The sequence below is a fragment of the Barbus barbus genome (assembly GCF_936440315.1).
Source record: "Barbus barbus genome assembly, chromosome: 10".
NCBI lineage: Eukaryota > Metazoa > Chordata > Actinopteri > Cypriniformes > Cyprinidae > Barbus > Barbus barbus.
Window position 1 is genome coordinate 32791089 of NC_136738.1, and position 72089 is coordinate 32863177.

A 72089-nucleotide genomic window follows, 5' to 3' on the forward strand; every position below is an offset into this window, starting at 1 on the left:
TAAATCATGCTTAATCTTCAGCCTGTCATCTCTAACAAAGGCAAGGGTCACGGGGTCTTTATGCAAAGCTCAAGCAGAAGAGCGGATGCATTAAATCATCCTTTAGACTCGAAGCATGCTATCAGAGTCTCACCTGAGCCGCAGAGACAGAAGAAGATCTCAGAGGATTCAGAGAGAGCGATTCATCTCAGTCCAGCCCATGATGATAGCGTCCAAATCAGCCAATCAGAGCCATTCATGCTGCGTGTGTGAACCAATCAGACACTTATCTGGGGTTTTCTTTCCTCCCTTAAAAACTATTACTCTGTATTCAACTTAATCAAGTAGTTTGATAGTAAATCATTTATTTTGTTAATTTTATAATATAATATTATGATTATTTTAATTATTTTAAATTCAATATTTTATGGTTATTTATTTTGAATAAAGCCAAATTAATATGAAATATAAATGTAAGTGAAAATTAGAAATGTTGAGAAAGAAAATTACTACATTTATGCAAATTACGTATGCAAACTGTAAAATTGTATTGTTTATCATTTATATATATATATATATATATATATATATATATATATATATATATATATATATATATATAATTAATAACATTGTTATTGTAGTTTACAGTATTTTAAAAAGTATTATATAAGCGGTGAGTGTTTTGGCACCTTGCTGAAATCTTAATAACTGAAATTAATTTAAGCCCTAAAATGTTTAACAGGAAAATCAATCAATCAATTAATTAATTAATTAATTAAACATAAATATAAATATTTTTTAAAACATAATAAAAATGACAACTGAAAACATAAAAATCAAGTGAATTCAAAATATTAATAAAAATATAATAGTATATTATTAAAAATCTGAAAATAACATTATTTGTTCAAATAAATTATACATATTTAACTAACATTTTGCCATATTGAGATGATCAGCATTGGTTGATAACTGTGCTAATTAGAAGATTAATATTTTAATTCAAAGTTTCCCAAATGTACTGACTCTTGTCAATGAATACTGTACAAAACAATCAACTGAATAAATATTTAAGTCAATATTAAATATTCAGCATTATAGCTGCATGATGTTCCAAAGAGCTTCTTGAGATCCTGAACATCTGACCAGAGTCACATGATTAAAGGATATGAGGATCTGTCCGTCTGTCAATCACTGTGACTGAAACAATGAATTACGATTAATTTTACACTTCATAAAGAGAGATATGAAATATAAATATGGATGATATATAGTTTACATACAGTTCAAATGGCATATTTCTGCTGTAATTCTAGATGTGTGTCGATCCATGCAGTATTAAAGCAGAACTACAGAGAAACATCCACTGCTTCAGAAGATATGCTTCTGCATGACATTCATTCCTGCTTTACTATACACACACACACACACACTCTATATATATATATATATATATATACACACACTCTATATATATATACACACACACACACACTCTATATATATATATATATATATATATATATATATATATATACACACACACTCTATATATATACACACACACACACACACTCTATATATATACACACACACTCTATATATATACACACACACACACACACTCTATATATATATATATAAAATTTCTCTTTGACTAAACACAAATTCTGACTCCCATATCCAGAGAGCAGGCTCACTAATAAATAATAATTTAGTGTATTAAACTTCAGAATTTAAATGAACACAATATTGACATGCTAATTTATTTCAAATTCATTAAAACACATTTCAAACAGTGCATTGTTTATTTATATGTTTTAGATCTGAGACTATCCTGGCATTATTCAACTACAGGGAACGATCTCACAACGTTCTGCCTAAAAAAACATTTAAAATAATAACAACAGCATGAAACAAAATTACTAAACATTTAACTAAAATTAAAATTAAAGCGAAAAAATCTGAAAATAAAATCTAATTCAAAGCGCTGACAAAAAGTCGAACAAACGTTCTTGCAGTAACATCTAAAGAACGTTTGTTCAGCGATATCTGGTCTCTAAGTTCTCCAAACATGAACTAAAACTAAAATAAATAAAAATAAGAGCTCTTTCTGAGCTGTGAGGGATGTCAGAGTATGATATGATTATATGAATGCAGCAGATAATAAACAGCGTATTCCCTGCAGACACCATCACATCATGACTCTCATGTGATGCAGACGGACGGCTGTTATTTCATCAAAAGACGCTTGTTTGGAAGCCGCCTGCAGGAAGAACATTCCTCTCACATTTATTCATAATCAACTGCTTTTTATAACTGAATTCATAAGTTACCGCACACAGATTCTACACAACATACATCAATTATGATTCAAAAATACCTCAAACATTATACTAATATTGTAATAAACAATCCAACACACAAACTAATAATATATTTTTTATATTTTTCAAAATCTATTTCTGTAAAAAAAAAAAAATAATAATCAGATTAAGCAAAATAAATGTTAAATTAGAACTCGGAAAAGCCATTAAATTCATGGTCTTGGATAAAAAAAAGAGGGAAATGTTATATTATTGATTTTTTGCCCAGTTAAATTTAAATATTTAAAAATATTTTGTATGAATTCACCTTGAAATTCAGGTTTTTATTAATTCAGGTCTCGGTATAATTAATATGCTAAATTTAAGTTGAGAAAAATCAAATAGAGCTAAATAAATCATGATCATAAACAATTCATTTAATACTATACCATTAGAAAACAAAATCATGATCTTGAAAAAAAAATAAAGTGTAATTCGATGTTAGTGTGTGTTTTTTTCTTTTCTTTTAAATACAGTCAAACCAAAAATGATTCAGACACCAGATATAATTTTTGATTATTGTTTTACTAGTAGGTGCAAGACTAAGAGAGGAGAGCAAAATAAAGTAAACTGTGACGTATTATAGCCAAACATTCTTCATACAGTCTGGACTACAGGATCAAAACTTATTCAGACACTTTGAGTTGAGCAAGTGTTTTTCTTAAATTGCTAATGTGATGTTTTTCCACCACAGACTGAACAGAATGAAGCACTGATTGGTGATTGGTCGAGCTAAATTGGTTTTATCTAATTGTGTTCTAAAATTTAACATCTGACCGCTATTCAACCCAATTCATTACATTCCTTTCTATCAAAGTTATCTGACATTATCAAGATCAATTTGTTCTGACACAGTTTAACTCTGAGTTCTTCTCATATTTTATTACCATTTTCTAAAGTAAAGCAAATAAACTGTGATAATGTGAGAAATGTTGAAGGTGTCGGAATAAATTTTGGTTGGACTGTATCTGAATTTTTCACATCCTTCAAATCTGTGTTTTTATTATTCAATTTGTGGATTTCAGCTTGTGAGATTCAAAATGCTCTAAATTCAAGTTTCAAAGTTTAGGAAATTGCTGGTAAATTTCACAATTACTTACAAAGAAATGGCAAGTAACACATTAAATGAAACATGAAACTTTGAAGTACAGAAAAAGTGAAAATAGTATTTCCTTGTAAAATATACTCTTTGCATTCATTCCTTGTTTTAAAAATCATTTCTGAACACAAAAGCCCTCGTCAGTGGCTTCATGACACGTGGTGTGTGTGTTTATTTGCGGGCCAGGATGGCGTCGTAGATCTTGCCGGTGTTGTGGATCTGGATGTGTGTGAATCCAGCGGAGCTCAGCAGACGACTGTAACCTGAAGCCTTGCGCTCGCGACCCTCCGTCTGCACCAACATGTTCAGAGAATAGAGCTGCGCCGTCAGAGGACCACTGTTATCCTCATACAGCAGAGCCTCCACCAGCAGCACACCTCCACCTGCACACACACACACACACTGTTATCCTCATACAGCAGAGCCTCCACCAGCAGCACACCTCCACCTGCACACACACACACACACACACACTGTTATCCTCATACAGCAGAGCCTCCACCAGCAGCACACCTCCACCTGCGCACGCACACACACACACACACACACTGTTATCCTCATACAGCAGAGCCTCCACCAGCAGCACACCTCCACCTGCGCACGCACGCACGCACACACACACACACACACACACACACACACACACTGTTATCCTCATACAGCAGAGCCTCCACCAGCAGCACACCTCCACCTGCACACATACACACACACACACACACTGTTATCCTCATACAGCAGAGCCTCCACCAGCAGCACACCTCCACCTGCACACACACACACACACACACACACTGTTATCCTCATACAGCAGAGCCTCCACCAGCAGCACACCTCCACCTGCACACATACACACACACACACACTGTTATCCTCATACAGCAGAGCCTCCACCAGCAGCACACCTCCACCTGCACACACACACACACACACTGTTATCCTCATACAGCAGAGCCTCCACCAGCAGCACACCTCCACCTGCACACACACACACACACACTGTTATCCTCATACAGCAGAGCCTCCACCAGCAGCACACCTCCACCTGCACACACACACACACTCTCTGTTATCCTCATACAGCAGAGCCTCCACCAGCAGCACACCTCCACCTGCGCACGCACACACACACACACTCTGTTATCCTCATACAGCAGAGCGTCCACCAGCAGCACACCTCCACCTGCACACACACACACACTCTCTGTTATCCTCATACAGCAGAGCCTCCACCAGCAGCACACCTCCACCTGCGCACGCACACACACACACACTCTGTTATCCTCATACAGCAGAGCGTCCACCAGCAGCACACCTCCACCTGCGCACACACACACACACACACACTGTTATCCTCATACAGCAGAGCGTCCACCAGCAGCACACCTCCACCTGCACACACACACACACACACACACACTGTTATCCTCATACAGCAGAGCCTCCACCAGCAGCACACCTCCACCTGCGCACACACACACACACACACACACACACACACACACACACACACTGTTATCCTCATACAGCAGAGCGTCCACCAGCAGCACACCTCCACCTGCACACATACACACACACACACTCTGTTATCCTCATACAGCAGAGCCTCCACCAGCAGCACACCTCCACCTGCACACACACACACACTCTGTTATCCTCATACAGCAGAGCGTCCACCAGCAGCACACCTCCACCTGTGCACACACACACACAGTTATCCTCATACAGCAGAGCCTCCACCAGCAGCACACCTCCACCTGCGCACACACACACACACACACACACACACACTGTTATCCTCATACAGCAGAGCGTCCACCAGCAGCAAACCTCCACCTGCGCACACACACACGCACACACTCTGTTATCCTCATACAGCAGAGCGTCCACCAGCAGCACACCTCCACCTGCGCACGCACACACACACACACACACACACACTCTGTTATCCTCATATAGCAGAGCCTCCACCTGCACACACACACACACACACACACACTCTCTGTTATCCTCATATAGCAGAGCCTCCACCTGCACACACACACATACACACACACAGGGGTCATTGGATGCAAAGTTCACTTTTACATGTTGTTTGAACATAAATGTGTGTTGGCAGTGTGTGCACACATCCACCCTATAATGATAGAAATCCACCCAGTGCCTTTTTTTTTAAATCCTGATAAATGATAACCTCTTTCTCAAATCAAGCCATTCTGAGATTCTTGGCAGAGTGATGTAGTTCTGCACAGGCCCCTCCCACGATAGTTGATTGACACTGGTGTTTTACCACAGCTCCGCCCTGAGTGATCTGTCATCAGTCCTCCATTGTTTCACCGCCGGAGCAGATGTAGACAAGAATGTCTCGTAAGTGATTGAGGTGTTTTGTTGTTGATGTAATGATGAACACAGCAGTCGTCATTTACTCCCGACATCAGAGCCGCTGAAGACACAGAGGATTACTTTTGTTTTTGAAGGGAATGCACCCCTGATCTGCCTACATGCATTTATGTTCGCGCAAATCATTATAGTTTTTATTCATATTTCGAATATTAGCTATTATTTTAATATTTTATTATTATTTTTTATTTAGTAATTTTTTTGTAATTTTTTATTTTATTTTTAATTATTATAATGATTTAGGCTTAATTTGTTTTTATTTCACTTTTATTTTTATTTCACTTTTAGTTTTTATTTATTATTTAATTTCAGTGCTTTTAGTGTAATTTTAGTGCTGCAACATAAATTCAATTAAATTCATTTTCAAGGTACCCATTCTAATTTCCATTTAATTTAAGTTCAAGTGAGTGAGTGATTGAGTGAGAGAGAGTGTGTGTGTGGGGATGAGCAGCAGCTGTAGTGCAGCGACTCAATCTCAGATGTGAGTGATTCTGACACCAGCCGAGGGAAACGGAAACACACACACACACACACACACACACACACTAGTGAGCTCATCTCATAGACTCCCTTTGTTTTCATATCAGGCTAACGACATTTTCTATGTTGTCCTAATCTGACCCCTGAACAAACCCTCACAGAAACCTGTGCAAAACACTGATATAAACACAAAACTTTGATTTGACTAAAGATTTGACTAATAAGCGATCCTCACACACATTTAATCAGCTGTATAAATGGGAGTGTTGCATAAACTTCTACTGTATACTGAATACAATGGAAATCCCTTTTCTGTCACAGAATTAAAAAAAAATGTAATTCCAATTTTTTTTTATATATATATATATCTTGCAATTCTGACTTTTTTCCTTAGAATTTTAAGATTACATCTCACAATTCAGTTTCCACCACACAATTAGTTTTTTAAGTAATTGCAACTTTTGGCTTTTTTTCTCACAATTCTGACTTTTTTCTCAGAATTGTGTGAAAAAAGTCAGAATTATGAAATGAAAAGTTGTAATTACCCTTTTTTATTTTTTTATTCTGTGGGAGAATTAAACTTCCATAACATATTTAAATTTATTTATTTTTATAACATTTTTGCAAATGGTAAAAAGGAGGTTTTGTCAGGTTTAACTAATTTCTATATGGTTAAGTAGGTAGACACACATATGCACAAATCCTACATGAACTTTCATCCACACATGACATGATCTGTTTATTCAGGCGACACAGCATCATCATCTATCATATATGATCACGTCTGTTGGTTAGTTTCATATTTAACAGGCTGAATGTGTGATTTAATAGAATAATTCAGCATAAAATCTCAATTCTGTCATTATTTCAGTAAGTGACGGCACACATTTGAGGTGAATTGTCCCTTTAAGAGGGTGAATTTGAGGTGAAAGAAAGCCTCATATTGTTGTGAGCGGATAAATTATATAATGAGCTTCTGGCGGTTTGTGCTGTTGTTGTTTAGCAGAATGAGATGCTCACAGGCCCGAGTTTGTGACGAGTGTTTAGTTGACATTTGCTCGTCTTTTTCATAGTCAAGAAGCAGCAGCCCTTCAGACATTCACACACACACACACACTCTCTCTCACACACACACACACTCTCTCTCTCTCTCTCTCTCTCTCCCTCTCACACACACTCACACACATACACACACACACACACTCTCTCTCTCTCTCTCTCTCTCCCTCTCACACACACACTCTCTCCCTCTCACACACACACACACACTCTCTCTCTCTCTCTCTCTCTCCCTCTCACACACACACTCTCTCCCTCTCACACACACACACACACACACACACACACACAGCGCTTCAGCCTCTCACACCTTCTCAGCAGCTGAACAGGTGTGTATATCAGTGAACAGACACTTGCCCAGCAGCCTTTGCTCCAGACACATTTCTGCTGTTCATTTCTTTCACAGAATTTCTTCAGTATATTCAGTTCTGATCTGAACTAAACTAACAGCTACAGATGAATCACGATATGACTGAAGATTTAATGCAATAAAATTAAATTAAACATGCATGACTGTGTCCTTCACATTATTATTGAGCCAATGAACTACTCATCCCATGATGCTTTGCAAATTAAGTAATTAAATTATTGAGTTAAAGTCAACAATTATAAGAATAAGAATTTTTATTATTTTATTCCTTTTTTTTATTATATTTTAGATTTTTTTTTCTACAGAAACTATTGCTTTTATTCATCAAGGATACATTAAATTTATAAAAAGTGCCAGTAAAAACGTTTATAATGTTAGAAAAGATTTATATTTCAAATAAATGCTGTCCTTTTGAACTTTCATCTGTGAATCCTGATAAAATGTGTCACAATTTCCACAAAAATATTGTGCAGCACAACTGTTTTCAACATTGATAATAATCAGAAATGTTTGTTGAGCAGTAAATCAGTATATTATTATGATTTCTGAAGATCATGTGACACTGAAGACTGCAGTAATGATGCTGAAAATACAGTTGTGATCACAGACATAAATTACACTTTACATTTAGTCATTTAGCAGATGCTTTTATCCAAAGCGACTTACAAATGAGGACAATGGAAACAATCAAAATCAACAAAAGAGCAAAAAGCAAGTGCTATGACAAGTCTCAACGCAGTACATGGAGCATTTTTTAATTATATAATAAATAAAAAGAAAACGATAGAATAGAAAAAGAATAAATAAGCTTGTGTTGGTTTTTTTAAAGAAAACAAACCGTTAGTAAATGAATAGAGTGCAAGTCTAAAAGGGGCAAGTTTTTTTTTTGTTTAAGAATAGAATTAGAATAGAGAGTGCTAAAGTTAGAGGGTCAAATAAAGATGGAAGAGAATGTGTTTTAAGACGATTCTTGAAGACTTTTTTGAAGAGCCGATCTTGAACATTTAATGTAGAAGTCCGTGAAACTGATTTTGTGCCTCTTTGGGATGCACTATAATGTGCCGTTCACTTGCAGAACGCAAGCTTCTAGAGGCACATGAGTCTGAAGCAATGAATTGGCAAACATTAATGCCTTGAATTTAATGCAAGCAGCTAATGACTAAACAGAGGTGTGACGTGTGTTCTTTTCGGCTCATTAAAAATTAATCTTGCTGCCGCATTCTGGATTAATTGTAAAGGTTTGACGGAACTGGAAGACCTGCCAAGAGAGTATTGAAATAGTCCAGCCTGGACAAAACAAAAACCTGAACAAGGAGTTGTGAAGCATGTTCCCAAAGAAAGGGCCTGATCTTCTTGATGTTAAATAAAGCAAATCTGATCAATCAATCACAATTCCAAGGTTTCTGTCTCTTTTTGAAGGAGTTATGGTTGATGTGTATAACTGGATGGTGAAATTGTGATGAAGTGATGGGTTTGCTGAAACTACAAGCAGTTCTGTCTTGGCAAGGTTGAGTTGAAGGTGATGGTCCTTCATCCAGCAAGAAATGTCTGTTAGACAAGCTGAGATGCGAGCAGCTATTGTCGGATCATCAGCCGGCGCCAGGGCATCTCCATCAGGGGAGCATTTAGGGGGGGCACAAATCATGTAGTGTGTGTGTGTGTGTGGGGGGGGGGGGGGGGGGGGGGAGCGTGCAATCTGTGACCGCGTGCAGTTGCTGACGCTTGCTAAAGCATGCAATCGCTTTCTTATGTGTGCTGTTTTATCGGTTTCACTTTCGAAATCGATCACGTTCAGCAAGGAGGGGAGAGGATGGAAAGTGGGGAGCACAGTAACTCGTTTGGTGCTGGCCCTGATCAGCATAGCAGTGATATGAAAAGCCATGTTTCTGAATGACAGAACCTAGTGATGCCATGTAGATAGAGAAGAGAAGTGGTCCAAGAACTGAGCCCTGAGGCACCCCAGCAGATAGATGTTGCGACTTGGACACCTCACCTCTCCAAGATACCTTGAAGGACCTATCATAGAGGTAAGAGTCAAACCACTGGAGAGCGGTTCCTGAGATGCCCTTTCTCAAAAGGGTTGACAAGAGGATCTGGTGGTTGACTGTGTCAAAAGCAGCGGACAGATCCAACAAGACAACTATTGAAGATTTGGAAACCGCTCTTGCCAGTCTTAGGGCTTCAATAACTGAGAGGAAGGTAGTCCCGGTCGAATGTCCACTTCTGAAGCCAGACTGGTTGCTGTCGAGGAGGTTGTTCTGTGTGAGAAAGGCAGAGGTTGAACACAACTCGTTCAAGTGTTTTTGCAATGAAAGGAAGAAGGGAAACCGGTCTGTAGTTCTCTAAAAGAGATGAGTTAAGGGTGGGTTGTCTAAATGCTGAGGGAAAAACTCCAGTGTGAAGGGATGTGTTAACGATGTGAGTGAGTGCAGGTACAACTGCAGGAGAAATGGCTTGAAGGAGATGGAATAGGATCAAGCGGACAGGTAGTAAGATGACTGGAAAGGATGAGTTTAGAGACCTCTGCCTCAGAGAGTGAAGAGAAGGATGTGAATGAGTGTATGTTTGCTGGTAAGATGTGCTTGACAGATTGTGGTGTGGAAAATTATGCACTGATGGTTTGTAATTTTATTAATGAAGAACGTGGCAAAGTCGTCAGCTGTTAGTGTTGATGAAGGAGGGGGAGGAGGAGGACAAAGGAAGGAGGAAAATGTTTTAAAGAGCATGTGAGAGGTAGACGAATTGTTAATTTTGTTATGATAGTATGTCCTTTTAGCAGAGAAGGAAGAGGTATTCAGATATTCACACAGAAAACAGCTATTTTCCATTACAAAAATATTTAACAATGTTTACTGTATTTTTGATCAAATAAATGCAGCAACGGTGAGCAGAAGAGATTTCAGAAACATTAAAAGTCTTAATTTATGTCAAACCAGTACTGTATGTCAGTCATTTGACACTCAGTTACATAATTTGCAATGATTTCTGGGATTAAATGGCCCCTCTGAGCTCTTCTGATGAAATTCTCTTTAGGATTACGAGTAGTTTAGTTCTCCACCATAAATTTAGCTATTAAACTTATGTCTCTGCAGAAGCAAATATCAAAAATCAGTTTCAATTTGGAAAGAATGAAGGAGAATATCCACTGTGTTCTCTGTACTGTGACTCTGAGAGTAAAAAGGCTGTGTGTGAATGTATGTGTGTGTGTGTGAGAGTGAGTGTCAGTGTGAGTGAGTGTCAGTGTGAGTGTGCATGTGTGTGTGTGTGTGTGTGTGTGTGTGTGTCTGTGTGCGAGAGTGAGTGTCAGTGTGAGTGAGTGTCAGTGTGAGTGTGCATGTGTGTGTGTGTGTGTGTGTGTCTGTGTGCGAGAGTGAGTGTCAGTGTGAGTGTGCGTGTGTGTGTTTGTGTGTCTGTGTGAGTGAGTGTCAGTGTGAGTGTGCATGTGTGTGTGTGTGTGTGTGTGTGTGTGTGTGTGTGTGTCTGTGTGCGAGAGTGAGTGTCAGTGTGAGTGTGCGTGTGTCTGTGTGCGAGAGTGAGTGTCAGTGTGAGTGTGCGTGTGCGTGTGTGTGTGTGTGTGTGTGTCTGTGTGCGAGAGTGAGTGTCAGTGTGAGTGAGAGTCAGTGTGAGTGTGCATGTGTGTGTGTGTGTGTGTGTGTGTGTGTGTGCGTGTGTGTGTGTCTGTGTGCGAGAGTGAGTGTCAGTGTGAGTGTGCGTGTGTGTGTTTGTGTGTCTGTGTGCGAGAGTGAGTGTCAGTGTGAGTGAGTGTCAGTGTGAGTGTGCATGTGTGTGTGTGTGTGTGTGTGTGTGTGTGTGTGTGTGTGTGTGTGTGTGTGTGTCTGTGTGCGAGAGTGAGTGTCAGTGTGAGTGTGCGTGTGTGCGTGTGTCTGTGTGCGAGAGTGAGTGTTAGTGTGAGTGAGTGTCAGTGTGAGTGTGCATGCATGTGTGTGTGTGTGTGTGTGTGCGAGAGTGAGTGTCAGTGTGAGTGAGTGTCAGTGTGAGTGTGCATGTGTGTGTGTGTGTGTGTGTGTGTGTGTGTGTGTGAGTGAGTGTCAGTGTGAGTGTGCGTGTGTGTGTGTCTGTGTGCGAGAGTGAGTGTGAGTGTCAGTGTGAGTGTCAGTGTGAGTGTGCATGTGTGTGTGTGTGTGTGTGTGTCTGTGTGCGAGAGTGAGTGTCAGTGTGAGTGTGCGTGTGTGCGTGTGTCTGTGTGCGAGAGTGAGTGTCAGTGTGCGTGTGTGTGTGTGTGTGTGTCTGTGTGCGAGAGTGAGTGTCAGTGTGAGTGTGCGTGTGTGTGTGTGTGTGTGTGTGTGTGTGTGTGTGTGTGTGTGTGTCTGTGTGCGAGAGTGAGTGTCAGTGTGAGTGTGAGTGTGCGTGTGTGTGTGTGTGTGTGTGTGTGTGTGTGCGTGTGTGTGTGCGTGTGTGTGTGCGTGTGTGTGTGCGTGTGTCTGTGTGCGAGAGTGAGTGTCAGTGTGAGTGTGCGTGTGTGTGTGTGTGTGTGTGTGTGTCTGTGTGCGAGAGTGAGTGTCAGTGTGAGTGTGCATGTGTGTGTGTGTGTGTGTGTGTGTGCGAGAGTGAGTGTCAGTGTGAGTGTGCATGTGAGGGTGTGTGTGTGTGTGTGTGTGTGTGTGTGAGAGTGAGAGTCAGTGTGAGTGAGTGTCAGTGTGAGTGTGCATGTGTGTGTGTGCGTGCGTGTGTGTGTGCGTGCGTGCGTGTGAGAGTGTGTGGACCAAATGTCCCCACAAGGATAATAAAACCTGAAATTTTAGAAATTGTGGAGAGTGGCCTGCAGTCCCCATGAGAGAAAAAATATTAAAAATAGTAAATGATGTTTATCTGAAAGTGTAAGAATGCAAACAGGTTTTCTGTGAGGGGTAGGTTAAGGGTTAGGGTTGGGTTAGGGGATAGAAAATAGTTTGAGCATTGTTTGATCAGTATAAAAGTAATAGAAGTCTATGGAAAGTCCCCACAATTCACAGAAACAAACATGCGTGTGTGTGTGTGTGTTTATACCTGGTCTACAGGACTGGTAAATCTTGGCCAGCAACTCCACACTCCGCTGGTCGGTCCAGTCATGCAGAATCCGGGCCAAAATGTAGAGATCAGCCTGCGGGAGCTCGTCCTTAAAGAAGTCTCCTGTCACACACACACACACACACACACACACACAGGAACAAACAATCTACTGATGCATCACTGTTCAGACAGAGCCAGAGACACTCATGAATCACAATTATCAAACTCACATCATTAGTGTCAATCATTTTCATGCAAAAAAAAAAGTGTATAAATATAAAAAGTGTTATAAAGTGTATAAATATAATTTTTTTCAGAAAATGACCGATCATTTCGCTAGATAAGACCCTTATTCCTCAGCTGGGATTGTGTAGAGCTCTTTGAAGCTGCGTTGAAACTGCAGTTTAAACATTCAAATTGTTGGCCTCCATTGAAGTCCACTATATGGAGAAAAATCCTGGAATGTTTTCCTCAAAAAAATAATTTCTTGACTGAACAAAGAAAGACACGAGTATCTTGGATGAAATGGGGGTGAGTAAATTATCAGGACATTTTTATTCTGGAAGTGAATTTATACTTTAACCAAAATAAAACATTATTTAAAAAAAAAAAAAAACTAAAAGTGCAAAAAGAGAAAGATTATATAAACCTTATCTAAAATTAAAATAAAAACAGAACAAAATCTATTTCAAAATATTAACAAAATCTGTATAAGTATTTCAATGATACTAAAGTAACACAGAGACTTTACAGAGAACAATGAATAGAGGAGCTGCATGAAGATTCTTCAGAAATTCTGTTTTTGTGTTCCAGGGAAAGCTTGAAACCATGTAAATAATGACTCATGCTCAGATGAACCAGCCATTAAAAGATTATACAAGCTGTGTTGCCAGATTTGGTGGTATTTGAGTTCTGAATTTGATTATATGTAGTGCTGTCAAACAATTAATCACATCCAAAATAAAAGTTTTAGTTTATATGCATGTGTACTGTGTATATTTATTATGTATATATAAATACACACACATACAGTATATATTTTGATTATATTTACATGTACATACATTTATATATTTATATTCTTATATTTTATAATATATATAAATATATTTAATATATAAACAATTTTTTTTTAAATATATACATGCATGTGTTTGTAATTATATACACACACACACACACACACACACACGTACCTTCACAGAAGCAGATCCGCTCGTCTTGATTGGACACAAAGTGCTGCTGGGCTGTTCTCACGACCTTGGGAAGGTCAAAGATGGTGACGGTTGATTCGGGGAAGGCCGACACACACTGTTTGGCCAGAGCGCCGCTGCAGCCTGATCAGAGGAGAACACGCGTCACATGAGCTTCACACCGCGGGCCACACATTAATATTCTTCAGTCACGTCACCCACAACCATCTGGAGTCTCGGGAACACAGGGCAAGACGGTGCCGCTGTCCTTAAGGAGAAACTTTATCCTGACATTATTAACTACCAGATAAAACTACCATTCTGTCATTATTTATCATCCTCGCTCTAAAAAGAAAGACTGCAAATGTGGGTTTTCACAGAACTGCGATAGAAGAAACGTTTTTGGTTTCCCAAATAACCTTTCAGTGAAAAGATCCTAAAGGAACCATTTTTCTTCGTGTCAACCACATTTGAATAAACTAAAGAACCTTTTGTCTGCTATAAAGAACCTTCAGTGGTTCCATGGATGGTAAAGGTTCTTCATGGAACTTCAACTAAATGAAAATGAGAAATGTTTCCTTGGAAACTAGCTCAAATTAAACATTTTTATTATTATTATTATTTTAGAAATAGTTTAACCAAATATGACAATTTTGCTGCAAATATCCTCACCCTCAGGTCATCTGAGATCAGGATGAGTGTTTCTTCATCAGGTTTGTATAAATGTGTCTCTGCATCAGTGTCTCAGCAATGGATGCTCTGCAGTGAATGGGTGCCGTCAGAATGTCCAAACAGCTGATAAAAACATCACAATAATCCACACCACTCCAGTCCATCAGTTAACATCTGGAGAAGACAAAAGATGAAACACATCCAGCATTAAGATGTTTTTAACTAAGATATGAGTCCATAATCCGTAATAACTCTTCCTCCAGTGAAAAAGTGCATCTCCTGTTGTCTCTCACATCAAAATCCAGCTACATATTTGTTTAGAGCTGTTTTGTCTTGTAAACGCTGCTTGATTTGTGCAGATTTCTCTCCTGATTCAGACCAGAACACTTTTTCACTGGAGGAAGCGTTATTATGGATTATGGACTCATATTTGAGTTAAAAACATCTTAATGCTGGATTAGTTTGATCTTTTGTCTTCTCCAGATGTTAAGTGATGGACTGGAGTGGTGTGGATTATTGTGATGTTTTTATCAGCTGTTTGGACTCTCATTCTGACGGCACCCATTCACTGCAGAGCATCCATTGCTGAGACACATTTATACAAACCTGACGAAGAAACAAACTCATCCTGATCTCAGATGACCTGAGGGTGAGTCAATCTTATTTTGGGTGAACTATTCCTTCAGTGTTTTACTTTAGCTGTTCGCCATTTCTTGAAAGTTTTATCCATCTTTAATCGCCTCAGTTGATTTGAAATATTCCAGCGGTGTGACAAATGCGTTTTTAAAAGTGCAAGTATATCATGTAGTTTCTCAATTAACACTGCATGTACCATGACAATAAAGCAATTAGTAACATGCAGCTTCAAGCGGTTTATTAAGTGTGTGTTATTCCTGTAGGACTGTCCTGTCAAACAGCAGAGATGAAGTGATGTGTGTTTGATGGAGAGTCTCGTCTGCGTCGTGTTCAATCTCACTAAAGGCTCGTTAGAGCTCGATAAACACTCCACATGTTAATGTCTCGTCATCATTAGTCCAAACCACAGCAGACTCTACAGATGATTCCCTCAAGGCTTCTCCTGTTTGACACGTCAGGCCACACACCTCCAAATCAATGCAGATCCCAAGCGATTAAACCCACACACACGCCTTCTCAATAATTGATGGGAACACTCTCAAGACGCTTCATGGAAGCAGAGGAAAAACAGTGTGACGGACACACACAAACGTACACACTAATGAACACACACATGCTCACACACACACACACACACACACACACACACACACTCACACACGCTCTCACACACACACACACGCTCACACACGCTCACACACACGCATACTCAGGAACACACACACGTACATACATATACACACACACACACACACACACACACACACACGCTCACACGTTCACACGTACACACACACTCTCATGAACACACACACATACACACTCTTACATACTGACACACACACACACACACTCATGAACACACGCTCACACACAGACATGCTCGCTCACACACACACAGACATACTCACATGCTCACACACACACTCATGAACACACACACACACACACACAGACATACTCACATGCTCTCTCACACACACACACACACACACACACACAGACATACTCACATGCTCACACACACACACACACACACACTCATGAACACACACGCTCACACACAGACATACTCACATGCTCACACACACACACACACACACACACACACAGATATACTCACATGCTCACACACACACACACACACACTCATGAACACACACGCTCACACACAGACATACTCACATGCTCACACACACACACACACACACAGATATACTCACATGCTCACACACACACACACACACTTAAAATGGCTTAACATGCATCACCTCATGATATTAATGTACCATCGTTTTGATGTGTGTATTGAATAATACAAGTGTATATAAATATATTTTTTATTCTTCTTCTACTTCTTTTGTTTTTTTGAAATCTCATGTTAAAGTTTCTAAAATCAATAAAGACAGTGTTGAAAAAAAATCTTATTGACTCCAAATATTTTTATGCAAAGTTATGACATAAATAAATACACTCTGCAAAAGGGAGAAAACATTTCCCATATCTTGTATCGTTGATGTCAAAGGTTCAATCAAACGCCAATATTTTGGTGCAAATTCATCTCAATGTTAATATATGTCTAATACTAATGCCTGGTCAGTCACTGTTGTTCATGCATTTACAAAACTGTTAAGGCTGTGCTCTTCTCAGTAATTAACTCTGGCACTAATAAACATCAATGTCTGATTTTGAGAACATTTTTGTTAGTGTTTGTATGATAATCAGTGCCGGGTCTGAGTCTCCTCTTGATGTCCAGGCAGCATCAGCTCCACCTTGTGGTTCTTTTGCCATTTACACTCAAATCTGTCTGCAAGCTCCTGATTACAGTCACATGTCTTAATTTACTAAGGTCTGCATGTGTGTGAAGCGTCTTACCTCCGAGATCACAGATGCATCTGAACGGCGACAGATCGAACGCTGTGATCACCTCACGGCCGCAGATGTTCCAGATGGAGTTCATCAGGTGCATAAACTTCACCATCTCCTCTTCAGACCTGAACACACACACACACATCAGCTCATCTCACACACACACACACACACACACACACACGCACACTCACACACACACACACACACACACACGTTGGTTTTTGTGGTTTATGGGGACTCTCCATAGGCGTAATGGTTTTTATACTGAACAAACTGTGTGTGCTATTGCCCTACACCAACCCTACACCTAAACTTAGCCCTCACAGGAGACTTTGTGCATTTTTAGATTTTCAAAAAAACACCATTTAGTATGTTTTTTAAGCCTTTTGAATTACGGGGACATAGGCAGTGTCCTCATAAACCACCTTCATATTGTAATACCTCTGTCATACCCATGTCATTATACACATTTGTGTCCTCATAAACCACATAAACATGCACACACTCACACACTCACACACACACACGTTTGTTTTTGTGAAAAGTGGGCTCTAATCTGTTTAACAGGAACAGGAATTCAACTACTTTCTCAATCAGATTAAAAAACAAACAAAAGTTAAATATTTAAATATTCTTAAATCAAGACACATTTACTGGAGATGCAAAATGACATCATATAAGGAGTTAAATATGTATCAAAATAAAAAGAGCTTTTGCCAAAAAATAGAAAAATATCTATCAATGAGATCAGAAAAAATTATCTTGTTTTCGCTTTGAATTGCGTTTATTTTTCTTTAGATATTTGTCCTGGAAAACAAGACAAAAATACTGTAAATCTCAGACCACCTTCTAGTGCAGGGTTTTTATTGTTAACTGACACTAAAATAGACTAGAACACTTTGTTGGCATTAGTGGAAGTGCTTGAGCATGGTTCAAATCGTACTTTTCTGACCCCCATCAGTTTGTAGCAGGGAATGAGGAGGTATCATATCGATCACAAGTGCAGTATGGAGTACCTCAAGGCTCAGTACTAGGACCGTTACTGTTCACACTTTAAATCTTACCCATGGGAGATATTATCAGGAGACATGGTGTTAGCTTTCACTGTTATGCTGATGATACTCAGCTCTATATTTCTCCGCGGCCCAGTGAAACACACCAAATTGAGAAACTAACGGAAGGCATAGTCGATATAAAAAACTGGATGACGAGTAACTTCTTACTGCTAAATTCTGAAAAAAAGGTGTTAATTATCAGACCTAAAAACCCCACATGTAATAACCTAGAACACTATCTAACACTTGACAGCTGCTCTGTCATTTCTTCTTCATCAGTTAGGATCCTAGGTGTGCTGTTTGATAGCAATCTTTTACTATAACTCACTAATAGATATTACTAAACTCACCTGTACATGGCTTCAAACAGGTCTTTAGAGTTCACGCCGAAAGCCTTCTCATACTGGTTCTTCCCTTCTCTGAGGAGGAAGAGTCATTAAAGAGAAGAAGGTTGACAAACATCAGTTAAGATCCAGAGTTTGTTCACAGATCCATCAGGCTTTTATGGCTCATGACTGGTTTTGTGGTCCAGCGTAACAAATGATCTAATTATCAGCGGTCACTCTATATCTCCAGTAATATATCTTAATAAGAGGAGACCGAATGATCCAATGATGATCCAAACATATAATGCAATGCTGATTGAGAGATGAAGAAATAAACGCTCCTCAGAAGATGTGAGATGAAGATCATTCCTCCGCTGAGGAACAGAGAAAGTAAAGCTTCTGGAAACAAACGCTCCTCAAAAGATCCTGATGATCAGATTTGAGACTAAAAGATGATTGATGGAGAATCAAGTAAAGCTGAGCTGCTTCAGTCCAGTAAGAGTTCATCTGGAGATATGACTGCACTTATTCTGACCTTTACTTGATCAAAATCAGACAAGATTTGACAGAAAAACACACGAGAAGCGTTTCTACAATTACACTAAAAGAGCTTTTTTATCTTTTACTTTTACTGGATAAAACACTCTGAACTATCGATCAGATGACAGAAGAATTAGGAGATTGAGTGTGAAACAGGTTTAACAGCAGAGTTTGATCATTTCGAGATGTTTGCGTATAAAATCTGGAGCAGAGAGCTTCTCACCGGACGGCGTCGCTCAGGTAATGCCAGCACAGGTAGATGCTTCTGGAGCTGTACTCGATCGACTGATACAGAGACGTCGGGCTGGACTTGATCAGAAACATGCTGGACATTTCTGTGTTACTGTAGACAACTAGATGAGATGCAGACAAAAGACAATTAACCACAACACTTTTACATTCACTGAAGTCTTTCAGTAAAGATGAGAAACTTTACTGTAAATGAGACTGATTAATCCTCCTTCATTCAAAAGGATCCTTCATCAATTTTACAGTAAGTTACTGGATGATTCGGTGTCTCTCCTTTGGTTTAGAAACTATTTTTTTGCTCAGAAATTGCTAGTAAATTTCACAAGTAGTTACAAAGAAACTGCAAGTAACACTGAAATAAACGTGAAATTTTGAACCAGAAAACCTCAAATAGTATATTTGTGTAAAACATCTCCAATAAAAATAAAATAGTATAATAAATACACAGAAAGTTGCTCATTTAAATTTTTTCCCCACATTTCTCGTTTTTTCATTTAACTAATACAAAATAATTTTACTGAAAATTAAATTAAAATGTATAAAAACTATATAGATATATTTAAAAACAATATATTTAAAAACAAATTAACAATTAAATTAAAACTTAAAAAAAATAAGTTCAAAATATTAATAAAAACTACAATAGTATCATAATTATACTAACTAACTAATAATAGATTGCAACTTTTGAATATGTCTCTTTTTTATATTTTTCCCTTTTGAAATATTTATTAGTGAAATATTTATAATTCATAGTGTTTACATGTAGACTTTGTAATTTTTATAACACAGAATCACTATTTCTGCAGTCATTATGATTACGTCAAACATTCTAGTTTTTCCTAATCAGTTTGTATGTCATTATGAGGAGTATGTGCTGTAATGAGTCACCTGTTCCGTGGGGGTCAGTGTTTGCGGTCAGCAGCTCCAGACTCACACAGGTGTTCAGCAGACGCTCGGTTCCGTCCTCACTGCAGCCCAGAGCCAGAGCCAGAGCAGACGCAGACAACTGAGAGCCCTGCAGACGCTCAAACACACCCAGCTCACACGCACTGAACAGAGTCTGAGACACACACACAGACACAGACACACACACACACACACACACACACAGACACACACACACACACACACACACACAGACACACACACACAGACACACACACACACACACACACACACACACACAGACACACACACACACACACACACAGACACACACACACAGACACACACACAGACACACACACACAGACACACACACACACACAGACGCACACACACACACACACAGACACACAGACACACACACACACAGACACACACACACAGACACACACACACAGACAGACAGACACACACACACACACACACACACACACACACACACACACACACACACACACACACACGAACACACACAGACACACACGAACACACAGACACACACACAGACACACACACACACAGGCACACACACACAGACACACACAGGCACACAGACACACACACACACACACACACACACAGGCACACAGGCACACAGACACACAGACACACACAGGCACACACAGGCACGCAGACACACACGAACACACACACATACGAACACACACAGACACACACGAACACACACAGACACACACGAACACACACAGACACACACACACGTTTGTTTCTGTGAAAAATCAGGGGCTGGTTGCATAAACTGCTTAGACTAGTCTTAAAAAGTCTATATAGTTCAAGACTGGTCAGTTACAAGAAGACAGATTGGTCTCGTTTGAATGACTGGGTCAAACGAGTTCTTCAGACAGAGAGTCTTAACATTGTGGCTAAGATTATGCAACACTGCTGCTGCTGTTTGCAGTGTTTTTAATTCTTGCCAGTTGAAACATTCAAGCGATTTTAAAGCTTTCAAGCGCAAGAAGACACAAAACAAGTCAATTCAGCACTCTGAGCTGCATCTCTGAGCACACAATTGAGCTCTCTTTCACTTCTTCATGCGCTTGAACGGACAAATACATACACAGTTGTGTCAAAATACTCATCTTGGTGAGTATTCACGAAAACATTTTGATTATTACTCCGACAAACCTGAAAAATTAAAGTGTATCAACTCTGAATAAAGAAAATTGAGGTTTAGAGCCAGACTTCTGTTAATATAGCTAGCAGGAAACACAACTAATTAAGTTAAATTGTCCTGAATTCTCTTTTGAGTAATCAAACAATCCAAAGAACACATTAAAAAAACAAAGAAAGTCACTTCATAAAAACAGCAAATCACTTCATTGTCTGACTTATATTATAATAATGTCCATAAGCTTTCAGTGAACTCATTAATCTGTTGTTTGACCTCTTCATATTTAAGGAGTTATTGTTGTCTGCTGTTACTGTATGTTCCACCAATGTCAAAATCAATCATACACCCTTGACATTAATTATTATTTGCTTGGAAAAGCCCCACCATATTACATATAATGCATTATTTTCAAATTCATATCTTTTTAAACATCCAATTTTAAATAAAACTACACAAGATAAAAAATGATTAAAAAGAGCAGTAATTAATGGTTTAAAGTTTAATCTAAAATCTTGATATTGAATGAACAATTTGGAATAATTAAGATTTGGAGAATTCAAGTTTTTAAAGGAAGTCTCTTCTGCTCATCAGTGCTGCATTTATTTGATCAAAAATACAGTAAAATAGTGAAATATTATTATGATGTAAAGCAGCTGTTTTCTATGTGAATATGTGTTAAACTGTAATGTATTTCTGTGATCTGCAGCTGTATTTTCAGCATCATTACTGCAGTCTTCAGTGTCACATGATCTTCAGAAATCATAATAATATACTGATTTACTGCTCAACAAACATTTCTGATTATTATCAATGTTGAACACAGCTGTGCTGCTCAATATTTTTGTGGAAACTGTGATATATTTTATTTCTCAGGATTCACAGATGAATAGAAAGTTCAAAAGAACAGCATTTATTTGAAATAGAAATCTTTTGTTACATTATAAATGTCTTTACTGACATGTTATGGTCAAAATTCAGCTTTGCATCACATAAATAAATTACATTCTAACATATTCACATAGAAAAAAGGTTGTTTCAAATTGCAATATTTCACATTTGTCACTGTATTTTTGCTCAAATAAATGCAGCCTTGGTGAGCAGAAGCTCCAAACTGTACTGGTGTACAGCTCACAGGTGTTACATGCATTAATGCGGTCTAAATGCATAAATGCATGAATGTGGATGGTACCTTTGACACCAGGAATCCCTCCATGTACTGCAGGATCTTTCTCGGATACGGCTCTTCTCCGGCCATGATCAGCGGCGTCTGTGTGTGTGTGTGTGTGAAACACAGGCTCTTACACACACATAATCAGATTACACAGATGATCCGTGTCCAGATTGAACGCACACAGACCTGCTTTAATTCAGAGGCTTTAAACTCTCAAAGCAAGGAGCTGCTTGTTCAGAGAGAACCAATGAAAGAAGCTGATGATCCAGCAAAACAACAGGATCATCCTGACCTCAAGATCCACTGCATGATTACAATCAAACTAATCAACTGTGTTCATTAAGAATATTCATCAACTGTGTTTTACTCATAGCTTAGAGCACCTCTGCCACGGTAAAATCACTGGGACGTCTTTTTGCTTTAATATAATAGTATTTAATATAATCCAGTGTTATTTTAGTATGTTTAAGACGTTATCAGTTTTTTTTTTGTAATTTCTTAATGTCTATAGTTTTATTTATAAGTTTGTTATTTTAGTATAAATCAAGTTAAACTAATTATATATTTATATACAATTATATATTTAATTTTATTTCAAGCAACTAAAGCTTTTTTATGGTTTTAGTTTTAACATAACTTTGATGTAACTTTTACATTTATGAATTTGGCAGATGGTTTTATCCGAAGCAACTTACATTGCATTAAATGTACACATTTACATTTGATCAGGTTTTTAAATCAGAAAACCTAATAATGAATATATATATTTTTTTTTAAATAAAAACAACCAGAATAAAACACTTGCTAAAAAGAATAATGTTATAATAATATAATTCCATATTTGATTTGTAATGCTGAATGTCATGTGAGCATTAACCAACATGAGAGAACTGTGAAACTGCAAACGTCTTATTCAATTATTGGATATAAACCTTAAATCTCAGGGTTTTTCCTCACAATTGCGAGTTATAAAGTCAGAATTGCTATGAGATATAAAGCAATTCTGAGAACATAGTCTTTTTTCCCCTCAAAATTATTATTTTTATTCAGTGTCAGAAACAGGCTTCCATACAAAACTGTTCAGGAATCACTGATCCAGAGAAAAGAATCCAGTCATTAGTGCTGCAGCGGGTCATTATTTGGATGTAAAACGAACTGTTTTTGACTTAATGAGAAACATGATTTGCTGGGGGGAAAAAATAATAAAATAAACAAAAATTAAAAAATAAAATGTTCATGTTCTAAAGCAGGCTTCATGTTCCTTCTGAAACTCATCAAGAGTAAAATAACGGCAGATTCCCGCTGGGATCCAAAGCACTGCTTTATTGAGATCAGTAACATGAGTTCATACGAGTCTCGATTATGACTTTCATCTAAATACTGCACTTGAGTCGAGGAAAACAAAGCTGGATTCAGAAACCTTCCTCTTCCTACACAAAAGCACACCGAGAGGCTTGAAATGAACAGATAATATTAAACTCTCACAACACTTTCTACAACTTAATATTCAAGTCATGAACCGAGGATTGTAGTCTATGGAGCATAACGCAGAAGCTAAAGCAGATCTTCAGCAGAGGAAGGAAAGAAATGCATTCACATGTCAAACTCACTGAACTGAGCAGATCTCACCCAGAAAACACAGTCAGGATCAACTCAACAGCATTAAACTCAAACAAATCACACCATCAGAAAACCTCCCAGGCCATATTTCACCTCAAAAACTGAAGAAATTATATTAAATAAGGCCTAATGTTAGGGACTGTTTTTAGGGATATTATTTTCCTACACATTTATTATCAATCATGGTCTGAAAAATTCTGATTCTCATTGGTCGTTCAAAAAAAAAAAAAAAAAAGTTATTTCAAATGTAAGGCATTTAAACATCATGCTCTTTATTTTCTGTACTACTTTTAATTTTACAGTCAAATTTAGTGTTAAAAAATTAATAAAAAATCTAATGAGAATCACAAACAAATTCAACAGCAAGATTTATAAATGCATTACAGAAATAACACTGAGAATTTGAAGAGAACTGTAATAACTATAAGTAAACCCTAAATAACGTGAAATAAAACTAAAACAAAAATAAATTATAAATACAAATAAAAATGAAAAAATTCAATCTTCACGTGTCCTAAAACAGGCTTCATGTCCTTTATGATTTTTTTTCTGTGCTATAAAAATAAAAAAATTAAAAGAAAGAAAAAAATCTTAATTCTTAAATAGGCAACATGGGAAAATTATAAAATAAAAAAATAAAATAAAGGCTTGTAAAACAGGCTTCACGTTCCTTATGAAAAACAATTTGCTGGATGAAAAAAATCTTAATGGTCTTAAATCAGCCCTCACTTTTTTTACACAAACTGTATTTTCTTATGTTTTCTGCTGTATTTTCAGGGTGAATGTGACCTGGCTCACGCAGCAGGTGTTTCTCTCATTATCGTCTGGATCGCTGATGCGAGCGTCTGCGGCTGCGGCTGCGACTGCTGCTTTCTCTCTGACTGCGGCTGCTGCTGCTGCTCTGGCCGTGGCTGTGTCTCCTGCTGCGTCTGCGCCGCGGCCGGCTTCTGCTCCGCCTGCGACTGCGTCTGCGCCGACTGCGTTCACGTCTGCTGCCGTCAGCTTCAGTCTCTTTCCGCTTCTCCTGCTTCTTTGCTTCACTGGTTTCTCTGTGCTGGTCTTCCGTCTGCGTGGCGCAGATCTGCAGGTCCAGATGGACATCATCAGTGTTGGTGCTCTTCTTGAGCAGGTTTCCCAGCAGTTTGTCGCGCAGCTCGCGCTCTTTCCTCTGCAGCTCCAGCGTTCGTGCTTTCTCGGCCTCGACGCGGCGCAGCTCGTCCTCCTGCAGCCGTCTGCGTTCCTCCAGCTGCTGCAGACGTCTGCGCTCTGCCTGCTGCTCCTCCAGCTGCTGCTGCTTCAGCCTCTGCACACACAAGCAGCATCAGCCACATCTGACCCCAAATCATGCTTTCAGCTTCACGTTTATATTATATTTAATTTACAATCTATTTTTAAATTAATCAATAGTTTATTAAAAGTTTAAGAAAAAAATATTTTAAAGCCATATGAATTTTTTCTTTTTTTTTACATATTTAACATTTTTTTGTTTAACTTTTTCTGACAGATTAATTTTTTCCCTATTTTAATTTTTCACAGTTTTAATAGTTAAATTTCAGTAACCAAAAAGCATGTGTAATTATTAAAATAATAAAACTTTCAATTTACTGAAACAATTTCTCGTTAATATAAAATATCTTTAAATCCCTAGGAAATCTGTTTAATTTTTTTCCCCCAAATTGCTTTTTTTTTTTGCATATTTGTTTTTCTTCTGCTGGATACTGTTTTTGTTTTTTCATTTTAATTTTTTATTTTTTAATTAGTGGTTAAATTACAATTTAGATTTTACTAATCAAAAAGCAATTGAAATAATGAAACGTATACAATTTAACAACTTAAGTTTAACAAAAATTCAATTTTTAAGGCCCCATAAAATCAGTTTTATTTTTCCCAAATTCCATTTTTTTTTCCAATTTAAATTTTTCTGTTCATAAAATTGATCAAATTTTAACAACTTAATTTATTAACTCCTTTACAGTTTTTTTTTTAGATTTTTTTTTCCCAGAAGTTCTCTGTTTTAATTTTTCTGGATTTATGATTTAATACAAATATTTGATCAAAAACGGTGTTAATCAAATGAATGAATAAAAGATAACATTTGATTAAATCTTTAAAATGTAATTAAATGAAAATAAACAATTCCTTTAATTTTGTTAGCAAATGAAGTGCTGCACAACTACGGTTTACTCTTAAAATTAAAACATGGAAGAAAAATCCTGTGATTATTCCTTTAAGCTTCAATAATCGTATTGCTATTATTATTATTACTTCAAGAAGCACATTCCACAGTACAATAGCAATATATTTCTTAAACCAAACTTTGGCGGGTTGTTGTGAAGAGCTTTAAAATACTGTAACACATGCTGCAATTTACCATCACTTCCATTTTTATGAGTGGAATCTGCAAATCATAGGGCCCTGAAACTATGGCTGTAATATGAGGCAGGACCGCAGGTAATAACCTTGGCTCTGCTGAGCAGCTCTGCGATCAGCCGGATGGACTCCAGGTTCCTCTGGGCCAGAAGAAGTTTGCGCTCCTCCAGTGAGATCTTCAGCTGGAGCTGCTTCTGCTCCTCCTCCTGCTGCTTCTTCAGCTTCTTCTGGGTCTTCTTCTCCTCCTTCTCCTTCAGCTTCTGCTCTCGTTTGCGCAGTTTCTCCTCTCTCCTCCTCTCCTTCTCCTCCTCCTCCTGCTCTCGCTGCTTCCTGAAACATTCACCAGAACACTTTAATCATAACGGCAGACATGACCAAATATACAGCAATAAAAAACAGATTAAACACAATTAAAGACCGTCACAAAATTACACACACACAGAAAAATAGTTGTGCAAAATGCTAAAATCAAAAATTATATTCATTCAATTAAAAAAAAAAAATCCTAACATTAATAATAATATGAATGCAGATATTCCCACACATTTATTATCAAAATGTGAAGAAAAAAAATAAGTAATAAAATGTCATCCAAATGAAAAAAAAAATTGTAATATGGTAAATGTAAGGTATTTTTACATCATGGCATTTATTTTTGTAATGCTTTTGTACTGTACTGTAATACAGTAAAAATAATAAAGAATCCAATCCGAGTAATGTATAATACAGATATCATACAATGTGCTGGACTGAAACAACCCAAATTAACCTGAAATAAATACAAATAAAAGCATGTATTGTTAAATAGCTGCATAGAAAACAGCTGTTCTAATAATATTTGACGGTATTTTTGAAGAGACTCTCTCTGATTCACCTCTCCTCCTCCTTGCGGCGCTCCTCCTCGTCTTTCTCTCGGCGCTTCTGCTCTTCTCTCTGTTTCTCCAGCTCCTGCAGCTTCAGTCGCTCCTGCTGACGCTTCTTCAGAGAGGAATCACTCAGGTGTTTAGTTGTGTCAAACGTCACCTGAGAAAACACAGCTTCAGCTTATAACAAACATCCCAAACATCATATTTACTGCATAAGGAGGGCTTTGTGCATTGCAACACTACAATGCACAAATAATTGTTCATGAAATTAATTAATTAGACGTGCTTTTTTTTAAATCATAAACGGAATCCAGGAAAAAAAATGGAATCCAGAAAATTTAATTAGTGAAGAAATGCAATGGAGTGAGAACTGACCTTAATGCTGCAGGCCACGGCCTTCCCATCATCCCCCTTCAACATGAGCTTCATGCCCCGGAGCGAGTCCATGGCTCTGACGAAGCCCGTGTGGTCCTGATACTGAACAAACCCCTCGAAGTTCAGGTGTCCTCCGAACGAGAAGGTGTTAAAGTTCTTCCCGGTCATCTCCTCGCGGTACGGATCCAGCATCGGGATATCCACGTTCCGGATCTTCCCGAAGCGCTGGAAAACCGTCCGGAGCGCCGCCTCCGAGGGTCTGTCGGGAATGCCGTCCTTCGGCCAGAATAAATACATAAATACATTTATTATAAAGGTAACGTTTCATGAATTCAGCTGATTAGACATGAATTTTGATTAATAAAATTTAAATAGAAAAGAAAATTAAAATAAGGAATTTGGGGAATAAATAATACTATAACTATAATAATAACTAATAAAAATAATGATATATAGTTCTAAAAATGATTTTCAATATAAAATAATAGAATAGTTTCATGAATTCAGCTGATTAGGTGTGCATTTTGATTAATAAAATTTAAACAGAAAAAAATATTCAAATGGAAAAAAAATGGAATTTCGGGAATTTTACAGGGGACTAAAATATCAAGAGAAAAGTGTTTATTACGTTTTGACATATGGATATTTTTCTTACAAAAACGCATGGATTTGTTACAGGAGGCCTTTATTCTCCCCCCGGAGCCGTGTGTGCATGATTTAATATGGATGAGCTTTATTTGATGTGTTTTGGACTGTTGAACAGAAACACCCGGCGACTGCAATAATAGAGCTTAGAGGAGCCAGCACAAGTTTTAATATAACTCCGATTGGACTGGTCTGAAAGAAGAAAGTCATGTACATCGAGGATGCCTGGAGGGTCAGTAAAACAGGCTAATTTTCATTTTTGGGTGAACTAACCCCTTTAACCCGTGCGCATTCGCACTCATTTAGATTTTGGCTTGACTGTACCTTCGGCGAGAACCACTTGCACGGCAGCCCCTCCAGATGAATGGTGTCCGGCCGTTCTCCGGGAACCGTCTCGTTCATGTCCTTGGCGTCTCGGAAGAAGGAGTCCCAGTCGTGGCGGGTGGGGAAGTCGGTTTTGTGCTCGACGGCGCGGATCTTCAGGACGTCTGTGAAGCCGCTGAGCTTGATGCTCTTGCCCTCCAGCTTGGCCAGCAAGCGTTTGACGGCGCTCCGGTTCTCCACCTCGCCCTCGAAGCGGATGAAGTCCATGGTGCTCTTGGAGATGCGCAGCGAGGAGAACTGCTCCGGATGCACCATGGCCTTCAGGCGCTCCATCACCTCCCAGTTGGAGATGGACTTGCCGGGCGTCTTGAGGTGAGGCAGAGCCACGCTGACCGTGATTTTGGCGATGGGTTTGAGGTAGAGATTGAACTCGGGACACAGATCCCCCGCCTCGGCCGTGTCGCTCACGACGGACATCATTCTGGAGACGCTTCAGCTGAACGCTGGACACAAACACAGCAGACGTCACAGCGCTTCTGGTTTTACTACAGCAATAAGTGTGGTATTCTGAGGTAAATCATGGTAAATTCAGTCAGGGTGAGAGAAACTGTCGACATACTGATAATAATTAAGTGACAGAACATGATTTGATCTCAAACAGCTCTGATCATGAAATAATAGCGATATTATAATGAAAGCGCGCGCAGAGATGAGGTGATGTGCAGATTATTGATGAGTTATTGATTAGTGAAGCTCGTTTATCGGTTTAACCGCCACTGACCCGGATGATGGAGACTATCGCTGCTAAACTAGTCTGACTAGCTGACATAAGGACATGTAAGTGATTACTAACCTCTCTGGATAGTTCGGACTGGAGCATCAATAACAACACAGTCCGCGCACAGCTGAAACAAACGGACATGATGCCGCTGACCGCTTCCGCATACGTCACACACCGGAACCGGAACTCGCCGAGGAGCTCTGCTGCCCTCAAGCGGACCAATATTACTCTGACTTTAGACAAATAAAAAATAAAATAATGCGTGGATATTCTATCTGTCTTTTTATTTAAAAAAATAAATAAAATAATATTAATAATAATAATGATCTGTGCTGTGTTAGGCTAATCAAGACTTGTAATAGCGCTTGCACGTTGTTGCTCTTTTGTTGGTTTTGATTGCTTATGTCCTCATTTGTGAGTCGCTTTGGATAAAAGCATCTGCTTAATGACTAAATAAATAAATAAATAAAATACAATGATAAGTCATATTTATAATATTTCATTATATGACACATTGAGTAGCAATTAGGACTCTCAGTTAATTTGTTAAAAATCTTAATAATTAGATGATTTGCTCATTAATTAATCTAATTAGTCACAAATAATTATTTATCAATATTTGCTAAGAAAAATCTCTAAATGGCCCAAATAAACAATTAAAAGATGAATTATCCTTGTGGCCAGAGACGCTGAACACAGAGCTCTCCGGCTCCTCGTTAACTCAACACTGGACTCCTGCTCAGATCAGCTTTTAATTAAGCATCTTTACTTTCACTTGACTAAAATATCTGAGTACTGTTTACACCTCTGCTTTTCATGACACGCTCACTTTATTAATGTCAGATAATAAAGCTTCTCTCAGATCAGGATGCAATAATCCTAATAAATAATAAATTATTAGTCAAAATAATTCATAATAAATTATATATTTGTTTTAATAAAATAAAATAACATAAAATATGAGCCCAAATAAGTTATTATAATCTATCCTTTAAAACGAGAATGATTTTTTGCTAATCAGTTTATTGATGTCAGATAATAGAGTTACACTCTAATAATAAAAATAAAATAAAAATACTATAATGATCAAATAAAATAAAGTATTATCTATAATCTATCCTTTAAAACTAGAACCTTTTTAAAATAATTTCTTAAAATATTTTTCTTTAAAAGCAATTTAAGGGACAGAAAATTCTGATGAATCCCTCTTATTTATGACTAATTCTATTATTTCTCTGTTGATTAGCATCCCGTGGTAATTAGGAATGAGAGAAGCTTCAGTCTGGATCCAACCCTTAAATGATCTTTGCAATGATTTGTATCGTAAAAAGCGCTATACAAATAAACTTGAATTGAATTAATTGTGACTATTATAATGGAAAGGTCTGATGTTGAAATAAAGCTCATTTCCTGATTAACCAGCTCTGATGGAAACAATGTTAATCTCATAAACCCTCTCACGTGTTCTTCAGGAAAACCTGCTCGTTTGAAGAAAGTATGGAAGCACTTACAGCTGAACGAGTGTCGTTCAACACCGCATAGAAAATAACCAGCTGATTTATACACAGACTTGTGCTGATTCCTGTCATATTTCTGCTGATTGTGGAATTCAACTGTAAAAATGTGATCAAAGCAATATTTGAAGCTGTTAATATTCCGAAAACACAGAAGTAAAAGCAGCGTGACGCATCAGATCTCACAATCTCTTCAGTTCCGGATCAAATAAAGCGGTTTAATCAGACGGTGTTAGTTAACTCTTCACACCACAGAAGAACAGTCAAGCTGTTTGTTTCTGGAATAACACCTGTTCCCATAATGCTTTGTTTTGTGCCAAAACCTTATTTGCACCAACAAAAGTATAATATTTACTCTCGGCACTTATTAAACGACTAAACATCAGGATGTGCAATAAACAATATCACTGACAGTTTTCATTTGATATATTTATATTAGCATATTATACACTAAAATGACACTGATATATAACTTTTTATTTATTTTTGCAAGCAATGCAAGTCACAATTATTTCATTATATTATATTTAATGTTTTAAAAAGGATATACATGTTAAATATTAAAAGATAAATTGACAAATAATGGTAAAATAGTTTATAAAATTATCAAAAATACATAATAAAATAACAAAATAATTTTTACATGATAAATTATTACCTCATTCATTTTGACTTGGTAAAAAAAGATTGTTGTTTCATAATAAATCAGTATATTATTATGATTTCTGAAGATCATGTGACACTGAAGACTGCAGTAATGATGCTGAAAATACAGCTGCAGATCACAGAAATAAATTACACTTTAAAGTGTATTAAAATAGGAAACCAATATTAGAAATTGCAATATGATTTCACAATATTACAGTTTATTCTGTATTGTTGCCTTGATGAGCAGAAGTGACTCCCTTAGTAACATGACATAGACCCAATAACATGACATGCTTTATTCAATTTATTTGTGATAAAGCAAAGACAAATGCATGTTGTTGTGTAAGAACAAGAAACGTTACTATAACGGTAGGAAGCTCTATGGATGTGTCAGGACAAGTGTCAGAATCACCATGTTTATAGCTTCCAGCAAGAAAAAGCTGTCATACCTGCTTTCCATCAGATTACCGTTCTCTCGCATTTCATGAGAAAGACAAGAAATGAATTTGTGTGCAACACCAAACTGAACAAATCAACCTACTGACAGAAGAAAAAGAGTGAGTTCCCACACAATTCAGAAAGGGCTTCCTGAACGTCTTCCCATCAGATAAATAATGCACAGACAGCAGATGGTTAACGACTGTCATTTAAGAGCAGCAGTTAATTAGTGCTGATTGCCAAGTCAGGAGTCATTACTCGTACGGTCTGATCAAAACTTTAGTGCTTCTGCATGAATGAGCAAAACATGCTACAATATCACCTAGCAACCAGCTGGAACACCCTAGCAACGGCATAGCAACAGCAAACACAGCTCACATTGTCTTCAGGAAACGTAAACATCCTGTTGGTTTCAACAGTTTGTATGCAAGGAACCTTAAATATAAAACATTGAGCACATTTTCAGGATGATTTCAAATATTATTAATCTACAACAAGTGCCTAAAATGACTGTTTCATTATCAATAAAGGCACTTTACTGGGAATTACTGAGGATGCACATTTGGGATTAGTGTTTTAGTATTTGGGATCGCTAGTAAGTAGTGATTAGAAGCTTTAAAAACAATATAATAAAGCTTAGTATATTGCATTGCCACTGTAATGGCTCATGGGTTATTAAAGGAACAGTTCACCCCAAAATTAAAGTTATTATGGACTCATATTTGAGTTAAAAACATCTTTTGTGTTTCATCTTTTGTCTTCTCCAGATGTTAACTGATGGACTGGAGTGGTGTGGATTATTGTGATGTTTTCATCAGCTCTCATTCTGACGGCACCCATTCACTTGAACTGTTCCTTTCTGGTCGTGGAGTTAGACTTTGTCTTAAAGCATTCAAACAGCAGCTTTTTTAAACTTCACCTACAGCACATAAACACATTGAAATCACATTTACAGGATAACAGTCTCAATACATGTTCATTCTGCATCTGGAAGACGGTTATTAAAGGCACAGCGACTGAAACAGGAGAGCAGGACGATCACATGCAACAGCAACATGACACGCAAAACACAAAGTGCATCCGTGGAAATATATCATCAAAATAACCTACGTTACATCTACATGTTTTCAGAGCATCATTGTAATGAAATAGTGGTGAATAATTTTGATAAAGGAGATGATTGCATTAAAATTGGTTCCAGTTGCTCATCCTCGTCCAACCTAAAAATGTAAAAAGCAGCTACTGCATATAGATATACTGTATATTTCATGTATAAAGATCCCATTTAAACAGCGAAAAATCAATATTATAAAACATTTTGTTTCTATTACATGATTGTGCTTCTTTTGTTTTAAAATTACCGGTAATGTTTACTAACATGAACTAACAATGAGCAATATATACTGTGTATATATATATATAAACAACTGTATACAACTGTTTGTTCATGTTAGTTCAAAGTGCATTAATGTTAACAAATACAACTTTTCATTTGAAAATGTATTAGTAAATTATGAAATTAACATTAACTAAGATTTGTTAGTTCATGTTCACAAATGAAATCTTATTGTAAAATGTACCTTTATTTCTACTCACTATAGCACTGATGTATTATTTTAACCTATTCTTTTATTTTTATATATATTTTTCATATTTTATTTATTTGAATATTTTGATCAAACATAATTTTGATTTATTTATTTTATTTTAAATAATTAATTTTATTGTATATATATATATTTAAGTTTTTAAATTTATTTATTTAGAAAATTAGTTTGAATCACGCAGTAAACAAGCAGCTCAGTTGATCTCAGCGTAATAAAGTCTTTGCATACGTCTCTATTATTCACATTTCCGTCTCAGCCAAAGAGATTGGATATGGGTCTGGATTTGAGCGGGCTCTTGAGCGACTCCTCTCTTTCCTCGTTCTCTCTGAAGGACATGCTGTGGACGATCTGTGTCTTGAAGCGGTTCCTCTGCAGTCTGATGCGGCCGATGGAGGATTTGCGATACAGAGACCTGGGCCTGGGCTGACCGTCGGCCGTCAGCTCCTCAGGGTGGTTTAGTAAGCGTAGAGGGTTCAGGTTGGACTGCAGGACTTTAGGAAGCTTCCATCGCCCGGCTCCAGATGCGTTCTCCGTGTCAGAGTTCACACAAGCTCCTATGATGTCCTTGATGTCACACGTGACGCTGGATCGGACATACTGCGCCGCTTTCTTCCCGCTGTAATCCCTCACATCCACATCTGCATCATACGCTCCCACCAGAAGCTTCATGACCTCTATGTGATTGTGCATGGCTGCCAGGTGCAGAGGTGTGTAGCCGGCGCTGGATCGGGTGTTTACATTGATGGCGACGCCATGCCGTTTGGCGAAATCCACCAGCATTGCGAAAAGCTCGTGTTTGCCTTGCTTGGCCGCCCAGTGCAGACACGTGAACCCAGTGACAAAGTCCTTCTTGGAGATGAGCGTGGGATCACACTCGAGCAGCCGCTGCAGACTGTCCCACTCGCCATCTGCCGTGCACATCATCCACTCGTGCTCCAGCGGGTCTAAGGTTACCAAGGCACAATCCTCATCCACAGACGACATTCTGAAGTCACTGCTTCTGGTTGACATGTGCCCTTGGGAGTTACGGTGCACCAGTGAGCGTCTCACCTGCATTACATATTATATGCATTATATACATTTGGATTATATATTATATGCATTATGTGATTTTGCATTGTATATTGTATGCATTGGATTATGTATTATATGCATTATGTGATTTTGCAATGTATATTATGCATAATGTGCATTTTGGATTATATAGTATATGCATAATTTGCTGAATTATTATTACATGAATTATGTGCATATGCATCATTACTTACATTTGGATTATATATTATGTGCATTATGTGCATATGTATTATATATCACATGCATTATGTGATTTTTGCAATATACATATACGCATAATGTGTATTTGGATTATACATTATATGCATCATGTGCATAATCATTGCATGCATTATGTGCATATGCATTCTATATCATATGTATTATGTGCACATGCATTATATATTATAAGCATTATGCAATTCTGCACTATATATTATATGCATTATGTGATTTTGCTTTATATATTATGAGCATAATGTGCATTTGCACTTTTATGTGCTATGTGTATTTCCATTATATATTATAAGCATAATGTGCATTTAGATTATATAGTATATGCATTATGTGATTTATATTATATGCATTATTTACTGTATTATAGGCATAAAGTGCACTTGGATTATATGCATTATAAGCATAATCATTATTACGTGCATTATATGATTTTGCATTATTTATTATATGCATAATGTGGATTTGCATTAAACATTATATGCATAATCATTATTACGTGCATTACATGATTTTGCATTACATATTATATGGATTATGTGTATTTCCATTATTATTATTGCATGCATTACATTCCTGCGTGTGCATTTGCACCTGTCCCACCTGTGGAGAACTGCTCATCATGAGCTCTATGAAGTTCTTACGGCTGCATTTTGGGGTGCTGGCATCCTCAGCCGGTGTCTCGTGTGCTCCATCCTCAGAAGCAGCCAGCAGACTCCGCTGAGATCCCCTCGATGTTCTCCGTCTAATGATGACCTGTGGCGTGACAGAAGCTCTGCCAGCTCCAGCCTCCAGCTCCGCTTCTCCTGCCCTAGATTCCGCTTCTCCTGTTGACTGAGCATTAGAGAGCACGGGAGCATTTGCTTTTATTACATCATTTCCATGCACGGTTTCAATTAGCTTTGCATCAGAGATCTCACAGTCTCTCTCAATCAGTGCGATGTCAGACACACTCAGCTGCTCCTCAGCATCTCTCACAGTCTCCTCTGATTTAGGATTCAGATCACTGATGTCTTCATGCACGTTGAGGTTCTTTTCGAAACGCATGGCATTAATTCCTCTGTTGATATCTTCATCATCATCATGATCATCATCGGGCTTCTCCTCCTGCGCGCGCCCGGCGCTGGGCATCTCTGGGTATCTGTACTTCTTCTTCAAACACACCACTTTCTCCCCGTTTTCTTGCTTCACGTAAGCGATATTGTCCACAAAACGCTTAAATCTCTCTTTTAGCACGGCTCGCTTCGTATTTTCGCTGCTCAGAAAGACTTTAAAATGCGCGACCAAGTCCTTGTTTTTCACACGCCCCCCGTTTTCCAAAAGAAAGTCCAGGACGGATTCTTGCGTGCACTCCGTCGCCATTATATCATGTATATTGTAATAATAATAAAGCGAATGCACAGATCAGCGTCTTGGCAGGTCTTTATATCGTTGGTCTGCGTGCTGGTGAACGCATCGCGTCTCGTTTTATTAAACTAGGCTGTAGATGAGATTGAGTACTGAATGTGTCAGATAGGGGTCGGTAGAGCTTATAAAGATGATGTTTGCTTCCTAGCAACTCCTGTGGGAGAACAGTCACTAGTGTGAAACTGGAGTACGGCGGCGTTCATTTGGGCTCAAACGCGCCCGGTGTTAACGCGGGAAGCTGCTCCGCGTTGAGCCAAAATGGATTCCAGTTACACCTGGTTGGGACGTACCACTTTGCTGGGACAAGGGGGGGATGGAATTCCATTGAGCTTTAGAGGTTTTAATTAATGAAACCTAGCATGATTTATAGCTTTCATTCGGATTAAACAAATAGTAGTGTTACGAAAGTGCTCGCTAATGTATTTGACATTTGAAGTCGTTATACTTTATAGCCTTATATTCCCAGACCCCCCTCTCAGAGACGCAGGAATGGTACAGCAGCTGTTCCCAGTGGCGTGTCAGCTGGAAATTATTGGACGAGGCAACTTTTGACTTTCATCCGAAAGCGATTCGATTTTTCTTCAAATATTCGCTGTTTTCTGCGCGCAAATGGCTTCTTCTGATGTGGTTCGACAGATGGTACGTTTGCGATCGATATATTCCGTGTTCTGAGTCTTTTCTTGTGAAGTTTGGGAGTGAGTTGGCGGGAGCGCGCTTAGGAGTGTCCCGACCTGACGAGCGCGCTCCCGCTTCATTTATTAATCTGTTAACAATCTGATTAATCAATTTGATTAAATAAGTTACATCTAATTTATCAATTTAAATGATTTGTTATACATTTATCCGTTTCCAAGCTGTGTATCAATCTGAATTATTAATCTAAATACAATTTAATTTGAATATATTTATCTGATTTATCAGTTATTTGTATCATCTCAATTATATTTTTTTCTGATTTATGAATCTGAACACAGTCATCCGAATTATCAATTTCAATACATTATACTATTTAAACATTTAATTGAAATAGAATAAAATATTACATAAAAAAAGATTTCAGTTGGTTGCCAAGGCAATATTTCTAATTGTCATTAAGTTTAAAATTGCTAACTTGAAATCAAATAAAAATAAATTAAACCTACATACTGATATTAATCAAGTAAAATCACAAAAAAAAACATAACAAAATTACCAAAAAAATAACAAATTAAAATGAAAACTGAAAGTGATATAAAGCAAAATATTAATAAAAACTCTAAATGTATAAATCTAAATAATAATTCTGTTCTAAATGCGAACGCAAACATCGGATTTATAAATCAGAAATATTAATATGAAACATTTCCCAATTGAAATGAATAATAAAAGGCTAGTATTTGTTTTGATAAGTTGTCAAACCTGTTAGAAATATTTGTCCATTTTTATCAAAGCATTTATTGCATATATATATCTATAACTATATAAAATATACAGTGGATATAAAAGTCTGAGACCACATTTAAAATCTATATTTTTTCATCTAAACTTGGAAAAAGTTTATATTTTATGAAGTTTTAAAAGTAAAAAAAGTTCAGATGTTGAAGTGTATGAATGAAACTGAAGATGAACTGGAGCTCAGTGCATTAGACGCATGTTTGAGAGGAAGATTTGAAGAGCAGGTTCTTGTTAATAGTGCTGTTTTGTGGCTCGCTGGTCTCTTCAGGACAAGAACGCTCGTCCGCTGGCTCTATCAGGACACGTTGGGTTCGACAGTCTGCCAGATCAACTGGTCAACAAGTCCACCGGTCAGGGATTCTGCTTTAATATCTTGTGCATCGGTAAGTTAGAGACTCAAACTGAGCAAAAACAGGCTCTAATCTGCTGCTGATGCTGATATTTACAGTGGCTTTGCAGAAAATGTGAATCATTTGAACAAAATAAGAGAGATCATACAAAATGCATGTTTATTTTTTATTTAGTACTGTCCTGAGTAAGATATTTTACATAAAAGATGTTTACACACAGTCCACGAGACAAAAAAATAGCTGAAATGATTAAAATAACCCCTTGGTTCTTAATCCTGTGTGTGGTTACCTGGATGATCCACAGCTGTTGTTGTGTTTTGTGATGGTTGTTCATGAGCCTCTTATTTGTTGTGAACAGATAAACTGAGCTGTTCCTTCAGGTCCTGCAGAATCTTCAGTTTTCCAGCATCTTTTGCGTATTTTAACCCTTTCCAGCAGTGACTGTATGATTCTGAGCTCCATCTTTTCACGCTGAGGACGATTGAGGGACTCAAACACAACTATTAAAAAAGCTTCAAACGTTCACTGATGCTCCAGAAGGAAACACGATGCATTAAGAGCCAAATCTGGAATTTGAAGATCAAGGTAAATTGTACTTAATTAGTCTTCCGGGAAACATGCAAGTATGTTCTGTAGCTTCCGAAGGGCAGAACTAAATGGGGGGAAAAAAATTATATTTCTACAAAATAAGAAAAATTTGGACATCTTCATCCTCTTCAAAAGTTTTCACCCCCCGGCTCTTAATGCATCGTGTTTCCTTCTGGAGCATCAGTGAACGTTTGAACCTTTTTAATAGTTGTGTTTGAGTCCCTCAATCATCCTCAGCGTGAAAAGATGGAGCTCAGAATCATACAGTTACTGCTGGAAAGGGTTAAAATATGCAAAAGATGCTGGAAAACTGAAGATTCTTTGATATCAATGAGATCTTTATAACAGTGCAGCAGATACTGACATAACATGATGTAAATATCAGCGGTCACTCTATATCTCCAGTAATATATCTTAATAAGAGGAGATGTAAATGATCCAAACATATAATGCAATGCTGATTGAGAGATGAAGAAATAAACGCTCCTCAGAAGATGTGAGATGAAGATCATTCCTCCGCTGAGGAACAGAGAAAGTAAAGCTTCTGGAAACAAACGCTCCTCAAAAGATCCTGATGATCAGATTTGAGACTAAAAGATGATTGATGGAGAATCAAGTAAAGCTGAGCTGCTTCAGTCCAGTAAGAGTTCATCTGGAGATATGACTGCACTTATTCTGACCTTTACTTGATCAAAATCAGACAAGATTTGACAGAAAAACACACGAGAAGCATTTCTACAATTACACTAAAAGAGCTATAACTTACCGTCTTGAGTATGTGTTCATACAGTAAATACTCGGATGTTATTTCTCTTGTCCAGGGGAAACAGGGATCGGTAAATCCACACTCATGGACACTCTCTTCAACACCAATTTTGAGAATTTCGAGTCGTCCCATTTTGAGCCGAAGGTGAAGTTGCGAGCGCAGACGTACGATCTTCAGGAGAGTAATGTTCGTCTGAAGCTCACCGTGGTTAATACTGTCGGCTTTGGCGATCAGATGAACAAGCAAGAGAGGTCAGTTCTGATCATTTACTGATTTATCATCTAATGCTGGATGTGTTTCAGCTTTTGTCTTCTCCAGATGTTAACTGATGGACTGGAGTGGTGTGGATTATTGTGATGTTTTTATCAGACTCTCATTCTGACGGCACCCATTCACTGCAGAGATTTATACAAACCTGATGAAGAAACACACTCATCCTGATCTTATATCGGTGTTCTGTCTCTGTTCCAGTTACCAGCACATAGTGGATTACATCGACACGCAGTTTGAGTCGTACTTACAGGAGGAGCTGAAGATCAAGCGCTCGCTTCATAACTATCACGACTCCAGGATCCACGCGTGTCTGTACTTCATCGCTCCGTCTGGACACTCGCTCAAATCCTTAGACCTGGTCACCATGAAGAAGCTGGACAGCAAGGTCAGTCTGCACTTAGACCTGACCTGAAGGCAACAGTAGATAAGATTATGCCTGACCTTCTGTTTCTGGAAGACAGAGGTCAGGACCTGTTTATTACATTTACATTATTAATTGACGTTATATGACCCTGCAGCACAACAGCAGTCATCAGTAGCACAGCTATATTTGTTACTGAATCATTGACTCGCTTGATTTGTTCAAAAACATGGATTCATTCAGTAACGAAACACCGCAGTGTTGCTCGGAGACTCAAAAAACTTTGATTGGAACTATTTTCATCAGCGAAAACACTACATTTATCACATATTCCCCTGGTTTCACAGACCAGGCTTAAACCTAGTCCCAGACTAAAATGTAATCTGAGCTGTTAAACTGAAAGGAATTTGCACTGATTTTAAAATATATCAGTGCCTTTGTTTTGTCTTAAGATGCACCCCAGTGCATTAAATTAAATGTCCTAATTGAACTATGGCCTAATCCTGGTTTAGGCTAAGCCCTGTCTATGAAACCATAGTCTTTACTTGGTTTTAAAACGTCTTAAATGTAGCCTCATCAAAGCTGCAGAAACCCTGTATTAATAATAATAATCAGCGCTGGATAGAGACAGCTGTCTCTGGTCTCTACAGCAGAAGGAATGTTTTAGTATGTTGCAGACGTGGCTGGTGGCTAAAAACAAGCCTGTGGTTTCTCTATATTGGTCCGCGGCTCTGCTTGTGCCCCGCAGGTCAACATCATTCCCGTCATCGCTAAAGCCGACACCATCTCCAAGAGCGAGCTGCACAAGTTCAAGATCAAGATCATGAGCGAGCTGGTCAGCAACGGCGTGCAGATCTACCAGTTTCCCATCGACGACGAGACCGTGGCCAAGATCAACACCGCCATGAACGTGAGTTCAGCTCAAAACAACAGGAAAATGGGTTTATTTGTGCAATATTCACTTTTAACGACCCTGAATGTTCTATTGAACGTCAAATTATAAGGACTGTATATATTTAATATATCATATCAATTAGTAGTAGTATATTCATTTAATAATATAATTAAATACATTTTCATATTTTGAATTATATATATATATTTATTTATTATTTATTTGATATAAGTTAATAATGTTTATTTTATTTCAGGTATCAAAATTAATTTTTTTATGGGTTTAATTTTATTTTTGGTTTTAAGTAACTCTAATAACCTTGATTATGGCATTTAACTTATCACAGAATATGGGTTTTATTATACTATGCAAAAAATCTATAGGAAAACAAAGCTCACAAGAAATATTTAATTGATTCTCTTGTTTTTGATTACAGCAGCCATTTTATGGGCTTTACACGTGTGTTGTATGTAATTTGTCCTAATTTATTCCCAAACCTGAGATTCATTCATCAGCTTGGATTCAGGAATTATAGGCTGGGAATAATAAGTGCATGCAATTATGCTGCACAGCTGAAAATTAGCTTTACACTCCACAACATCATTAATGTGATTTTAATAATAATTTGAATCAAAGCTGAAGATTAATTTTGATTTATTATACTGACACGCAGATGATTATGACAGACTCAGGAGTCATCAGTGTGTCATTTGCTCATTTTGAAAGCAGTGTTAATATAGAATAACATGCACAATCAGACCAGGAGCGCGTCTGAAGACTGAAGGATGTGTGGGTTGTTCCAGGGTCATCTTCCGTTCGCTGTGGTGGGCAGTACAGAGGAGGTGAACATCGGGAACAAGATGGTGAAGGCGAGGCAGTATCCCTGGGGCGTTGTGCAGGGTGAGCCTCTATCTGACATGCAGTCACAGCACATCGTGTGCTGACGCCAGAGTTATACACTAGGGGTGTGAATCGAAAATTATTTCACAATTCGATTACGGTTATCATGTCAATGATTCGATTCAATTCGATATCACGATGCATCACAGTTATATCACATTTATTTTGTGTATTTTTATTAAATTATTAGTGCTGTCAAACGATTAATCGCGATTAATCACATCCAAAATAAGAGTTTTTGTTTACATATTATATATATATTTTTTTAATTTTTTTTATTTTAGCAGACGCTTTTATCCAAAGCGACTTACATTGCATTCAAGTTACAGATTTTTTTTTTTTTACATTTTATCAGCTCTTATATGTGTGTGTACTGTGTATATTTATTATGTCTATATAAATGTCTATATATTTAAGAAAAATTTGTTATTTATATATTAAATATATTTTTATATAAAATAAATTATATGAATATAAATGTAAATATGTAAATAACTATTTTCAAAATATATACTGTATGTGTGAGTCTTTATATATACAAAATAAATATATACAGAAGACACACACATATTGTGTAAACAAAAACTCTTATTTTGGATGCGATTAATCGTTTGACAGCACTATAAATTATAAAAGCAGGCTACTTTTAAAAACAATTACAAATTAATAATAAATCAAAACTATTTCTTAAGAATTTAACCAAATAAATATAGCCTTCAAAACATACAAGCAAAATATCAATATTACAAGTAACGGTCGACCGATATATCGGCTGATATTTGGCATGTTTTAGATATCGGCATCGGCTGATAAGATTCCCTGTTTGGCCGATGCGTTCAAGGTGGGACTTTTATTTTGCCTGAGCACACAGCGCTCAAATTCTTCCTCTTGTTTATTGTCGTCGTTAACAGTTCTTCTCTAATATGGATAGAAGTCTATCTAATAATCATAAAGAACTGTTAAACAAAGGCATAAATGTACAGAAAGTATTATAACGATTGCTTTTATAAGTAATGATACTTTCTCGTTTGCCATCAGCATTCAGAAAATACGCATTTATATAATTTAAACAAATCTTTGAATGACTAATGAACACTTAATTTCACAAACCTTGCAGACTTAGTCAGATCCAGCTGTGTTTGTTTCCTGCATGATCGCGTGTTCTCTGCATGACGGTCGAAACACATGATCGAAAAACTCGTGATTTCAGATTATGCTGCGCTTTATGCATTTGCCCACTGTCATATTCATATCATTTTCACTGTCTGCTGTATGTAAAAATTAGTGTTACCTTGGTTTTATTTGAAAAAATATGATGTATTTGTGAAAAATACTTTGTCTTCTAAAGTATGTTTATTTTACACATTTTTTTTTTTATCTATTTTCAAATGATTTCAAATTTCTTAAATATTAATTAAAATAAAATTATATCAGCTTTATATCGGCCACCCTGCTTTCCAAGATATCGGCTGTCAATATCAATATTATCAATATTCGAATTATATTAGAATTTAAAAGGCATAATTTTGGTTAGGGGGAATAAAGCTTTTGGCTGCTTTCTTGAGGCCACAAGAGGGTGCATCGAGCAAAATATTAGGGTACAACGGGGTAAAAAACACCTTTTGATATTATTTTCCTCTTAACCACTAGATGGCACAAAAACGTGGCGCAGCAGAGCAAAGCTGATTCTGTGCTTACTTGATCTAATATTTGATGGTTTTTTAGATATAAGTATCAAATGAGAATCGCTAAAATAAATGTTATTATCATATATTTTGAGACAAAGTTTTAAGATAATTAAAGCAACAGTTTTTAAATAACGAAAGAATATGTAAACGTATGGTATTTGTGGTAAAAAGCGCCCCTGGTGCTACAGGTGCACGGTAATTAACATAATAGCCCCTTTCGCACCGCTTTAGTTCCGGAACTAAAAGTACAGTACTAAAGTACTGGGATGATTTTGCGTGAACTATTTCCCAGGACCATTTAAAGGGTTGTATTCGCACAGACAGTGGGTACTATGATGTGACGTAAGCCGGTCGATAGCGGCGTCATTTGTGTGCGGCGTTCAACAACGAAAACAAAGAAGAACAACGACGTTAACAACAGGAGGATGAAGGAGCTGTGATCAGAGCTGTGTTTTTGTTGTTTCACAGTAATGGACATGGAATGTTTACACAGTATGTGTTTACACAGCGTTTAAATGATGGCGGGTGAGGCCGTTTTCGTACATGTTTAGCCAATCAGTGTACACTTACGTCACGATGGTTCCTATGGAACTGTTTTAGACCTACTCTGAAGCAGGAGCTAATTTAGTTTCTCCAAACGCAGTTCCTAGTTCCTGCGGTGCGAACACGCCAAAAAGTGGGTAAAGCAATAAAATAACACAGCTATCTTTGAAAAAAAGCTGTGATGTGTAAACTGTTTATTTTTGTTACTTTTTATGTCACTTTTCCTTTTTTTTTTTTTTTTTTTTTTTTTTACTTTTAGCATTACTATAAAATGACATTTACGTTCACAGACCATATTGAGGTATTGCTTTACATTCCATTTGTTCCTGAAGTTTTCTCGGTCTTGAAGAGGTCTGGGATGTGTTTGTTTGTGTTTCAGTGGAGAACGAGAACCACTGCGACTTCGTGAAGCTGCGCGAGATGCTGATCTGCGTGAACATGGAGGATCTGCGCGAGCAGACGCACACGAGACACTACGAGCTTTACAGACGCTGCAAGCTGGAGGAGATGGGCTTCAGAGACACCGACCCCGAGTGCAAACCCGTCAGGTGTGTGTGTGCTTCCCTCTGGAGACCGGAGCGTGGGAACTCGCTCACTGAGACATTCCTCAGAGTTCTGCTCCGCTTTTCAAAACAGAAAACTCTGGAATCTCAGCTGCTTTCTTAACGAGACCCTTCAGATCATTCACACTGAAGGAGGAAAGAAGGAGAGTGTTTTATCATCTTAAGTGGCCTCAGAAAACAACAGGCTGTTTAAATGCAGTCTGACCACATTTAAAGCCATAAAGTCTCATCTGTGTCCCTGCAGCACAAAAGCAGTCATCAGTAACACAGGTATATCTGTAGCAATAGCCAACAATACATTGTATGGATCAAAATTATACATTTTTCTTTTATGACAAAAATCATTAGGATATTAAGATCATGTTACATGAAGATATTTAGTAAATTTCCTACCATAAATATATCAAAACTTCATTTTTGATTAGTAATATGCATTGCTAAGAACTTCATTTGAACAACTTTAAAGGAGATTTTCTCAATATTTAGATTTTTTTGCTCCCTCAGATTCCAGATTTTCTAATAGTTGTATCTCAGACAAATATTGTGCTATCATAACAAACCATACATCAATGGAAAGATTATTTATTCATTTATTATTTATATTTATTCAGATGCATAAATCTCAATTTCAGAAACATTGACCCTTATGATTGGTTTTGTCACATTAAGACTTATATGGTGTAACAAAAGTCACAGCGTTATCATTTTAAGAGACTATAAATTTGGGGATGGAAAAGCAGGAATATGATTATTAAACTTCAAAATGCATTGATTGAGTTAGATAAGTGTGAGCGCATTTAAAGTCAAAAGATGACACTGTTGCACGTTATACGCAGGGCTATTATAGTAAACTAAAAAAAACAAATAAAATGTTAACTTAAAAATATATATATATTTTTTAATACATTTCTCATTTCTCATTTTCTTTCAGTTTAACTTGAGCTAAAATAACTAAAACGTAAATAAAAACTAAATAGACATTTAGAAAAACAACAAAATGACAAAAATGTAACTTAAAATTCAAATAAAAATTGAAAATATAACACAACTAATTAAAACGTATTAAAAATATAGTTTTAATTTATGCCAAGCGATTGCTTATGATCTACTGTTGATAAATGATGACTTTGTTTACGTTATTGTGTTAATATTGTATTATTATCTCCCTCGTTGTTTTGAGCTGCGGAAATAAGTTAAGCATATACATTTCAAAATAAGAGTCCAGGTGTATTTTGGGCTTGTTTATGATTAAAAGTCCCGCATTAAGTCTTTTTTCCTGGTTATTATTGGTGTATTAGCTACATAATAAACTGTATCTGGCATTTAATGAAGCGTAAACTCTCCATGTGGTGCCTATTGCAGAAAGAGCTTTAGAGAACATTATTTAATGTTTAACAGTGGATGAAGACGAAGGTATTAGAGCTGCTGATTCAGTTTACCACAGCTTTATCTGTAGTATTATTAACTCACCAGAGATGAAGTAAAACTGAGATGCATTTGAAGTCGAATCAGGAGGAGGCTGAAGATCAGATGATGCTCTGATGTTTTGTTTGGCTCTAATCACGCTGTTCTTCATCATCGCCGCAGTCTTCAGCAGACGTACGAGGAGAAGCGGCAGGAGTTTGTGGGCGAGCTGCAGAGACGAGAGGAGGAGATGCGACAGACGTTTGTCCAGAGAGTCAAAGAGAAAGAGGCCGAGCTGAAGGACGCCGAGCGAGAGGTACAGATCAAATACCTTTCATTTATTTACTAAATAGGTTTTTTCTTTTCCATTTAAAATTTCTCTGGACTGGATGCTTTTAGTAATCCAAAAGCATTTCCAATTAATTAAAATCATGAAACCTATACAATTTAACAACAGTTTAACATAAAATGCCCTTTTTCTCAAATCCCAATTTATTTTGACCAAATTCTGTTTTCTATTTAAATTTTTTTCAATACAATTTTTAATTCAATCTTAATTCAATTTTAATAATCAAATCAAAAGCATGTCTAATCAATCAAATTCATAACTTTTTTTCTTTTTTTTTTCAATATTTTTGAATTATTTACTTTTTAAATTCTGTGTTGTGTATTTTAATTTTTCTGGTAATCAAGGCATAAAACATTGATTTATCTTTTAATCAAATGAAAATGAAACAAACCCTTTCTTTTTTTGAGATTTACTGTTAAAATTAAAACATGTATGAACAATGTGGGATTATTCTTTAGAAAATAAAACTTTAATGAAAGGTTTAAGTTTAATTTAAAAGGTTAATTGTAAGACAAAAAAAGTTGTAATCAATTTATTATTAATAGTAGTAGTGTTACATTAAGACATTCTAGGCCTGCTGTAAAATAGTAATTTATTTCTGTCACAATTTCTTCAAATTAAACCAAATTTGATTTAAACGTAGCCTACTGATCTACCTTTGATTTATTCATCCGCCACAGTTTTTCTAATTCTTTGACAAGCCGCGTTATACACAGATGCAAACTCAACTCACTTCTTTGAGATGTGCTTCAATCCAATGAGAAAGTGTTTTTATTTTTTTTGGTTGTTTCAGTAAGTTTTGTATAGTATTTTCTTTACTCTTTACTTCAAAAATGTCTAAAAACTGTAATATTTGATGTATTTGAGGTCTGAGATGTGTGAACGGTGAAGGCATTTATTTAGCATTGCCGTCTAATCAGCTAATAGTGTCTTTAACAGCCTGCATAGCATCTTTTATAACATGGGATTTTGACCAAATATATTCAATCTTGATTTTTGTAAACTGTTGCAACAAAATGTTAAACAATTTTTTTGGTGAAAAATCACAGTTTTGGACATACAAGGTAATAAAAAAATGTTTTTAAATACCTTAAAGTAACTACAAATGAGCATGTGAAGCAGATATCTTTAAAAGAAACTGTGTGTGGAGCATGCTGTGCAATGTTCTCACCTTTTTCATATCTGTTTGTATCTCTGTATACAGTAAATTCTACTAACCAGCCGTGTGTGTGTGTGTGTGTGTGTGTGTGTGTGTGTGGTTTAGCTGCAGGGGAAGTTCGAGCAGCTGAAGCGACTGCATGCGGATGAGAAGAGCAAGCTGGAGGAGAAGCGCAGGAGTCTGGAGGAGGAGATGAGTATCTTCAGCAAACGCAAAGCTGCCACCGAGCTCCTGCAGGCGCAGTCCTTCAACGCCAGCACCAACAACAAGAAGGACAAAGACCGCAAGAAGTGAGTATGAGCAGGAACTTATATTACCAGTGTCTATAAATGAACAAGCAGGGAGTTTCATTTAGAATGAATGCAAATTAAATATTACATATTTAGAGAGGATAATAAACTGGTGAGTAAAATATAAACAATTAAATTATAAATAATAATATAGAAATATAGGCCAACGAATTGTAAAATTAGATTGTCTTTTTTTTATTTTCTTATCAATGAACCAACCAACATATGAAATGTTTTTCTGGTTTATTAGAGCTCTTGATAAGAGAATAAAGGTATCATCTCTAGATCTTGATCAATTCTACTTCGTATTTACTTGGTCAAATGTAAAAGAAACTTGATAAGAAATGGTTAATCAGTATCAGCTCTAGATTTGAATGAATATTACTTAATATGTATGTATAAAACTGACAAGAATGACAGATTATTAGTAAGTGCATGTATGTGACGTGTCGCGGTGGAAGTATTTTTCCTGATGTGTCTCTGGAATGTCTGGCATGTGTTTGTGTTCCTCACAGCTGATGTTTGTCGTTCTTCAGCTCTGGATTCATGTGAGAGCGAGGCACAAACACAACTCTACATGGAGTTACACCAGCATTACGGTACTGTATCACGGACAGCTCATCTGAAGAACAGCACACGTCTTCACTTCACTCTGGTGCCTAAACACAAATCCTTTCTTATGAGCACACTGCAGATGTTCATCACAGAAGATGCTCTTTAGAGATCATGTTAATCTAATATTTTTACTGGTAAGTGTATGATTAGTCTGCTGGAGACTTGTGTTTTTATGGTTGTGGAGGGCTAAAAACATTAATCAGAAATATATTATATTAGTTTACCACAAATGTTTACCTTATTGCATTTATTTTCCACATTTTATACTCGTTACATGTATTTAAACAGTGTTATTTGGGGTGATGTTTTAACCTAATAAACTTGTATTTTTCTGCAAATTGTATTTCTTGCATTCTCTGTGACTAACAAATGTTCCAGCTTTAGTAATATTGATATTTTATATCATATTATATATGACATATTTTATAAGAATGAGTAGAATTAATTGAATTATATTACAAATTAATGACATTTTTTTAATATAAATATGAAGTATTTTCATTATTCAAATATTAAAATTATATAAATATATTAAACACTAAATTGCAATGGTAAAAAAATAAATAATAATAAATAATTATTTCCCCCCTCAATAGCTACTGTTTTTACTGAACATACAGCAGAATTCCTGAAACGTTTAGAATCACTAAATGAATCCTGGTCTAATATATCATTAAAACATCTTGAGAACATAATTCATGATAACAGCAGAAATGCAAACATGTCTTGCTAAGAAAAAAAAATCTATATATTGTCTGATAACTGACAGCCTGACAAATGTGTTTGAAACTAGATTATTTCCATAAAAATCAGTTTGTGAGTTTATGAAAACGGGATAAATTAAATCATACAAATGTTTGAAATCATTTTAAAATGAAACCATTGATTAGTTGTTTTTTTACTTGCATGTCACGTGACCATTATCTGACATCAACATGTAAATGTGTTGAAATATTAACTTAAAAGTACATATTTAACCCACATGAAAAAAATACTATAGTAAATTATAGTAAATACTAGTGTTTTTGAACCATACTATAGTAAAGTGTATTATATTATGGTATTTACAACACTTTGTTAATGAATGCTACAGTATACTGAACTGATCAAATGTAATAAATACTGCAGTATTCTTTAGTTTTTACTACAGTAATCTGTAGTGTATTGTAGTATAATATACCCTATGTTGTAGTAAAAGTAGTACAGTATTGGGTAAAGTCATGTGTTTATATTACTATATTTGTTATATATATATCTCCAGTTTATTTCAATAAGTCTGAATAGTTCTTAAAACTAAAAACACATACCTTGTATTTTCCTGAGATGTTTCTCCAGGTGACATCATTGTGATGAGAAACTTTATCAAAATCTGGCATTTCTCAACTTGCATGATCAATCTCTCCTCGTCCGTATTTGATGATGTATATACTTTGCTCAAATGAGTTTTCGGTGTGGATGGATGAGCCTTCTGAAATACCAACCAGTGACCAACAAAATGTGATTTCACTCATTGCTTGTCTCAGCTGGTTAGGACATAAACTCAGACTGATGTGCATGAGATACCTTCCATCGCCGCTGGACTATCATTGAATTATTTCCCAGGATTGTGGTCACTTCCCGTGTCCTGAGGGGAATTTCAAACAAGCCCATTTCCAGTGTGACATGGCTTGTAGTGAACGGAATAACCTCATTTGGTGTCGGGGCTCTTGGAATAAACGTCTGCATTTGCATTTAGATAGTCAGTCATTGACGGCCGTCTTGAGCGACTCTTCTCGGCGTTCAGTGGGGAAATTGGTTTGTTACTTCAGTCTGCTGCGGAAGATTTGAAATGTCCAATTACAAGACCGTACTCCATTCGGACACGAGATGTGACACTTCCAGGACTGTGCATGCGGAAAACATGGAGAACAGGAGAGAAGAGATATAGCCAAGGATGAAGGAAGCGAAGAAAGAAACAGACAGGTCACGATTTGATTAGAGCAAAAGTCTTGGACATGTTCATGTCTTCATACGGTACTAGAGCACAGAACAGAGCTGGAATCACCAAGAGATGAGCAGAACCACTTCATTAAACAGATGCTTTCTAATGACTCTAGTATGTATTGACCTTAGAGACGTTCACTCAGAAATGAGCTTGCTGAAAATGTGCTCACCCTCAGGTCAAAGCCAAGAACATTTGTAGAAATGTGTCTCTGCATCAGTGTCTCAGCAATGGATGCTCTACAGTGAATGGGTGCCGTCAGAATGAGAGTCCAAACAGCTGATAAAAACATCACAATAATCCACACCACTCCAGTCCATCAGTTAACATCTGGAGAAGACAAAAGATCAAACACATCCAGCATTAAGATGTTTTTAACTCAAATACATTAAATCCATAATAACTCTTCCTCCAGTGAAGAAGTGTTCTGGTCTGAATCAGGAGAGAAATCTGCAGATCAAGCAGCGTTTACAAGACAAAACAGCTCTAAACAGATATGTGTCTGGATTTTGATGTGAGAGACAACAGGAGATGCACTTTTTCACTGGATGAAGCGTTATTATTACCAAACAGTTCAGTTCATCATTCTTTGATTCATTAAAATGACTCATGAGAGTCAACTGTTTGTGAATCAGACTGTCGTGCACTAAAAAATCTTTACTTAAATGTTCTTATAGAAATAAGTATATTTCTCGAATAATTGCAAAGCAACGGCACATAAATGACATTTTTTGAAGCAGATAGACTGAAATAGTTTTTTCTTGTAAAACAAACTTCAATTATCTTTATTTACAGCCTTGTAAAATCCTTTTATACTGTGCGTTGTGTATTTGTTGTTGCGTGCGGCAAGAGAGGATGACAATATAAATCTGTGTTGTCTGTTTATCATTTTTTCATAATTTTTTTCATCACAACCAAATGCAGGACTCGGATAAAACATCATTCCTGTAGCTCAAAGTCAAGAGCATGGGATTGATTCCCAGGCAATGCATAAAACTGATAAACGTGTAACTTGAATGCAATGCAGATTCAGTAGCGCTGCTGTATATTACTACATCACCGGATGAATGCAGACACTCCAGAACCTTTAATGGAACCAAACATCATGATAATTATTCACTGTTTTCAATGAAACGCAGCTGCTTCTCTGCAGACTGACCTCTGTGTTAAACAGCAGTGGTCCAATTAGCAATTAGTCCAACAGTAATGAATCCAATTAATGGTTACAATGAGTGAAATTGCTGAATACCACTTTCAGATACCTGTCTAGATAACGGAGTAAAGGAACTAAAATCACTGGTAACAGAGGCTGATAAACATACATACACAAACTTAAATATATTAAATAAATAGGTCAACTTTAGAAAAGGAAAGGAAATAAATAAATAAAACAAGATATGGAAAGAAGATTAAAAAAAATGTAAAAAGAGGGGGAGGTTGAGGCTGGGAGCTCTTCAAAGTACTTAATAAAGGGAGACCGTTTGTCTAGAAACTTACGTTTCGAACCTTGAATCATGTATTTAGTCTTTTCCAACTGAATATAAACTTCTTTTATCCAGCTACCATGAGTTGGGGGTCCACCCTTTTCCACTTAAATAATATTAAACACCTTGCTAGTAGTGAAGGCAATTACAGAATGGATGTTTTTCTTGAGATCTATACCTCAGGCACCACACCAGAAATGCCCATCAAGGGCTCAGGATCAATCGGGTTACCTGTTTATATGATTCCAAAATCTTCTTCAAAACTCCTCTAGCTTGGGACACAAGCAGAACATATGAGTAGTAGTAGCAGGAGATTGTGAGCACCTATACAGGGCTAATATTTGGGTAAATCTGGGCTAGTTTAGAGCCCTCACAAACTATTCTAAAGGGGATAAAAGAAGAGTATCTATAGGAGGTCACTTTTATTCATGTTCGGCTTATAGCCAGAGAATTTGTCAAACTCCTTTAATAATGAAATAATTTGAGGTATTGATGTGGCTGGGCTTGATACATAGCAAAACATCATCTGCATATAATGAAATCGTATTCTCTGTACCATGCCGCATAATACCTTTAAAGTTGGAGGACTGACGGAGCACAGCAGCCAATGGTTCAGTTGATACGAATTGATTGAATTACGTCTGCAGGAAAGCCAATCTGTTTAAGCTGTAAAAGAGGTATTCCCGCTCTACTCTATCGAACGCCTTTTCAGCGTTAAGGGATATTACTGCTTCTTGCTCGTCTGAGAGAGAATTTGTGTACATTACATTATATAGGCGTAAAAGAATTATGACCTCGAATAAATCCTGTTTGGTCATCTGAAATCATGGTGAGTTCTAGGCGTAATGCAATAATTTCAGATACAATTTTAAAGTCTACATTCAGAAGTGAAATTGGCCTATATGATTCACAACGAGTAGGATCCTTGCCTTCCTTTGGCAAAATGGAGATTGAGGCCTGCGTGAGTTTTAAGGGAAGAGTTCCAGTATTGAAGGACTCATTATAAACTGCCACAAGAAGAGGGCCCAACAAAGCTGCAAACGTCTTGTAGAACTCTATCGGGAAACCGTCTGGTCCTGGAGCTTTACTGCTCTGCATTGCCATAATGGCCTCCGTGACCTCTGACACAGGTCTGCCCAGGCCAGGATTTATAGTTGGTAGCTCACATTTAAAAAAAAAAGGAGTCTAAAATTGCAGGATCATTAGGATATTCTGAGGTGTAGAAATGGACAAAGCTCTCATTAATATCCTGAAGAGAATATGCCATAGATCCAGAAGGGGCCTTAATATTAGTTATCGTCTTCAAATTATTTAATTGACAAGACTGAAAAGCCAGTAATTTATCCCCAAATTCATCAAATGTATGGCAGGTTTTTAACAACCTCTTCTCTTCCTGTGAGGTTGACAGCATATTATATTTAGACTGAAGACTTGTTCTTTCTTTATATAAGCGAGGACAAGGAGAGATGGCGTACTGTTCATCCAGCTTATTAATAGCTTCTGAAATATCCCTGAGCCTAGAACGTTTTCTCTTTTTAACATAGGAAGAAAAAGAGCTTATCTTGCCACGCAGATATGCTTTCAGCGTCTCCCGTAATATAGATCTAGACACATCATGCGTGTCATTTAACTCCAGATAAATCTTAATCTCATTGGTTGTAATGAATTCTTCATCTGCCAAAAGCAAAGAGTTTAGTCTCCAGGGCTTAAAGGAAGAATGCTGAGTTGGTGAACTAAGTACAAAAGAAGAGGGGGCATGATCAGATATAACACTGCTATGATACATACCAGATGAAACCAAGGGTATAAGACTCTTATCCACTAAGAAAAAATCAATGCGGCTGAAAAAAAAGAGAATGTTCTGGAAGAAGGGAAAGAAATCTCCAGGGGTCTAATAGTCCAAATTGATCACAGAAATTCTTAATGTTTATAGCTGCTTTAGAGGGATGTATAACTTTAGAGGAGGATCTATCCCGGGAGGCGTCCAAAACACAGTTGAAGTCCCCAACTATAGTTAATGCAGTCATCGCCTTCTGGAATAGATGGGAAGACTTTACTGACAAAATTGCTGTCGTCGACGTTTGGGGCATAAATATTAACAAGAATAACTTGCTTGTCCAGCAGGCAGCCTGCAACAATCACATAGCGACCATAGGAGTCACTAATAAACCTTCGCAGGTGAAATTTAGATTTATTTTTTTCTGATGAGAATAGCTGTAACTCTGCCTTTTGCATTGAAGCTTGAATGAATTTCTTGTCCTCCCCAACTCCGCCTAAGTTAAAGTCACATTTATTCGTTATAACAAACCACTTAAGCATATTGACTCCGATCAACTAATCAATGCATAGTAAAAATAAAACTAGCTGTGCAATTATACCCACCTCCCCCCACCCTCGTCACTAACGACCTCCAAAAATCATCTGCTGGTATACTAAGAACCATAACTCACCAGCTTGTGTTTCTACTCCATTGGAACTAAATTACTACTGATAACAGAAACAAGTGACATTTTGAACTTATATAATAAAGAGTGTGGATCAGACCAAACTTAAATTAGTCTCGCGAATCATGTGATAAAACAAAGATAGAGAAAGCTGCAGGCACACTGGGTTCCCGCTTGTTCTGTAAACATTTGTGAAAGTTGCTACTATCATAGCAGAGACCCGACACGTATCACTGAGAGCCGTTATCAGTTATCAGTTCACCTACAGCAGATGGAGGAGGGTTTGGGCCCTGGCGTTGTGGCAGCGGTCGGAGAGCTCTCGCAGGAGGACAGTGAGCTGGGCCCACAGGCTTTAGTGGTTGTGGGGCCTGCCGTTTTTTAGTTGATATCTGGCGGCTTGCAGCGAAAGAGTGGGAATGTTTGGTCCCAGCATACACCAGTTCCTCCATTTTCTGTGAGAAGCTCAGAAGTGGAGAAGCTGGAGAGAGGGATAGTGTGTCTGGTGAGCAGGGCTCTGGCTCTGGTGTTTCCGGTGGCTGTGAGATGTTGTCCTGGCTTCCCTGGCTGTTTTCCAGAAAGTCGTCCTTGGGTGCTGAGTCTTGGAGCTGTTGTAATACGTCACAGTCTGCATGTGATGAGCTCTGTGGCCAGGGCTCAGCCGGGTTGTCCATGAGCAGTGCTTGTTTTGGCTGCGTGGCGTTATCAATGTCCTTGTGGGATGTGTCAACCACATGATGACTCGAAAGCTGATATGAAGTCCTGTTGTCACTCATATTGCATGCATTACCCCCAATATCATGCGTTACCCCCAACACTGTATATGAATAACTCCACGAATCGTGGTTTTGAATCAAAGGCATTTATTGCTAAAATGAACAAACAAACAAAACAAACCACATTATCATCATATTCAATATAAGACAATGTGTAAATGAAAACAATGTCAAATACCAGAGAACAAGTGCTTGAGGAAATATTCCCCAACATCTCCACTCTAGCACCAATAGCATATAAATATGTCATCATATAGAGCTTCTTCGTTCAATGCAGTTGTGTGAAAGTCCGACGTACGATCAGTTCATTCTGAAACACGCTCTAAAGGAAACATTCACGTGAATCATTCTCACATTATTTAGGATGTTATTTTCAGCACAAAAACAAGATTTGCACTTCAGGAATTCTCCTTTTTGTGTTCGCCTGTAAAAATAACATCTGACGACAGTAAATAATGATAGAATGATCATCCGAAGGTGAATTATTCCTCTGTTCAGAAGCAGGAACTCGTGACCGTCCATCATCTCATCTCCAACATGGAGACCAACGTGTGCTTGTCTTTTGGCGAGCAAAATGGCACTTGTGCCGAAACTCCAAGAGAGAAAAAACGGCACCATGATCAAATCCATAATGATTTGATAAAAGAGCACGACATACAGACCATGAGATTAAAAACACTGTAGGAATCCATCCAAAGAAATAGAAACGACGCCAGAGCGTTTGGATGAATCATCTTGTGCTTATGAAGAACCAGAGTCCAAAAACATTGACTTCAACGCTGAATAATGTGGAAACAATCCATGTGCTCTTGACTCAATCCATGTGATGCGTTTCATCATCTGTAACCTCCACGGATCCAGAAATGTGTCTCTCTGACCTTCAGACGCTTCTTTTGTGCTTCAGTCTGAGTTCAAGCCGGCCGTGGAGTGGGCCGTTTACTATGGAAGCCTGTTTCCGCCACTGAATAAGAAATAAAAAAGGTAATTGCGACTTTTTCTTTCACAATTCTGACTTTTTTCTCGCAATTGCAAGATGTAAACTCACAATTCCGAGTTATAAAGTAAGAATTGCAAGAAAAAAAGCCAGAATTGCGAGATGTAAACTTGCAATTGCGAAAAAAAATGTCAGAATTGCGAGAAAAGTCAGAATTGCAGGGGGGGAAAAAATCATAATTGTGAGATATAAACTTGTCAGAATTGCAATATGTCAACTCAGAATTGCGAGTTATAAAGTCAGAATTGCAAGAAAAAAAGCCAGAATTGCGAGATGTAAACTTGCAATTGCGAAAAAAAATGTCAGAATTGCGAGAAAAGTCAGAATTGCAGGGGGGAAAAAAATCATAATTGTGAGATATAAACTTGTCAGAATTGCAATATGTCAACTCAGAATTGCGAGTTATAAAGTCAGAATTGCAAGAAAAGTAAAGTAAAAAAAGTAAAGTAAAGTCGTGACGTGTTGTCAAGTATGGTGACCCATACTCGAAATTGGTGCTCTGCGTTTAACCCATCCAAGTGCACACACACAGCAGTGAGTAGTCAACAAATGCACACACACACACACCGTGAACACACAGCCGGAGCAGTGGGTAGCATTTATGCTGCAGCGCCCGGGGAGCAGTTGGGGGTTCGGTGCCTTGCTCAAGGGCACCTCAGTCGTGGTATTGAGGGTGGAGAGAGCGCTGTACATTCACTCCCCCCACCTACAATCCCTGCCGGCCGGGGACTCAAACCCGCAACCTTTGGATTACGAGTCCGACTCTCTAACCATTAGGCCACGACTTCCCCAAGAAAGAATGGCAAGGGAGAAAAAAGCCAGAATTGCGGGGAAAAAGTCAGAATTTCAGAAATCAGAATAGCGAGATATGAACTCAGAATTGAAAAAAGTCAGAATTGTGAGAAAAAAATAAGAATTGCAAAAAAAAAAGCCAGAATTGTGAGATGTAAACTTGCAATCACGAGGAAAAAAGTCAAAGTCAGAAGAATTGCAAGAAAAAAAAGACAGAATAGCGAGATATGAACTCACAATTGCGAGAAAAAAAGTCAGAATTGTGATATGTATATTCGCAATTATGAGAAAACGTCATATTTTCGCGATAAAAAGTCAATTATCTTTTTGATTTTTTATTGAGTGGCGGAAGCAGGCTTTGGTAGTTTTACACAGGACGCACCTATGTGTTGAAAACAGCTGCACGGTTGAACGTTTATATTTCTGATATGGTGTCTTACGGCAAAATGCAATGCAACAGCGTCAGTCTAAACTAACAATTAAAAACAGTGCAAACAGAACCAGAACACGTCCTGTGTGAGCATCTCTGGACTGATTTCACACGCCAGCGGACCTGCGTCAGGAGAGACCGCATATTTCATTTGACACCAATTAACAATTCCCTTAAAACTTGATTTATTAAAATCTAAAAAAATTAATAAAGACATATTTTGATGTTGCAGAGAGTCTTAACACCTGGGCCCATATTCACAAAACATTTGATCTCAGCACTAAGAGTTCTCCTAAAGCGCAGTAAAAGAGTTTTCTATTAAATCCTGTTCTCAAAGCTGCTGAGACGCTCTTGTGCTGAAGAATAGAGAGAAGTCTTGAGCTCAGAGTAAAGGGGGCGGGGTTTACCTTGTTGCTAAGGATGATGTCAGCATGCTTATTAACTATGCACACAGCGATTGGCTGATAGTCTCTGTCAGAGATTTATTCATAGAAATATTGTAGAGCGCGATATTATGATGCCATATTCAAATAAATGTTTAAAAATAAAGAATGTTAATTGCCACATTCAAATAAAAATGTTAAAATGCAGGCTGTGTTACTAATTAAACAAGTATATGTTCAGCTAATTGTCAGCCTCTTACATGTGTGCATCTCATAATTAGTGAATATGCATATAAACAGCCTTTTAATGAACAGAGCAGAATAATCATGGCTGATAGTAATACATGCAAATGTAAAAGAAAACCAAGCTGGACTCAAGAACAGCTGTTACTTCTCGCCCAGCTGGTTTATGAGAACAAGGATATAATCAAAGGAGAATTTGGAGTTGGGATAACCTCCAAAACCAAAAAGAAAAAAATGCATGGGTAAATAAATGCAGCATATTTCTATAATGTTTACATTCCAAGGCAGATTGCCGGAAACAGCTATTTTAGGAGAGTTTGTGACCGAGGACTCCTCTACTCCTAACCTTTCACAGATTTAGGAGCTAGTTTTAGCGCTAAAACACTTTGTGAAACACTCTTAGAGCAAACATTTAAGACTGACACACCCATCATTTTTAAGATTTTCTCCTTAATCGGCAAGTTTTGAGCTACTTTTAGCCTGAAGCTGTTTTGTGAATACGGGCCCTGGTCGTTACATCTTCATCACTCCCTGTTTTCTGTAGTTTTTCTTTCTAAATGGCATTTTAATGTTTAGTTGGCTGAACAACAAGCACACAAAAGAGCAGCTCCTGTCATATAATTGAGGTTAATTTGATGGAATGAAACGCGTGGTCTGCTCTGACTGAAGTCCACCGTGTTTAACGTGAGTTTGTGCTTCAGACGCCGCTCTGATGCTGGTTAGTTTCTGAATCTGTCCTGAGCGTCACGTGCCATTCATTCCTTCGTCTGCAGAAATAAAGATGTGCTGCTTCATCTGAACTCCTGTAATGTAGAGCAGCGGCTGACGGAGGACATCCAGACACGCTCCTAACACATGAACTCTCTTAAAGCCTGGAACAACCTCTACACAAGTACAGAAACAAATAAGATTCACTTCACTCTGCGATTCAGTTACACCAGGGATATTACCTTTTACTAACAATTTTATACTTTTTGAATTAGCTTTTATTTTTTATATTTCAGTTTTCATTTTAATTTAATTTTTTAATTATAAAAAATAAGAATTATATATATATATATATATATATATATATATATATATTTTTTTTTTATATTACTATTTAAGTTACTTTTTTTTCAGTTTTAGTTTTATTTTCAGTTAGTAATTTTAGTGCTTCAACTTTTGTATTTCAGTTCACTGCCAATGCAACATTTCTAACATTTCTAATATTTATATTTTAGCTTTATTTCAATTAAAGTCACCATGAAATCAAAATCGATAATTCTATTTTGTTTTTGAGTATTGCAGTGTTTATTATAAATGATGTGCACATCATTCATTTTTTAAAATTCGACAACGATCCAATCAATTCCTAATAGACCGAATGAAACCCTGCCCTGCATTTTTTCACTCATGCCCAATTTAACAAAAATGTATTTAATATTTTAGATATAAAGTTAGTAACCCTGGTGTGAAATGTCTTCTACAGTCTTTCAGATCATAAAAGAGCAACAGTTCTGAGTGAGTTATGGTTATACTGTTTGATGTTTATAGCTATCTGAATAATAACACATCTGCTTTAATGGCTCAGACACCTGAAGGAAAGCGTCCTCAGTAACACAAGATCACATTAAATCTGTTCGACAGAGCCTGAGTGTGTTTGTGTACTCGTGTAAAGACTGTTTCTGGCCTTCGGCACGCCGAGCACATGGAAAAATCATGAATCAAAGTTAAAACTGGAGTGTCTGTGGAGCTCAACACCAGCAGATACAAAGATCAAACCTCCACAGCGACACTCGGTAAACAAGAGACAAATAGAGTCAGTAAACCAGCATGCACATCCCATGATCCTCTGGGAAAGACCACCGGCACAGAAAACCAATGAAATAAAAAGAGTTTGTGCTTTCACAGAGAGTTTCCCTGTACCATCACTGTAAACAAACGTTCATTATAAACCACAGCAGTGTGAGCGAATCTCATCAAAACATATCCGGGTCATATTTCAGTCCAAAATTAAAAGAAAGAAAAATGAAAAATACTACTGGACTGGTCAAACGTCTCTCTCACAAAGGCTGCATTTCTTTGATCAAGAATACTGTAAAATGGTAATATTGTGAATTATTACAATTTAAAAATGTAGCTATAAAATACTTTTCTCATTTTAAAATAATTTATTTCTGTGATCAAAGCTGAATTTTCAACATCGTTAATCCAGTGTCACATGATTCAGAAATCAGATTTCACAAATATTACTGTTTTTACTGTATTTTTGTGTTTGTATTTATTTATTTTTTTAAATGAAGTCTTGGTGTATATTGGTCTATAATTTTAATTTATATGCTCACATCAACGAGTGGATGAACTATAAAAGTGCTGTTCTTTTTATTTGGTAAAACATGTATGTGTTGAAACGGCTAATAATAAAATGTGACATTCTGTAGTTTTGTCTCATATTCATCTTTTGATCATATTTGCAAATGTCTTGACTCCACAGCCAACAGAGCAATTATGTCTTCGCTGTTCCTATACTTATGGAGGGCACTGTATATAATTCTCACCATAATAAATTATTTTCACAATTACACACATTTAACCCTAAACTCTCATTAGTCTATTTCCTGTAATGCATCATTGTTTTTATTTGAATGAGCATAAAGGCACTACTATACTAATACTAACATGCTGAATTAATATTTTACCATTTAAATAATATATCATGGGTTATTTTGGACTATAGTAATGAGAATCTAGTGGGAAAATAATAAAAAAATGATGCAAAAAATCTTAATGGTCCTAAAAATAGCCTTTAATTGCTTTATGCAAGTATGTTATTTTGAATTGATTTTTTTTTCTCTTGACTTTGGTGTGAAATATGCCACTCTTGGTTTCCAGGTTCTGTGAGATTCATCACTCCCTACATTCACATCTTATCATGAGCTATAAATAACATCCTCGTTGTGTCGTCATCATTCAGATCTGCCGATTAAAGTAGAGAAGGAAATAAACACGAGATCTGGCACGGGAACGTGAGGATGAAGCGGTTTGAAGGAGCAGCTGCAGGAATCATTTCCCAGGGTCTCTGAGCTTCTGTCAGGATCTGAGCCTGATCCGTCTTGTGAATGATGGCAGTGGAGATGCTCGTTTGTGCTCGTCTTCATCAGGAGCTTGTTGGCTGGTTCTGATCTTCTAGAAGCTCTCCACGAAGCTGCTGGGGAACAGGCCTGTGCGGCCGGTGCGCTGAAGAGTGCCTTTGTACCAGCCGTCTTCTCGTTTCTTGTGCACAAACACGATGTCTCCCTCCTTCAGCTCGATCTCTGCTTCGCTCTGCGGCGGGTACGGCACGACCACACGGTACCTGATGGAAAAAGAGACAGAAAACTGCGCTCAACACGGTTAATAACAGGAGAAACATTCACACAGGACTGAACGAGATGCATTAATATAACTTTAAACCAGAAAGAAGTCTCTTCTGCTCTCTGAGGTTGCATTGAATTGATTAAAACATATTATTGACATATTATTTCAATTTAAAATAACTGTTTTCTATGTGAATATGTGTTAAACTGTAATTTATTTCTGTGATCTGCAGCTGTATTTTCAGCATCATTACTCCAGTCTTCAGTGTCACATGATCTTCAGAAATCATAATAATATACTGATTTACTGCTTTTTTGTGGAAATAGTAATACACTAATTTGGGTTAAGTACAATTAAAAAATAAAAATGGAAAACTTTTATGTATTAAATTGATGACAGAAGAGACATTTCTAATGTTACAAAATATTTCTATTTCAAATAAATGCTATTATTTTGAACTTTCTATTCATCTGTGAATCCTGAAAAATAAAATGCATCACAGTTTCCGCATAAATATTGAGCAGCTCAACTGTGTTCAACATTAATAATAATCAGAAATGTTTGTTGAGCAGTAAATCAGTATATTATTATGATTTCTGAAGATCATGTGACACTGAAGACTGGAGTAATGATGCTGAAAATACAGCTGCAGATCACAGAAATAAATTACACTTTAACACATATTCACAGAGAAAACAGCTGTTTTACATTACAATAATATTTCAGTTTTTTACTGTATTGTTGGTTAAATAAATGCAGCCTTGCTGAGCAGAATTCATTTCTTTCATTAAAAAAAATCCAAATTATGGTAAACTTTTGACTGGTAGTGTATAAATATGAAATATTTTCAAAAATTAAGTTATGAGTTAAATGATATATTTCAATACTAGTAAACACATCAAACAGTCCACAAGAGGGCGCAGCAGATCAATACAAATCAAGCAGCATCATGTTGTAATGTATTGTTCAAAAACAAACCTAGTGCTTAAAGTGCATTATTTTTGTTTTATTTATTTGACTAAAATTGCATAAAAAATGCTTGAAACATGTCATAAATTCATGCATTCAAATGTGTATATGTGACCCTGGACACAAAACCAGTCATAAGGGTAAATTTTTTGAAATTGAGATTAATACATCATCTGAAGCTGAATAAATGATCTTTCCATTGATGTATGGTTTGTTATGATAGGACAATATTTGTCTGAGATACAACTATTAGAAAATCTGGAATCTGAGGGAGCAAAAAAATCTAAATATTGAGAAAATCTCCTTTAAAGTTGTTCAAATGAAGTTCTTAGCAATGCATATTACTAATCAAAAATGAAGTTTTGATATATTTATGGTAGGAAATTTACTAAATATCTTCATGGAACATGATCTTTACTTAATATCCTAATGATTTTTGTCATAAAAGAGAAATGTATAATTTTGATCCATACAATGTATTGTTGTCTATTGCTACAGATATACCTGTGTTACTGATGACTGCTTTTGTGCTGCAGGGACACATATTATATAATAAAAGACATAATGAGTGTTGTTGTGGTTTTCACTGATGTGCAAGCTGTACATATATGTTAACATCTCAAAAAATGTGTTTTGGTGTTTCATGAGCCTTTAAACTGGTGTGTTTAGATGGATGTGGTCACCTCTCTCGGGACAGGGGCTTGGGCTCGGGCCGGACGGCGAGCGGCGAGGAGGAGCAGGTCTGGCGCACCGGCGGAGACACGGAGAAGTTGAGGTCCAGCGATCCGGACTTTCTGTGCAGCGGCTCCATTCCCATCGCCCCCTGCATCTCGCTCTCGATGGGGCAGGATCCGGCGCGGCTGTGACCGGACGACTCGTGCGTCGGAGACACGGACGGCGGAGAGCGGGACTTCTTTTTGGCTGCGGCTCCAGAGAGAAGCTTGAGGAGGCCGCTGCTCTTCTTCTCTTTCTGAGAGAAAACACAGACGAACACAGGCCTATGATTCCAGCAAAACACTGAATCCAGTCAAATAATACTTCAAACCCGCCAAAATAAAAGTTCAGTTTAACTGGAAGAAATTATGACAGAAATATATTTCTACTGTAACATCATACAGTTGTTTTTCCATGATTTAATTTGAACAGTAAACCTCTGTTGTGCACCAGTTTGTTTGCATTACATGTTAAAAGATTAATTAAATAGTTCATGTTTTATGCTATCATTTGATTATATCATAATTACATTTTTTGTTGTATTAAATAAACAGTCCAGAAAAACAGATTTTTGGGGGATTTTTTAGGCCCTGGTATTGTATTTGTTGTGCTCTATAATTGTTAAAAAACAAAAAACAAACAAAAAAACGTGATACATTTTATTTTTCAGGATTCTTTGATGAATAGAAAGTAGAAACATTCTATCTATAAAGTATTAAATTGTTAAAGTTTTATGAATTGAATCGATTAGACATGTTTTTCAATTACTGCAATTTCTATAAAATTATTAACTGAATCCAGAAAAAAGATCAAAACATATTTCATAGGTCTCTATTATTGTAAAAATGTTAATAAATTATTAAATGATTTTTAAATATTAAAATGTATTTAAAAAAATTTTTTTAAAATCCAGAAAAATTTAAATGAGAGTTACAGGTAGAAAACGCTATGATTTCAGCAAAACACAGAATCCAGTCAGAAAAACATTTGGTAAATGACTTATAATAATAATAATAATAATTAAATTAAATTAAAATCTCCCATGTTATATTTTTTATCAGCAAACCTGTTGTGCAGAACTCTGTTTGACAAAAATTAAAAGTAATTTTTTAAATTTACATTTGATTACATTATAAAGTTTAATTAAGCTGTTAATGATTTATGCCTTCATTTGATTATCCATGATTTTGATATTAAAACAGACAACAGAATTAAAAACAATTAAAATGGATATGAATAAAATGAATAAATAATTTTTAAAGATTTATGAATACAACTGATTACATGAGCTTCTCAATCAAACCAATAAAATCCGGAGAAGTAAAAAGAAAAGTAATTTCACAAACTGTAATAAATTATTAAATTATTAGTGTTTTATGAATTCAATTGATTTGACATGCTTTTTGATTTTATTAAAATTTAAGTAAATTATTAAAACAATGCAAAAAAAAAAAAACCATTTGGGAAAAAAAATACAATGGATTTAATATGGCCCTATTATAAAACAAAATAATAAAAAAATAAATAAATACTAATAATAATTAAAATAAATAAAAAAATGTTTAAAGTTTTATGAATTCAATTGATTTTTAAAAATGTATGAAATTATTAAAATGATAGAAAATTTTGAACGGAAAAACTGAATTTAGGAGAAGAAAAATTATAGGCTCTATTACTGTAACAATATTAATGAATTATTAAATTCTTAAAGTTTTACGGATTCAATTAATTCCCCTTTTTTTTCTATCATTAAAATTTAATGAAATTCAGAATCCAGAAAAATGGAATTTGGACAAAAAAATCTAATGGATCTAATGGATCTAATTTGTTAAAGTTTTCTGAATTCAATTGATTGTATGCTTTTTGATTATTAAAATGAAATGATTTAATCTGAATCCGTAATAAAAGTGTTTAACAGAGCCCTATAGAAACAGCAGTACAGTACAGAAGTGTTTTTGGTGAATATGAGCTCAAGATATGTTCACATTTCCCTCTAGCACATCAGACAGATCAGTAATAGTGTTGAGACGTGAGATCACATGACGTGTGTCTCTTATTTTAGGCTGGGAGTTCATTAACAGCCCATAATTAACGCTTGTGTTCATCACATCTCTGACCTCATCACATTTGTTGGGTCTGTTATTCACGCTATTATTAATAAATTAAATATTATGAATTAATAAACATTTTTGTTACTTTTGTACAATACAAATTCTTTATTTGTTCAAAACAAAGTACAGATGTCCATTGATGTCCAATGTGTGTCAGGTCCCATTAAAATCTGTTTTATTTCCACAAATTCATTTTTCAACTTTCCTGGGTTTAGTTTAATTTTTTTTCTATTTCATTTTATTTTCTTTTTGTACTTTTTGTAAAAAGCATGCCAACTTATTAAAATTAAGAAATGTATGCAATTTTACAATTTATTGAAAGTTTAACAAGAATTTTGAAATCTGTTTATTTATTTTTTTCTGAACTCTGTTTTAATTGTTAAAGTAAGTTTTAGTAATCAAAAGGAATGTCTAATTAACTGAAATCACAAAACGTAACAATTTAATAACAATATATTAGGTTTAACAAAAATTACAACTTTAGGGTCCCATGAAATTTGTTTTATTTTCTTCTGGGTCTAGACGCCCCCCCCCCCCCCCCCCCCCTCCACCCCTTAGTAATCAAAAAGTATGCTAATTTATTCAAATATACAATTTAATAACAATTTATTGAAAGTATAACAAGATTTGCATTTTTAGGGCCTTATGAAATCCATTTACTTTTTTCCCCTCAATTTTTTTTCTAGATTGCATTTTTTTTCTAGATTGCATTTCTTTCTATTTACATTTTTCAGGACTCTGTTTTAATTGTTCAATTAAGTTTTAGTAATCAAAAAGCATGTCTAATTAACTGAAGTAACAAGAATCACACTATTTAAAACCAATCTATTAGACTGAACAAAACTTTAAATGTTAGGGCCCCATGAAATATGCTACTGAATTCATGATACTTATACAGAAGAAAATGCAGCACTGACCTTCTCCAGCTTCTTGTCCTCTAGTTTGTGCAGACCTGCATCACAGGACGACTGCGGCTCCGCTCCATTCAGATGCGCCGCGCTGGTGTTGGGAGGCGTGATGGAGCTCAGGGGCCTCAGGGGCCGAGCGTGAGACAGGGGCCGCACCGGGGATCGAGACGGACTGCTGCTGCTCGCCGGAGGACTGTGCACTGACCACAACAACACAGCATTCACACACAAACATAAACTGAGGAACTCCTCTCAAAAACTATTTCATAGTCATTCCAAACTTGGGCTGCATGAGTAATCAGAATAACAGCAACGGCTTATTGCAATTATCAAATCTAACGAACTAACACATGCACTTGTGTTTCAGAGTGAAGCATGTCACTGTGTTCATTTACAAGCAAGCAGCTCACAATCTCGTGTTTTTGCTGTCTGTGAGTTTGGGTTTATTATAAACACAACATGCACCGAACATCTTTACGAACTTGTGATGAGAAGCACTTATAAACCGGCTGCTGTCAGCATAAGAGAAGCTTTCAGGGCTCCTGGGGTTTTCTGACAAAATATAAGCTTGATTTAATGATTGAAAAATTTAGATTTATATATATTTTAAAACTATTTTTAAAATGAAATATATTAATAGTTATATTTCTTATTTTGAGTAATAATAATAATCTAAAAATAACATTTATAATCAGAATATTGTTAATATTATGGTTGTTTTATATATCAATGCTGTTGTTATAATATTATTAATTATTAAATATTTTTTTATTTGATTAATAATAATAATAATAACTAAATAAATGATCAAAATAATTGTATATACATTAAAATTATTATTATTAAATATTTTAGTTTAATAGTATTAGTGATATTTATTTACTTTATATGTGTTTATTTATTTATTTTTAGAATTTAAAATAATTATATAAATATGTAATACTACTAATACTATTCCTTTATATTAATAATCTAATATAATAATAACAACAATATTTATAACTATTATTATTTACATTTAGTCATTTAGCAGACACTTTTATCCAAAGCAATTTACAAATGATGACAATAGAAGCAATCAAAGCCAACAAAAGAGCATTGTCATCATTGTATTACAATATTATTTGCAGCAGTAGTAGTAGTAGTATTACTAAATAAAAAGATACTAAATAAAATAAATATTACTATATCCTAAATATTTTTTTTTTTTAAGAGACAACAACAAAAATAATAATAATTATAATCAATTTAATTGTATTGAATTCAGTTATATTGATATACAATCACAACATGTTTGGCCAAATTATGTAGTCCTATAAACAAGCACAGCAAACATGCTCTTAAATAAATACATACATTAATAATTATTAAATACTGTACTTTAAAATGATTATTAAATACGTTACAGTTTAATAGTATTTATAAACAAATAAATAATCACATTAATTGCATTTAGATGTTTTTTTTTGCATCCCTATTGTGAACATGTAGACTTATGCATTCAGCAGATCCTTTAATTAAAAGTACTGCACTACACACACACACACACGATCAGTTCTGCGTTCATCAGACTCTGGTGTTTGGATCATCACAAGAGAGGAAATGATGTCACGGATCTCGTTTGCGTCCTGTCGTTCTGCGTCGCTGCACCAGCTTCACGTCGCTCGTCAAAGTTCAAGAACTGCCAGAATGCAACCCGGCAATTACTGCCAGCCTTCATTCCAGCAGACGTCTTATCTGAGCTGGAAAACACTTTAACAAGCTCCTTCAGAGCTAATGCAGCGTCATCTGACCCCACATATTACAGAGCGTCACGCTAAACATGCTTCACTGACGCCGTGTGTGTGACTGCAGACAAATAACTGCAGAAACCTTCAGTACGCACAAACTAATTCATGCAACTTGTCAATCAGGGCCCAAAATCAACACAAATGTGAGTAAAATCAGCCATGGTGAGTTTATGAAACAGTGAATGGAAACTTTATCAATTCTAACAATGGTTTGTGTGATTATCAAATCATGAACTCTGTGTTGCAGTTATATAAATATGTAATCTGAGTGTTTCAAAATAAAAGTTAACAAAATATGATTTAACATTTGAAAGCAAAGGGGAAAAAAACAAATGTGTGTTTCTCACCCAGCTGCATGGCGGAGCGTGCCTGGTTGACTGTCTGCTGGCTGCACATGCGCAGACAGTTCTTCAGATGCAGCTGCGGAGACGACGGGCTGCTGAGAGGCGTGCTGGAGCGGGACGCAGACGCAGATGCCATCAGGACCGGACTGGAGGGACCGGCAGAGCTCGGGGATCCAGGAGCCTTCGCCTGAGCCGCTCCAGAGAGACACGAGCGCGTCTGACCGATGGCGAATGGAGCCCTGGGAAACACACACACACACACACAGAGGTATCATATCGATCACAAGTGCAGTATGGAGTACCTCAAGGCTCAGTACTAGGACTGTTACTTTTCACGCTTTACATGTTACCCTTTGGAAATATCATCAGGAAACAGTATTAGCTTTCACTGTTACGCTGATGATACTCAGCTCTATATTTCTTTACAACCCGGTGAAACACACCAATTTGCAAAACTCACAGAATGCATAGTTGATATTCAAAACTGGATGACTAGTAATTTTTTACTGTTAAATTCTGAAAAAAAACAGAGGTGTTAATTATAGGACCAAAAACATCCGCATGTAATAACCTAGATCGCTGTCTAATACTTGATGCCTGCTCTGTCAATCCTTCATCATCAGTTAGGAACCTAGGCATACTTTTTGATAGCAATCTTTCCTTCGAAAACCATGTTTCTAGCATTTGTAAAACAGCATTTTTCCATCTCAAAAATATATCTAAATTACGACCTATGCTCTCAACATCAAATGCAGAAACGCTAATTCATGCGTTCATGACCTCAAGGTTAGATTATTGTAATGCTTTATTGGGTGGTTGTTCTGCACATTTAATAAACAAACTCCAGCTGGTCCAAAATGCATCAGTTAGAGTCCTTACTAGAACCAGGAAGTACGGCCATATTAGTCTGGTTCTGCCAACACTGCACTGGCTCCCTATCAAACATCGTATAGATTTTAAAATCTTGTTAATTACTTATAAAGCCCTGAATGGCTTAGCTCCTCAGTATTTGAGCGAGCTCTTATCACATTATAGTCCTCCACGTCCGCTGCGATCTCAAAACTCTGGCCGTTTGATAATACCTAGAATATCAAAATCAACTGCAGGCGGAGATTGTTTTCCTATTTAGCACCCAAACTCTGGAACAATCTACCTAACACTGTTCTGGAGGCAGACACACTCTGTCAGTTTAAATCTAGATTAAAGACCCATCTCTTTAACCTGGCGTACACATAACACACTAATACACTTCTATTATTCAGATCCATTAAAGGATTGTTAGGCTGCATTAATTAGGTCAACCAGAACCGGGAAATGTACCTGTTACATCGTAAGAATAATGGCATCTACGCTAATATTAGTCTGTTTCTTTCTTATTCCGAGGTCACCGTAGCCACCAGATCCAGTCCGTATCCAGATCAGATGGTGGATCAGCACCTAGAGATGACCTCTACAGCCAGGACACCTAGATGAGCCCCAGAGACAGATCCCCAGTGAAGACCTCATCACCTAGACGGCCATCGGGACAAGACCACAGGAACCAGATGAGTCCTCTGCACAAACTGACTTTGTTGCTGCCTAGAATTAAACTGCTGGTGTTGTCTGGCCAGAGGAGAACAGCACACTATTTTATGAGGTGCCACGTAGGATTTAAATCAAACTTCGCTTATCAGTACATACAATTACTCACATATACTATTGGATGTTCAATGTATATATATGAAATACACATGCACACTAATATGAAATCCATACCATAATCCAATACATCTCTGTATTGGATTTTTTGGTAGAAAGCTGAATTCATGGTTCATTTATCACAGCAAGTCTTCCAGGTCCTGAAGCAGCAAAACAGCCCCAGACCATCACACTACCACCACCATATTTTACTGTTGGTATGATGTTCTTTTTCTGAAATGCTGTGTTACTTTTACGCCAGATGTAATGGGACACACACCTTCCAAAAAGTTCAACTTTTGTCTCGACTTTCCCAAAAGTCTTGGGGATCATCAAGATGTTTTCTGGCTAAACTGAGACGAGCCTTTATGTTCTTTTTGCTCAGCAGCGGTTTTTACAAACACTTTTTCACAGAGGGCCATGTGGGTTTGGATTTTGTTTTCCCTTCATTTAAAAACTGCATGTTGTGTTTACTTGTGTTATCTTTGATCTGAAACATTAAAGTGTGACAAACATGCAATAAAATAAAAATCAGGAAGGGGGCCAACACTTTTTCACACCACTGTACACAGAGACACTGTCATGTTAGAATAGAAAAGGGTTCCATCCAAACTGTTGCTATAACATTAGAAGCACACAATTCTAGTTCTAGTTGAGTGAGTTTTCCTCCAATCAAACTCTGGATCTGCTGTAGTTTATGAGGTTCAGATGATCAAGCTCATGTCATGCAGAATAAAACACTGCTGTAAGTTTTTGGAATTTGTTTATAAACTACAATATACTTTCCTTATTTACATCATTTTACTACCATGAGTAGCTTGACTTTAGGTGAATGCCAGAGATGTGATTGATTTGGCATTTGAATCTGAATCTCTTTCCACAGTGTTGTTTTGTGACTGTCAAATTAGCATTACTGGATTTGTGTGAGTCTGTTCTTTATCATCATCATCAGATGTTTACAGTTAACCACAAGCATTTGCATCTGCGGTCTCAAAAACACCTGAAGTAAGGTGTAAATTCAGTGATCCAGTTTTAGACGTGTGAATCTGAGCCGTCGCTCTGGAGGATCGGATCAAGCTGCGTCTGCAGGAACGTCATGTGCGACACGCAAACACCTTCATATCATGCGATGCGATGAAAGCAGAGAGATAATGAGTCTGAGATGAGGTGAATCCTCCCGAGTGAGTGTGTGTGTGTGTGTGTGTATGAGTGAGTGAGTAAGTGTGTGTGTGTGTGTGTGTGTGTGTGGTGTGTGTGTGTGTGTGTGTGTGTGTGTGTGTTATATATGGATTCTGAGGACACAAATGTGCATAATGACATGGATACTACAACGTAAACATGAACTGAAAATATAATTTGTACTGTAGAAAAACCAAATCATATGCAACAATGTGTGTGTAAACACATTAAACCTCAGCTCTGAGCGTCTGGGAATAATTTTCCCTCAGGTGTCTCTGTCCGGTGGATCATCATCCAGACGTGATTTGCTTCTCTTGCAGTGGCTCGTGTTTGTGTGTGAACGGTGGTCTCTATTATGTAGCTTCACTACAGTCTGATTATGATTAATGCAACACAAAGCATCCAATCAAATGAAATCATGAATCTTTAAACATCAGCAGACAAAGAAGATTTGAGTCGCTCATTCCTGCCATTAACTACAGCCATTAACAGGCAGTTGATTCTCCCTGAAATCTTCAGTCTTCTGGAAGGACAGAAAATATCTTAAAATTATTTAAAATTAGACAAAACGAATTAAAAATACAGTAAAAAGAAGAAAATTGTGAAATATTATTAAAATTTAAAATAGCTGTTTTCTACGTGAATATATAGTAAACTATAATTTATTTCTGTGATCTGCAGCTGTATTTTCAGCATCATTACTGCAGTCTTCAGTGTCACATGATCTTCAGAAATCATTATAATATACTGATTTACTGCTCAACATGTGCATGTGTATGTATGTATATGTGTATATATATATGTAGTCCATTACTGATTACAGATTACATAATGAAAACTGAAGTTAGTAATGTAATCTAAGTTAGGTATTCAGGTAATGTATTCTGATTACTTTTGGATTACTTTTTTTTACC

General features: G+C 36.8%; 5 protein-coding genes across 7 annotated transcripts in view; 1 reads left to right on the forward strand and 4 right to left on the reverse strand.

The window, feature by feature from the left end:
• Positions 1-1741: 1741 nt before the first annotated feature.
• LOC306875952 (acetylserotonin O-methyltransferase-like) lies at positions 1742-22655 on the reverse strand. The gene is made up of 8 exons (XM_079426784.1): positions 22576-22655; positions 20198-20369; positions 19281-19410; positions 18542-18610; positions 17140-17258; positions 13960-14100; positions 12761-12883; positions 1742-3830 (listed from the first exon to the last, which is right to left on the reverse strand). The coding sequence occupies exons 1-8, from the start codon at positions 22639-22641 to the stop codon at positions 3619-3621; spliced, it is 1032 nt and encodes a 343-aa protein (XP_079282910.1). The 5' UTR covers positions 22642-22655; the 3' UTR covers positions 1742-3618.
• Positions 22656-23861: 1206 nt separating this feature from the next.
• Positions 23862-31154, reverse strand: LOC306875734 (A-kinase anchor protein 17A-like). Of its 2 annotated transcripts, none has more exons than XM_079426444.1 (6): positions 29611-29771; positions 28758-29260; positions 27789-28064; positions 27422-27570; positions 26637-26877; positions 23862-25480 (listed from the first exon to the last, which is right to left on the reverse strand). In XM_079426444.1, exons 2-6 carry the CDS (start codon positions 29235-29237, stop codon positions 24995-24997), a joined length of 1632 nt encoding a protein of 543 aa, XP_079282570.1. In that variant the 5' UTR covers positions 29238-29260; positions 29611-29771; the 3' UTR covers positions 23862-24994. The 2 variants fall into 2 exon arrangements, with proteins under 2 accessions (XP_079282570.1, XP_079282569.1); XM_079426443.1 differs by lacking the exon at positions 29611-29771 and adding an exon at positions 31050-31154 and having other exon boundaries at positions 23868-25480.
• Positions 31155-33997: 2843 nt separating this feature from the next.
• On the reverse strand, positions 33998-36397 carry LOC306876161 (ankyrin repeat domain-containing protein SOWAHC-like; the record flags this gene model as incomplete). The annotated part of the gene is made up of 2 exons (XM_079427142.1): positions 33998-34795; positions 35639-36397. The coding sequence occupies 2 exons, from the start codon at positions 36395-36397 to the stop codon at positions 33998-34000; spliced, it is 1557 nt and encodes a 518-aa protein (XP_079283268.1).
• A 539-nt stretch (positions 36398-36936) lies between these two features.
• LOC306876470 (septin-8-like) lies at positions 36937-48955 on the forward strand. Of its 2 annotated transcripts, none has more exons than XM_079427655.1 (10): positions 36937-37081; positions 38145-38259; positions 39636-39831; positions 40052-40238; positions 40963-41124; positions 41913-42009; positions 44620-44788; positions 46391-46523; positions 47821-48005; positions 48521-48955. In XM_079427655.1, exons 1-10 carry the CDS (start codon positions 37052-37054, stop codon positions 48522-48524), a joined length of 1278 nt encoding a protein of 425 aa, XP_079283781.1. In that variant the 5' UTR covers positions 36937-37051; the 3' UTR covers positions 48525-48955. The 2 variants fall into 2 exon arrangements, with proteins under 2 accessions (XP_079283781.1, XP_079283780.1); XM_079427654.1 differs by having other exon boundaries at positions 48542-48583.
• Positions 48956-61312: 12357 nt separating this feature from the next.
• LOC306876162 (E3 ubiquitin-protein ligase SH3RF3-like) overlaps positions 61313-72089 on the reverse strand; it is a gene marked incomplete at both ends in the record, with an annotated part of 105996 nt that continues 95219 nt past the window's right edge. The window contains 4 exons of the mRNA XM_079427143.1: positions 61313-61481; positions 63136-63422; positions 66195-66385; positions 68323-68558. Coding sequence (XP_079283269.1) covers positions 61313-61481; positions 63136-63422; positions 66195-66385; positions 68323-68558 — 883 coding nt within the window. The remainder of the gene's footprint in view (positions 61482-63135; positions 63423-66194; positions 66386-68322; positions 68559-72089) is intronic.

What these genes read in the sequence shown, in the direction of transcription:
- LOC306875952 (XM_079426784.1), bottom strand. Translation starts at nt 22,641, where the DNA reads ATGGCCGGAGAAGAGCCGTATCCGAGAAAGATCCTGCAGTACATGGAG. An exon ending in TACCTGAGCGACGCCGTCCG is followed by an intron (nt 18,611 to 19,280) that starts GTGAGAAGCTCT and finishes CTTCCTCCTCAG; the next exon opens with AGAAGGGAAGAACCAGTATG. An exon ending in ATGCATCTGTGATCTCGGAG is followed by an intron (nt 14,101 to 17,139) that starts GTAAGACGCTTC and finishes TCCTCTGATCAG; the next exon opens with GCTGCAGCGGCGCTCTGGCC.
- LOC306875734 (XM_079426444.1), bottom strand. Translation starts at nt 29,237, where the DNA reads ATGATGTCCGTCGTGAGCGACACGGCCGAGGCGGGGGATCTGTGTCCC. An exon ending in CGCCGCAAGGAGGAGGAGAG is followed by an intron (nt 26,878 to 27,421) that starts GTGAATCAGAGA and finishes TGAATGTTTCAG; the next exon opens with GAAGCAGCGAGAGCAGGAGG. An exon ending in AGCTGCTCAGCAGAGCCAAG is followed by an intron (nt 25,481 to 26,636) that starts GTTATTACCTGC and finishes TTGTGTGTGCAG; the next exon opens with AGGCTGAAGCAGCAGCAGCT.
- LOC306876470 (XM_079427654.1), top strand. Translation starts at nt 37,052, where the DNA reads ATGGCTTCTTCTGATGTGGTTCGACAGATG. An exon ending in CTTTAATATCTTGTGCATCG is followed by an intron (nt 38,260 to 39,635) that starts GTAAGTTAGAGA and finishes TCTCTTGTCCAG; the next exon opens with GGGAAACAGGGATCGGTAAA. An exon ending in CAGATGAACAAGCAAGAGAG is followed by an intron (nt 39,832 to 40,051) that starts GTCAGTTCTGAT and finishes TCTCTGTTCCAG; the next exon opens with TTACCAGCACATAGTGGATT.